At 42.2% G+C, this 72089-nt stretch overlaps 2 protein-coding genes and 2 long non-coding RNA genes across 4 annotated transcripts in view; all 4 read left to right on the forward strand.

Annotated features, from left to right (window-relative positions):
* Nucleotides 1-6044, forward strand: part of LOC143482865 (uncharacterized) — a 16173-nt gene extending 10129 nt beyond the window's left edge. The window contains exons 2-3 of the long non-coding RNA XR_013122310.1: nt 5299-5344; nt 5830-6044. This is a non-coding gene — a long non-coding RNA (uncharacterized LOC143482865). The remainder of the gene's footprint in view (nt 1-5298; nt 5345-5829) is intronic.
* Nucleotides 6045-19153: 13109 nt separating this feature from the next.
* On the forward strand, nt 19154-28511 carry LOC143483341 (polymeric immunoglobulin receptor-like). The gene is made up of 3 exons (XM_076982184.1): nt 19154-19277; nt 19387-19692; nt 27580-28511. Exons 1-3 carry the CDS (start codon nt 19154-19156, stop codon nt 27921-27923), a joined length of 774 nt encoding a protein of 257 aa, XP_076838299.1. The 3' UTR covers nt 27924-28511.
* LOC143483022 (uncharacterized) lies at nt 23695-25002 on the forward strand. Its single transcript, XR_013122362.1, has 3 exons — nt 23695-23744; nt 24035-24125; nt 24763-25002. It is a non-coding gene; the product is annotated as an uncharacterized LOC143483022 (long non-coding RNA).
* Nucleotides 28512-36867: 8356 nt separating the features above from the next.
* LOC143483342 (polymeric immunoglobulin receptor-like) lies at nt 36868-38045 on the forward strand (the record flags this gene model as incomplete). Its single annotated transcript, XM_076982185.1, has 3 exons — nt 36868-37195; nt 37312-37620; nt 37996-38045. Coding segments are annotated over 3 exons (687 nt in total), but the record flags the coding sequence as incomplete, so codon positions are not given.
* Between the last annotated feature and the right edge of the window lie 34044 nt (nt 38046-72089).

A 72089-nucleotide genomic window follows, 5' to 3' on the forward strand; every position in this document is an offset into this window, starting at 1 on the left:
GCACCAAGTACCCGTCAGGGCTCTTTTGTCGTCGCTATGCTCGCACTCCGACAGCCGATGTAGCACGCAGGTTCTACAGAGAGGGAAGGTGAGTTTGCCGTTTACTCTGTAGGGCAGAACAGGCGCCCACAAGCCTCTGGGGGGCAAAACTTTGACTCTGACTATACCGAAATATTGTTCTATCGGTAGGAAGTCCTTGAATACAACCACGGGGTGTCCGAGGGGGTAGGTCTTTGTTTTGTTGACGAATGGGTAGAGAGATGTGAAGTCGTAGTAATCGATCCTCTCCTCGGGTTGAGCCACGTAGTGCAGATTTAACGCGTTGGTCCTCCCCCCAAACAAAGCATCGCGGGGATTTAACCTTTCTGGAAAGTCAAATGATTTCAGAAAACTTTTCACATCCTCATCGGTCTTTTTCATCTCGCTCCACTCGTGTTCCCATATCAAGGTCATTCGCAGATCGTAAGTGTGCTTCAAGTGTTGAATTCTCGTCTTCGTTCTCTCGAGTAGACTCCCATACGTTGTACCTTGGGTCAGAGGGTGATGCTTGTGCGAGGCGAAGCATTTATCACAGCCGTGATAAAAACATCCTAAAAACTCGTACGCTCTCCGCACGCCTTTGTGCTCGCTGTATCCGTCCACGGCGTATTTACCAAATTTCACTTCCCCACCGTTCAGAGCGTGCTGAATGTTTATCTTCCGCTTTTGCGCCACATACTCCAACCATTGGATAGAAGAAGACGAAAAAGATTTCTGTCCCCTGACGTAATGATCCAACGGTGGAATGGCCAACGTGTGTGGAGAAAGAAACTTTGTTCTAAAGATTTTCATGCACACGCTGGCTATGGTGATGCAACTGAAGGGGTCGACTGTTGTGCTTTACAGGATCTCTTCCCTGAATATCAGACAGGCTCGCCTCAAAATCTTTACGTCGTTCTTACAGTACTTGGCCATCTCTTTCTTGAATAGAAAGATTCCTCCTTTGATCTTCTCGTACCATCGGAAGAACTCCTCGCGATCTTTGGGCATCATGCTGTCGGCACCGTAGAATTCGGGAGCGGGGTAAGGCCCTACATAGTCCTGATGTTCCGGGATGTTCCAATAGTGTGGAAAGTATCCTTTAGCGTCTGACTCGAACCCCATAGCTTTAGGCATTGCGGAGAGTTTCATAGGCATGAAGCAGAGGCTGTCGATAAACCTCTGATTAAACTCGGGGTCGGTAAAACACAGAATTTTGCTGCCTTGTGCTACAATGTCAGGAGCTACGCCTTCTTTCACCAGGTAGTTAAGCAGGAGATAGGAATCGTATCCTCTAGCGTTGTGTGCTATGAACATATAGTTGCTGTATGCGGGCTTGCGGAATTTCGCAAAGAATTTTTTGACGCAGTCTTCCCCGGACCACGTCCACGTTTCTCCTTTAAAATCCATGCAACATAAAAAATTTGCTACGTGCACGCCCGTCGCTTGATGACATTCCAGATCGTAGAAGATGAGTTTGTTGCTCTGCTTTTCTTTCTCTAGAGGTTCGATAAAACACTGATGATTAAACAGTTCATCCAACTTTTCCCCGCAGAGACGACAGCTTTGACCGATGCATTTATGAGACTTCTGCCCAGCGAATGATGTTTTAACCATCGTGTTACATTGTGCGCAATAGTACGCTCTTTCGCATAATGTGTACGTAATGTTTTCATTCGTCTTTTTCGACTCCTTGTGTTTGTCATAACAGTACTGAGATCTGCACAGTCTTAGACAGTCCGGGCATTGTAAGAGACTCTTCTGTTTGTGTTTGTGACATTCGGAATCGTTACAGACGCCGCACGCGTATTTACAACTGTGACTCCTGCGGTCATTGTAAGTAGCGTAGCAGTAATTGCAGAAGTAAGCCGCGCCTAGAAGTCCTTTTATGTTTTTTACACCATAGTAATGTTTATCGTGTAAAAATATGAACAAAGTCCGATCATTGGGGATTTCAGAGGTTTGAAAAAATGAATATCCTTTTTTGGAGACGGTACGGTGCAATACTACAATTTTACAGTTGAGATGACTCTCAAATCGATGTACGTCCGCAAACCCGACTTCGTCTTGGGGTCTTAATTCCGCATCTCTCTGTAACTGTTCCGCTATCCTACATATCTCAAAATGACTCCTCCCAGGATTCAACAGCTTAGCGACGCACAGCGCGAAACACAAATTATTACCCTCGTTTAGAAAAACGTATAAATGCTTGAGCTTTTTCCTTACAACTTCGGAATGGAGGAGGCCTGATAATTTTCTCCTGTCCCCACCCCCTCCCCTCGGAGCGTGCACTAATTGAATCACCAAATCAACGGCGTCGCTCATCAACACTTCATGGTTGCTCTGCATAGCTTTCTCGAGAGGTGATAGAAACGAATCTAACGCTACTCCCTCAGAGGTCACTTCAATAGGTTCTGAAATGCTCAGATTAGGTCCGTGAATTTGAAAAATCATGACGTCGTTCGGTTCTACGGCTTCGCGAGCAACGTCTACCATCTCATCTATAATCCCTAAAACGTGGTTGTGAAAATCAGAGAAACTGCTGATGTCCTCTAATGAGGAGAAATTTACTTTCCTTCTAATTTCTGTGTTATTGAACTTTTCCCTCTTTTTAATTCTAATGCTCGGGTCTGTAGCCGCTCCACAGCCTACTTGTTCGGCGTCAATATTGATCATGGGGTGAGAATAATTTGGTCTCTCCTCATCAATTTCAATCGGTACGTTATTTTGATTATCAGAGGTTTGGCTATTTAATTCTCTAAGATATTGCTCTAGTTCTTGGAAACAATCGTATTGTTCTGGTTGTGTAATCTCGGTTCTGGCTTCGGGGCTCTGAGCATTGTAATCAATAGGTATTGCCAATCCTTCATTCAGAGAATTTACGGCTTGTAAAACGTGAGTATTTACTGTAGCATTTAAATCTCTAAGATATTGCTCTAGTTCTTGGAAACAATCGTATTGTTGTTCTGGTTGTGTAATCTCGGTTCTGGCATCGGGGCTCTGAGCATTGTAATCGATAGGTATTGCCAATCCTTCATTCAGAGAATTTACGGCTTGTAAAACGTGAGTATTTACTGTAGCATTTAAATCTCTAAGATATTGCTCTAGTTCTTGGAAACAATCGTATTGTTGTTCTGGTTGTGTAATCTCGGTTCTGGCATCGGGGCTCTGAGCATTGTAATCGATAGGTATTGCCAATCCTTCATTCAGAGAATTTACGGCTTGTAACATGTGAGGGTTCGTCGCGTCTTCAGGCAGGTTGTGATTTATTTCTGTAAGACAATGAATGAAGTCGTGTAAATCATAAATGCTTTATTAGACACGTTGGTTATATATCATGAGTGAACTTGTGTAAATGCTTTATTAGACATGTTGGTTATATATCATGAGTGAACTTGTGTAAATGCTTTATTAGACACGTTGTTATATATCATGTCGTTATGTTTCATGAGTGAACTCGTGTAAATGCTTTATTAGACACGTTGTTATATATCATGTCGTTATGTTTCATGAGTGAACTCGTGTAAATGCTTTATTAGACACATTGGTTCATGAAAGGGGCTCTCTGACGCTAATAACGGCTTCGTTCATAAACAAATTAGCTGAGCTTAACACTGCGTACGCGGCAGAATTCACTTGGCTCTGCGTACCGTGGATACGCGCGACTTTCAGACGTTCAGCGGCTGCAAGAGCGTCTCTTGCCCTTCGAATGAGATCAGCAGTCATGAGGTCCTCCTCCTCCTCCTCCATGACATATCGATTCGGCTCATGTTCCTGAAGATGACCCGCTCCGTCTTCCTGATTTGAAGTTGCGCTGGCTGCTAAAGTACAGATGAGTAAACAATCTTACTATCGAATTGTGAAATCATTTTTTCACATCATCATGTTCGGTAAAACATTCAAAAAACGTACGTGACGGAGGAGGTCCTCTGAGCGGTGAAGCATGTTCCCCACTGTCGAAACGCAAAGAACTCGCTTCAGACAGCGTTTCCCAAGCGTTCGGACCCTGTTCAGTAATTACTGACTGAGTTTCTAACGCTGGAGCGGGCTCCCAGTCGTTCATCGCTTGATTAATGATGTCATCATCTTTGAAAAAATTTAGTCAAATGAGAATAATTTAGTCAAATGAGAATAATAATGATTCAAAATAATAATAATAATAAAATAAAACATACCCGGAGATGCACGAAAAGGATGTACAATCGCTATACGTTCGACGTCCAGATCAGTATATAATGAAATCTCTTGGTATTCAAATTCATCTTCATTATCTAGATATTATGAACAATAGACATATATTAATTCGGTAGGAAATTATCTGAAAAAACATTTCAAAATCTGAAATCTTTTTTTATAAAATCATTACATTAAATGGTCGCTAGATGGCAGTGTAGGATAACTAATGGAAGAATGATAGAAGTTTTCTGTGAAAACCGTTCTCAGAAATCTTTTTATGAAATCAATACATTAAATGTCCGTTAGAAGGCAGTGTAGGATAACTAGCGAAAGTTTTCTGTGAAAACCGAGGTTCATTCAATATGCTCTTTGAACTCTTACAATGCATGGAAGACAGTTTTAAATGTAACGTTCAATCAATATGCAATTTTAACTTATTGTGTTACCTTATTATACATATAATTATACATATTATTGTGTTAACTTATTATAATGTTAACTTATTATACATCATTTGTGAAATATAGTATAAATGTTTAAATGAGTACATTTAAGGTTTAGCTACGTTTTATTACTTTCATAATAATACTATAGTAATTTAATACATTCAAAATAACTCCAAAGTCTTACCTCCTGCTCGAGACGCGTTCATATTAAATGTCGGCTTGCTTGCTTGGACGGGTCCTGGTCACGCGAGTGAAACATCTAACTTCCTACGATGCTAGAAGCACCTTTTTGTACATTTCTTTAACGTGGGGGAGATGTATTTTGATATATTACTCTGTGTGTGTCTGTGTGTGTATGCATGCGTGGAGAGGGGGGGGTCAACTAGAGGTCAAAGTCGTAAATCACTTTTTTTTAAGTTTTGGAATATGCCGTCCTCTACTATCTCTCCTGTGATAACGCAGGTGGAGAAGTGAATGTTCCTTGTGAAACACATGACTGAATCCTGTCTGCTCTCGATATAGGAGACATTTATGTAAAGATTAAGATTACTGAACATCCCTGATAGAAACAGTGCAGAAACAGATGTGGTTCAGCTGTATTTTGAGGACTGGTGGGGTTAAAGCAAAACATAATATTCATATTCCAATGATTCTTTAGGTTGTAACCCAAGAGACACTGGACTGTCTGACAATGATAAACCCACGTGAGTGCAACAAACCCAAATTATTATTATGTGAGAACTTGCTGAAGAGAACAAAGAAGGTTCTCGTGAGGCAAATCATTGTTACTGCAGCTGAATTGTGTGTAATTAATCATTACAGTCATGCTCTAAACTATGAAATTGTAGTGGTTATCTGACTCTTTACAAAACTCTGATTCTTTATTTAAAAACTGTATTAGCTTCATAGCTGTTGAGGGAAAGAAATTGTTAGATATCCAAGTGCTTCATCTGAGTGTATGTTCCAGCCCAATTCCTCTTGGCTTTAAAATGTATAAACATGTCATGTCCAAAAACAGACTTGAACAAAGTTAGATTATCTTTGTAAGATTAACTTTGACAGGGCTGAATTTTTATAATCTGTCATTTTGTTTTTTGAACCAAGATAATGTGCACAGGCAGTGATGTGTTGTGGACGTCTCAACAGTTTGGCCCATTGTGATTCATCGATGGTTTGTTTTATGTTTCAGAGATATTGTGGAGTTCTGCATTTCACACAACTGAACCACCTCTGATGTACGATTCTTGTGGACTAAGATTGGTGAAATTCTTGTGGTGACAAGATTGTGGCTTATACTGTTGGAATCTTAAATCATGATGAAATCTTTTGTACCAAGTGTGCACCAAGAAATGCATATTCAAACACATTCAATTTTGTATTTCTAGTCTAACTGCAGTACCCTGTACATACCTAAACTATATCCCTTCATATTAAGTTGTATATTATTGTTGTATTAAGAAAAGTTCCTGTTTTCACTGTTGTAAACCTGTTCAGTGACTAATTACACGGGACAGACTATGAAAAATTATAAAACTAATAGTGTACATGAGAAAATGGTCTCCCTTCTCTCTTCTGACAGTCTGTTCTTCATGTATTTCAACACTGTCATGTTTTTGTTCTACTTACTATAGTGAATGTGAACTATATGAATACATCTCCACAGTGGCGTGCACAGACATTTTGGGGGGCAAGTGCTCGGGGGGGGAGGGGGGTGAAGGGCACTTTTTAGCGCACGTGGAACACTTCATTATAAAAAAAATTACAAGCACATGTTGAATGAAATTTGACTTTTATTTGTCACATTCTCTAAACGTGAGTTTTCAATGGAAAAAAGTCACGCAGCCAACTGATATAATTCATATCCAATATACAGTCATGTCCTTCAGTTAACTTCTGTTTACCCTCCACTGTCTGCAGGCCTTGTTGCATATATTTTGCAATTAGTAAATCAATTATAGGCCTACAATTAAGACAGTAAAAGACCAAAAAGTACAAGAAGGAGTTATAGGCTACTGAGTGTTGTCATTACATGAATGCAGATGGACATTTTTCACAGGTAATGGGGAACTTCCCGTTTCTTCTTTCACAAACGAATGTGTTAATTTATGTTGCCTAACAAAACCTATACAACAGAAAACTTTCAGCTTAATACATAGATTTGCAAACTCTACCTTAATTATTTGTATGTGGTCATCCTCACGTTATCTATCATTGATTTGGGCTAGAGCGACTAGTTTATCAGGTGACCAGTCGGCTAAAAATGCTTAGTAGTTTGGTGCTGTATGAGACATTTTACTGCACAAGAAAATGATTTCACGTTGGGCCTAGAGGGCAAACGGTATGATTTGACTTGATGTGTATGTGACCTGGCTGGTGGGGCACGGGAGAAGAAGTCTATCTGTGAGCATGTGTGCTGTGCTGAAGACGCTTCCTTCACCTCGCTGAACTGAACTGCTGCTGCAGCGCATCTGGTGTTAAAGGAAGAGAGAGGTCGGGTGTGTGCGAGGTGGTGGCTCATTTCAGGGCATTGTTTTTAATCGCTCAGGTTTTCAAAAGATCATTTCAAACCGACCTCAGTAAAATGATAATAAAAATAAAAAATAAAATAAAAAAACGAAGTTTCAAAAGGGCATTTTCGTTGATAAAGGGCAGAGTTGGTGGTGCTTTAGCTGATGTCTATGTGTGCACGCCCCTGCATCTCCATTATCATCCTTACTGATGTTGTTGTCATTTAGTTGTAATGGAAGTTGAAATTTCAGAGTCAAGAGTGTGTAGACATCTCCCTGTTTCTAGAGGTTCCAGGAGTCTCCAGCATTTTAATAGGGACTCAAGATTAGAGACAGAACTAGAGACAGATTAGAGTTCAACATTCAACTTTTTGAGATTAGATTGACTGAAAGAGAGCATGAGAGAAGATGAGAAAAAGACACACACACACACACAAAGACACATACCTACTGTGGCATCATATGTAATTCCAACATAATAGGTAGTTCATCTGAAGTTCAGCGATAGAGCTGTTTTGATGTTTTAACATGTCTTATTATGTTTGTAATACTCATGTTTTAACATGTTGTTTATCATTATTTGAAATGTTCACACACACTGTTCTGATGTTAGATGTAGAAGTCATGCCTAAGGTTAATGTCTAATAAACACTCAGAACATTGTTTTTGCTGTTTTATGCTTAAAAAGGGATAAAGACTTTAGTTTTCTGTGTTCACTGCATACTGTAATTGTAACAGGGCAGCAGGACTGCCGTAATCTGCTCTGGCCCCATCCCAATGCGGCGCGGTGATGAGCAATACAGCAGGCTCACGTCGCTAAACCGCTGGATGTCCAAGTGGTGCTCCGAAAATCAAGTGGGCTTTATTGATAATTGGAAAGAGTTCGAGGGCAAGCCTGGTCTTTTAGGCAGGGACGGTGTCCACCCCACCCGGGATGGCGCTGCCCTGTTATCTTGCAGCATAGCCCGTAGTCTGTTAGTTAGTGGGCAGTGTAGTACTAGGAGCTGCTGACTAACCAGAGTCGCGACCAGGCCACAGACTAACGGGCTAAACCTGTCTGCGAGCTGCTTAGAGACGTCACCAAGATCCCATAGGATTGAGACTGTGTCTGTGCCCCGGGTTAAATTAAATCATAAGAAAATAGTCCGTCCTAAGTTTTTAACTAATATTCAAACTTCACATCCAATTATTACCTATATGACCGATCTGAAAATTTTATTAATTAATATTCGATCACTCAACTCTAAAGCAGTTTTTATGAATGAACTTATAACTGACCAGAAAATTGATATTCTATGTCTAACTGAAACGTGGATTCAATGTGGTGACTATTTATCTCTAAACGAAGCCACTCCCTGTGGGATATAGTTATATACATAAACCTAGATTGTCAGGCAGAGGAGGAGGAATATGTATAATATATCGTGATTGTTTAGAAATTCATCAGAAATACTTGGATATCTTTAATTCATTTGAGATGCTGTCTATTAATGTAATTAGTCCATCTGAAAATAAAAGTTCATTTTCCCTAAAAATGTATATAGACCACCAGGGCCTTACTCAGATTTCTTAAAAGATTTCACAAATTTTACAGCAAATTTAGCAGTTAGTAGTGACAAAATAATAATGGTAGGAGACTTTAACATACATTTTGATAATGCGGAGGATCCACTGACAAGGGCTTTTACTTCTATATTGAACTCTGTTGGCATTAAACAAAACGTAGTAGGACCTACACACTATCAAAATCATACCCTAGATTTAATCTTAACGTTGGGTATTGACATAGATAATATAAATATACTCCCGCAAACCGTAGCTATCTCTGATCACTATTTAGTCAAATTTGAGATTCATCTTAACATAAATACCCGCCCGTCTCCTCGGCAGTGTATAAAGCGCTCGATAAATTCATTAACAGCAACACAGTTTATTGAAGCCCTCCCTGATTTAACTGCTCTAGCCCACTCGCCATCCTATCATCAGGAGAGTTAGATAGTCTAACCAACTGCATAGAGAATACCTGCAGATCAGCTCTAGACATAGTAGCTCCACTCAAATATAAAAAGACTAGATCTAAAAAACTCGCTCCGTGGTACACTGACCAAACTAGAAACTTAAAACAAATAGCACGTAAATTAGAGCGTAAATGGCAATCTACTAAGTTGGAAGTATTCTACTGTGCCTGGAAGGATAGCATCATTGACTACAAACGGGCACTCGCTAAAGCACGCTCAGCATACCTAGACTCACTAATAGAGAAAAATAAAAACAATCCTAGATTTCTTTTTAATACTATTTCCAAACTTACAAAAAATCAAGCAGGCGCAGAACCTCAGATTCCAGTAAACCTCACTAGTAATGTATTTATAGATTTTTTTGATAATAAAATAGAGAATATTAGACAAAATATAAAACCTTTTATTAGCAATATAACTGGTATGTCATCTGGTTTGGTTGACATCGATTTAAATCGCATACTGGGAGAAAAACTTTTCATCCACTCCCACAATCAGAATTAGAGAAAATAATTTCTTCCTTAAATTGTGCTACCTGCACACTAGACTTGGTTCCATCAAAGTTATTAAAAGAGGTATTACCAGCGGTAACTGAACCTCTTCTAACTATAGTTAACTCATCCATTACAATAGGTCACATGCCCAAATCATGTAAATTAGCAGTTATTAAACCTCTGATTAAGAAACCAAATCTTGATCCTACTGTACTATCTAATTATAGACCCATTTCAAACACATCATTTATATCTAAGATCATAGAAAAAGCTGTTGCCCAGCAATTATGCCTATATCTGCATAGGCATCACATATTTGAAAAGTTCCAATCTGGTTTTAGGCGCCATCACAGTACTGAAACAGCATTAGTTAAAGTAACAAATGACCTCCTCCTTGCTTCAGATCAAGGTTATGTATCGCTGTTAGTGCTTCTTGATCTTAGTGCAGCTTTCGACACAATTGATCATAGGATCTTGCTAGAAAGGTTAGAACGCTGGGTTGGAGTCTCTGGCACAGCCCTTTCTTGGTTTCATTCTTACTTAACAAATCGCTATCAGTTTGTAGAGCTCAATAATATTCCATCCAAACGTACAAAAGTTAAATATGGGGTCCCGCAAGGCTCCATTCTAGGACCACTATTATTTACATTATATATGCTACCACTGGGCACAGTTATAAACAAACATGGTGTCAATTTTCACTGCTATGCAGATGACACTCAACTTTACATATCAGCCAAACCTGATGACAAACTCAGTTTAAGAAAAATTGAGGCCTGTGTAAGAGATATTAAATGCTGGATGTCTCTAAACTTCCTCCAACTTAATGAGGACAAAACAGAAGTTCTCCTTCTGGGCCCTAAGGCCTCAAAACAGAAAATTCCAGATCTAATGCTTAATCTCGCAGGCTACCCCATTACACCTGGCACAGTAGCCAAAAACCTAGGCGTCATACTCGACTCTGACCTATCATTTGATAAATACATAGATAATACTACTAGGATAGCTTTTCTACATCTCCGTAACATTGCTAAATTAAGAAATGCATTATCACAGGATGATGCGGAAAAATTGGTGCACACCTTTGTTAGCTCTAGATTAGACTACTGCAATGCACTACTGTCAGGATGTTCAAATAGGAATCTAAATAAACTTCAAATAGTTCAAAATGCCGCAGCCAGGGTTCTGACCAGAACTAGAAAATTTCAGCATATCAGTCCAGTCCTATCAGCCCTGCATTGGCTCCCAGTTAAATTCCGTATTGACTTTAAAATTATTTTATTAACTTATAAAGCACTGCACGGGCTTGCTCCTGAGTACCTTCAGGAACTTATTTCCTATTACGAACCCCCACGCCCACTAAGATCACAGGGTGCTGGTCTTTTATTAGTTCCAAAAATTAATAAGGTAACAGCAGGGGGAAGAGCCTTTTCTTGTAAGGCCCCCTAGCTTTGGAATAATCTTCCTAAATGCGTCCGGGACTCCGACACAGTCACAATCTTTAAGTCTAGGTTGAAAACCCACTTATTTAGTTTAGCGTTTGATAATTAATATCCCCCCTTAGATAAAAGTACAGATCCAGGGGTTCATAGACGAAGGGTTTTATGGTAGACTGGGGCGCTGGTGCTGTCGTCCTGTCACTGCTCGTGGTCACTCAAGTTTGTTGACAGTGCAGTGGACGGATGCCATTGTCTCAGAATGCCCCCAAGCCTATGTTACCTTCTGGTTCTGCCTTTTTAGCTAGGCTGTAATAATTTAACTAAATGCCGGAGTTGCTGCCACACTCCGGAAATGTTTATAATTTTACCTGTCCTGTATATGTCCTCATACAGAGCTAATTTTCCCTGTTTCATTTCTCCACATGGCTGCCCGCCTGCTTGAGGATTAATGAGATGAGGAGACCAGCGAACCATCCTGAGCCAGCCACCTCCTGCCTAACCGGATGCATACATCATGATGGACATTATTACATATTTTTCCTTTTCTTTCTCTTCTTTCTGTCTAAATTGTTGTTGTTGTCATGGTGACCGGTGTCGGCCAGAGGAGGATGGGTTCCCCCCTGAGTCTTGGTTCCTCTCAAGGTTTCTTCCTCATGCAAAAAAACTAGGGAGTTTTTCCTTGCCACTGTCGCCTTTGGCTTGCTCACTGGGGGCTAGGACTCGGCACTTGTAAAGCTGCTTTGTGACAACAACTGTTGTAAAAAGTGCTATATAAATAAAATTTGATTGATTGATTGATTGACTGTCAGTAGGCCTATAATCAGGGGTGAAGCACCCAGACAGACTAAACCCCTGCTGGACACTGTAGGACACATTTGGTAAAGTCAAGGCCTTAATTGATTATCTATGGCCCCCTGGATAATATTTAATTACTATCAGAACCGACCCGCAGGCCACAGCCGCCCGCTGGTGTTTTGCACGCACAAACACTACATTCCCCAAAATGCAACGGTAGCCCGCAGAGTCACTGCAGCAAGCGGCTTCATTATTCATCAGCAGTCAGAGTAGATATCAACGTTCAGCTATCCCCCTCCTCAAAAATGACTAAACGTAAGGTGGACACTGAGAACAGGGGGTTTCAAGCCAGGTGGGAGGCAGAGTACATGTTCACGGAGGTAAAAGGTAAACCTGCGTGTCTTCTGTGTGGAGAAAGTTTGGCTGTAATGAAGGAATATAATCAAAGAAGGCACTATCAGACGTCTCAGAAACACACAGACAAGACAAGAATATGGACACGAAACAAAGGCTACAGAAGGTGGAAGAATTAAAACGAGGTCTTAAGTCCAGGCAGGCTATGTTCACATATGCCAAATCACAAAGTGAGGCTGCTGTCAAGGCTAGCTTTATTGTGGCTAAAGAGGTTGTAAAATCAGCCCGGCCCTTTACAGAAGGAGATTTTATCAAATTTTATTTATTTATTTGTTTATTTATGCATTTATCTTTATATTAAGAATTGTCGCGTTGAGGACCCCAGCCCCTCCCTTTTGGGCATGTGTTTACGTTGTCTACGACTCCTAGTCTGCGTCTGTGGATTTCCGTGGGTGCGGTTATGTCGTGATCATTCGTCTCACCTGTGGCTCGTCTCGTAATCACGTGGGGTTTATGTGGTTTGTCTACTTAATGTGCGTTCGCGCAGTGTCCTGTGCTCATCGTTGTCTGAGTCATACATGTCTGTGGTTGTTTCACTGTTTAACGTGCGCTATTGCGCTATATGTTGTGTAATAAAAGTAACGTCCGTTCGACACAAAGAGGATTTTCTGACTCGTCCTTCGCCTCGCTCCGGTCATTAAAGAACGACGAGCCGAAAGAGACAAGATGCCAGGCTACACCACCCAGCCGAAGAAGGGCAAACGCCCTAGCAAGCGGCATTACCGTGCGTCTTCCTCCCCCCAGCGCCGCAAAGCCATGATGACGCTGGAGCAGCTGGAGCAGGACCCGGTGTGTGCCTACATGCAGTGCGCGGCTCGGGAGACCACTGTTCCTGAGTTGAAGGAAGAATACCACCAGGGAGTGGTACGGATGTGGCGAGAGCAACACCCCTCTCCTTCCCGCGCCCTCTCCCCTCTGAGGGTGAGCGCCTGCGTGATATGTGCCACCGCATCAACCCCAGAGAGTGAGTTTGGGGAGGAGAACTCGGAGGAAGAGGATTACCTCCCCCTGCCCGTGTGCCCCTCTCCCACCATAGGCTACGGTGGGGAGGAGGAGGATGAAGAGGACTACCCACCATCCATATGTTCCGCGCCCACCGTGGACTACCGTGGGGAGGAGGAGGAGGAAGAGGGGTCCTGCACCGAGGAGGAGGACGGCTCCTACACGGAGGAGGAAGAGGAGAGTCCGCCCCCCTCGGAGCTCTCCAGCGGGACGGTGAAAGGAGGGAGGTATCCAGAGGTGGGCACGTCCTCCGACCGCTCCAGGGGAAGAAGAATGGACTACTCTCGGGGTGGCAGCCCGGCAGAGTCCAAGAAGTGGAGCCTGGGCGGTGAGGAAGAGCGGATGGAGATTGAGGAGGGACTCCCATACGGTCCACCCGATGCGTCCGCCAGCCGTGCTGCACTCGAAGCGTCCGCCAGCCGCGCTGCCCACAGAGGAGGGTTTGCAGCGAAGGCAGGAGGAGGACCACCCACCGCAGCACCAGCAGCTCCCGGTCTCTCTCCCCTGATCGCTCTCCTCCTGGCACGTAGCTTGGTGCCTATGTCGTGTGTGTCTGTTCCTGTGTTAGTATGTATTCCCGTATGTCTGCCTAACCCCCTTTTCCCTTTTATTCCTCTATGTGTAAATGTCCCTGTTTGTGTGTTTGTACAGGTCCCAGTGTGTTTGTCTAATGTGTTTTTCCTGGTCTTCCCAGGGAGGGTGTTTTAGGCGGTTCGTGGCGGACTCTCCGCCGAGGGCGGTCACCTCCCAGACGCAGGACTGAGCGCGTCGGATCCGCCCATCGACGTGGGTTCAGGGCACTCGGTCCTGTTGGCACCCTGGGACGGGTAGTGCCCTTGGTGGGGGAGTCTGTCACGTTGAGGACCCCGGCCCCTCCCTTTTGGGCGTGTGTTTACGTCGTCTACGACTCCTAGTCTGAGTCTGTGGATCTCAGTGGGTGTGGTTATGTCTTGTGATCATCCGTCTCACCTATGGCTCGTCTCGTAATCACGTGGGGTTTAGGTGGTTTGTCTACTTAATGTGCGTTCGCACAGTGTCCTGTGCTCGTCGTTGTCTGAGTCGTACGTGTCTGTGGTTGTTTCACTGTTTAACGTGCGCTATTGCTCTATATGTTGTGTATGTGTACAAGAATCATATTTTGTTTTTTGTTAATTTTTTTGCTGTTTGCTTGTTGAAAATGTTTTCCCTTGAAGTTAGACAGAGCCATAACAAAATATTGCTTTATTCATTTAATGTACAGTGTACCACGCTCGAAGGAGGAGACACGACGAGCGTCGAATGGTGAACATTAAACGTTTATTTCAAACAACAGACGTGAGCTCCGTGCGGAGGATGAGTGAGACACATCTGACACTCACGCAGACACGAAACTTTAGACAAAGACGAGCACAACGAACGCACATTAATTAGGTGATGAACACAGACCCTCGTGATCTCGAGACAAGGCACAGGTGAGACTACGAACACGCTCACGGACAACCCACACCCACGGAAGTATATACATGGACATAACGACACACAGACAATGTAGTGGCACGCCCTCAGGGAATGGTCCGGGGCTGTCACCGTAACATACAGGACATGTGATTTTTCTTTGAAGGAAATTTGTTTTTATCTGTTTGCCCGTTTGAAAAATGTTTTCACTTGAAATTACTGACAGATCCATAAGAAAGTATTGCTTTATTCATTTAAGCATTAAATAATATACACTGTGTTAGGTATTGGTGCAATAGGCTATGTGCAATAATTTCAATATGTTTTAATAAACATTGAACCAGTCCGGCCCTCGGCTTGTAGCAAATTTGGTTTTTTGGCCCTCGGTGTATTTGACTTTGACATCCCTGCTCTAGGAGGATACCCACCCAACCAGATAACCAGATAACCCCCCCACCTCCCACCCCCTTGAACCCGACTAGTGGGATTAAGCAGTGAAGATAATGGATGGTTGGATTTTGTAAGGTCGATGGAATTAGCATCCACGAACATCAATACTGGGGTAAGCACTAGAGTAAAAGAAAGAACACATGCCAAGTCTGAGCTTCAAAAAAAACATTTATTCTGACATTTCATTCCTTTCCTTATTCTTATAACTCAAATACCATGGTCAAAACTATGTTAATCCGTGCTCCTAAGTCATCCTTATTTCCACCCAATCCATCTTCCCAAAAACTACCGATCTAACCTACGTCATACAGATTGGGCAATACTATATCTAACAAATAGGAGTGTGTTATATTTACAAAGTAAATGAATGTTAATCATCAAAATCACACATGTAATTACAAACATATGGCTCTTACAGATCTACTACTTGGATTATTACAAAATTACTGTTCTACGTTATTGTGTGCAACACTTTTCCCAGTAAGAGAAAAATAATGAAGAAAATGAAAAATTATGAAACAAAAATATTGAAAAATTTCAAAACTGCAAATAGAAGGAAAATAATCTGTTACGTTATTTGTGGTCAAAGACGCGCGCTTCACTTTCTTATACAGTTGTGTGTTTACTCTGTCACATCACACGTGGTGATGTTGGACACTGCAGAAGAGGTGTGATAGTGCACATTAAAGAGTCGTCTCCTACATTAGAGGAAGTGAATGACACGGCCAGTACTGAGAGGAGGAGAGAGGAGTAACACACACCTGCTGTGAAAGGCTGATGAGCTGAACCTGTACTGATGACAGAATAAATAGTTTTCTTCAACATCGTGTGATGTGATTGATTGGTTTCTTGTGTATTCTGGGAACTGTGGATGTACTCTGTGTACCCATATTAGACTGACAACCAAGACCACTGTGTCCAGGAAAGACATGTGGTTACATTGGCAATCACACACCACCCAACATAATTCACACACAGTACACAACAGAACTGTTACATGTCTTTCACTGTCCTGTTGGTCTTCCATTTAAAATACTTAATATTTTTCTACTCTTCCTATTTTTAATATGATTATTGTTTCATCTTTGTCACGGTACGGCGGCCCCCTACTGGTCGCCCCCGTCTACAGCAGCAGCTTGTCCTGTGGGTGTGGCGTTGTGTTCGTCCCTCAGGTGGGCGGAGCCCGCGATCCGTCTCACCTGAGGGTCGTTTGTTCGTCTATATATGTCTTGTCTTTGTACCAGTTGACTGCTGGTTATTATATCCTTAATTCGGATCAGTTCACGGGTTTTGGTTTGCGCACTTTACATATTAAACCATCCTATTTCCCTGAGACTTGGCGTGATCGCTTCCATTTATTTTCACTCACCCTACCCGTCACAGAATAACCAGCCACCTTCGGAAGCCGCCAGTCTCCTTTGCTTTCTCCTTCGTTCTTGGTCATGTCTCGTGGTAAGTGTTTGTCTGCGTGGTGTTTTGTGTGAAGAGTTTCGCCGTGCGTTAGTGTTGTGAGTGGCACGGCGAGGACCGGGGCGTCTTCCCCGGGAAACTCTTCATGTTGTGTGAGTGTAAAGTGTGTACGTGTGAACGGGCGTCTGGATCAGTGTGCGTGCTCGTGGTGTTGAATGTTCACTGTTTTGTGTAAAGCGTGGAAGCCGCTCCTCACTGTCGCCTCGCTCCCCGTTGTGTTGTGTTTCATGTGGGGAGTGACTGCGAACATGAGCGGCGCGTCGCTGTTATGTGTTTAAACCGAGCGCGCATGTGTGGGTCTTGTCCGTTCGTCGTCTGTACACCGTTTTTGTCTAGTCTTTGCGCGTGTGTTGTTCTTGCATGCCCGTGATTATGTTGAATGTAATTCCACACATGCTCCTCCCCCTTGAGTGTGTGTTGGGGGTGGACCAGTGATGGTCCCGTGCCACGGGGAGTGGCACGGAGGGCGTCGCTCCTACGGGAGGCCCTGACCAGGAACGTGGGGGGTTCTCCTGAGCAGGTGGAACTCCCCTGCTAAGATGGAGACCCCTCCCCCATTGTAAGGGGGATCAGGGCAGTGCGCGTCTGTGTTTTGTGTTGGTGTGTGTGGGTGTGTGTGCATTTTGTGTTTTATGTGCAGGTGCATCTCCCTGGCGGTGGATCGTGGCAGTCCTGGACCTTGTGGGGGTCTCCAGCTGGCAGGAGCCCCCTTATGTTGTGGGGTGACCGGAGCCCGGTCGGAAAGAGCCCCTCCCCAGAGGGCTGGGGCCCCCGGATGTTTGGGGACGATAGGGCTCTGGTCCGAAGAGCTCCTGCTGAAGATGAAGATCCTCCCTCCTGCTCGGGGTGACCAGGAGGCCCTTGGGGGCTGTTCCCCAGCCCGCGATAAGGGCGCTCTGGGCCTCGGTCTCTGGCGCTCCTGGGTTTGGTGGAGGAGTCCACCTCGTAAAGTCAGGCCCCGGCTGGGGCTGACTCCCCAGGAGGCTGGGGTGGCCCCTAGCAGAAGGCAGGGGCCAGCTCCGGGAGGAGGTAGGTCCAGGAGGTGACTTAGCCACGCCCCAGGGAGGTAACCTGCACACATACACCCCGGACGGACACGGAGCCGTGGCCCGCCGTCCTCGCACCTGTGGGGCTATGCGGCTTAAGGCCGGTTAAGGCGTGAGGGCCCTGTGACCGACCGGGGCGTAGTTTTGTCTTGTTGACGGCCCAGTCGGTCCAGGGTCCCGCCCAGATAGGTGAGCTAACCTGTTTGTGTTTTGTGTTTCAGCTCCGGGACTACAGGGGGTGTGTCCCTTGTCCCTGCCTGCCTGCCCCTTTGTTTTGTGTGCTGCTGCTGTAGGCCGCACAGCCGGTGAAGGGGAGTGCGGCTTGGAGGGGGGATCTGTCACGGTACGGCGGCCCCCTACTGGTCGCCCCCGTCTACAGCAGCAGCTTGTCCTGTGGGTGTGGCGTTGTGTTCGTCCCTCAGGTGGGCGGAGCCCGCGATCCGTCTCACCTGAGGGTCGTTTGTTCGTCTATATATGTCTTGTCTTTGTACCAGTTGACTGCTGGTTATTATATCCTTAATTCGGATCAGTTCACAGGTTTTGGTTTGCGCACTTTACATATTAAACCATCCTATTTCCCTGAGACTTGGCGTGATCGCTTCCATTTATTTTCGCTCACCCTACCCGTCACAATCTTTAACATCTAAAGAACTTTGTAAGCTTGTTTTTACAAAGGTGCTATACATGTGACTTGTTGAGAGAGAGGAAATAATGTGATAAAAAATGTTCTCCTTATTAATAAAACTCAAATTGATCCAGACTTTCATAAATTGCTCTTTTTATTTATTTTTAGTCTTTTATCACTTTGAGTGTCTTCATTAGTGAATAAGCAGAAGAGAGAGATGCAAAAATGTGAGACAAACACACACATGACACAGACCAAGTGTCTCTACCCCGATGCAGGAAGTGTGTTAGTCATTTGTGCCCTGCAGAAACTGTTACATGTGCTGTTACTCTCTCATGGATTCTGTCGTTCTCTTTGTGTTTCTCCTCTGCATCTCAGGTAAGATCAGCGCTGGTTCACTCCTATGAACCACCTGTGTGGTCTTCAGTTTCATGGGTGTAACTGGTCCTTTATTAGCTGACCTATTTCAGAGTGCAGTGTGGCTCCAGACATCTCTGAATTGATCTTCACTTTAACATTGGACATAAATCCTACCTGCTCAGTACTGAGATAAAATATTTTTTTACAGTGATCTTTGTAAAGCTGTGTGTGTGTGTGTGTGTGTGTGTGTGTGTATCTGCAGACTCAGAGAACATGAGGACGCTGAAGCATGTTGCTGTAAAAAGTGGAGATTCTGTCACTATTCCATGTTTTTATGATGAATCCTATAAATCAAACAAGAAATATTGGTGTCATGGATACTATTGGTCCTCTTGCACCATAGTAGCTTATACAAACACACATGGAAGCACATCAGTTATTGATCATCCAACCCACAATATGTTCACTGTGGAACTGAACAGACTGAACACTGATCACTCTGGATGGTACTGGTGTGCTGCTGAAATTGGTGGTAAATATAAACCGGATGATGGGGATTATTTGTATCTGACAGTTAGTGCAGGTAAGAAATCCCTCTGTATAGACTTGCGGACTGTTTGTAAGGCTTCTATCAGATGTTTCTTATGATGGAGGACATGTTTACACTGCTGTATTTATATGTGTTTGTTCAGCTCCTGCGGTGTCTGTGTTGGGGAGCAGAGTGAGTGCAGAGGAGGGGAGCAGCGTCAGTGTCCAGTGTCTCCACAGTGCTGCATATCAGAATAAACTGAAGCAGTGGTGCAAATCTACAGACTGGAGCTGCTACACAGTGGGGAGGACTCACACATCCCAGAATTCAGCAGTGTGGATCAGGGAAGGGATTAGATCCTTCAAGGTGGAGATGAGTGGACTGAAGAAGAGTGATGTTGGCTGGTACTGGTGCTCTGTTGGAGATGTACAGGTTCCTGTTCACCTCACAGTCACTGATGCACTCACAGGTATGTTTACATGTACCTTTGTGTTTTAATGAATTAACTAAATGGTGAAATTAGTAAACATCCTGTGTCTGTGGTAGGGATGCAAATGATTAATCGACTTTCGATTAATTGTCGATTAAGACGTTACTCGATCAAAATTTATTAATCACGATTAATCATTAGAGAGCGCTCCTGTATTAACTTGAACAGAGCGTAAGAACGAGAGGTGAACACGTGTCACGAAAGACCAGAGTGGAAAACAAATGAAGCGGGCGAAAAGACCGGTGTGGGACCATTTTGAAGCGTGTTTGGGAAACGAGGCAGAAACTGCGTAATCCAGAAAATCCCAAGGAGGGAAACTTTATTTTCCACGCAACTCAAACAATAGCACTGTTCTCTTCCCCTACCCTGGCGCGCGCAGGCGCCGCTCTCCCAGTGTCACTTAAAGGGCCAAGTGTCTGTCTGTTAGGGAATTCGCTGCGAGGAGGAGTAGTCGCTACAATTTCAACATTGTTAATTTAGGCAAAGAAGTCAAATGTTCTGTGTGTAATGCGGTATTGAAGTACAACAGTTCCACTAGCTCACTCAATTTGAACACCATGCATGCAGCTGTCCTGCATATCACCAGTGCACCTGGTCAACCTAAAATCACAGCTACACTGGGAAGGCGAGCGTTTTCGAAGCTCGCTACAAAAAAATACGAGTGAGCTAAAAACAAAGCTATCTACTGCTACTACTGTAGCCCTTACAACAGATTGTTGGACGGCTCTAACAACAGAAAGTTACATTACTGTGACGTGCCACTACACTGACGAGAACTGGCAGCTAAAATCTGCAGTGCTGATTACGACGAACATGTCGGATAGACACACCGCTGACAGTTTAACTGACAAGCTCAATGATGTTGTGGAAACTTGGGCACTGTCCGGTCGCGTTACAGCATGTGTTCACTACAAAGCTAGAAACATTGTCCAAACATGGGCTCAATAATATTCTGTTTGGCTCTCTATTTAATTTCTTCTTTTTTTTAAACTTTTTTTTTAATGTCTAATGTTTCAAATTGAACTGAGCCAGTCCTTAATTTATTCCTTTTTTAAAATGAAAGAATGTATTTTGTTATACCATAAAAATTTCCTCATGCATAATTACTTGAGCAATATATAATATAATATTATTATTTTTTGAGCAACCTATTTTTTTACCTATTTTTTTGAGCAACTACACTGCTCAAAAAAATAAAGGGAACACTTAAACAACACAATGTAACTCCAAGTCATCCACACTTGGATTCACTGATTGTGAATCAATTTCAACTGCTCTTGTGCAAATGGAACAGACAACAGGTAGAAATGAGAGATTTTCAACTGATTTCAAAGATTTTTATTAATTGAGATCTAGGATGTGTTATTTTAGTGTTCCCTTAATTTTTTTGAGCAGTATATTTAGCTGATATTTTTAAAATCCCTATTGAAACACTGAAATTCAGGTGAAAAACGCCGCTTATCGATTAATCGAAAGTCGATCGATAAGATCAGTCAACTAACGATTAATGAATTAATCGATAATTTGCATCCCTAGTCTGTGGTGTAATACTAGATTTAGTCCCAGTGTAAAAGAGTAGAAGTGAGTTAGTTTGACTCTTTCATATTTTGTCTCTGTTGTGTCCTGAATGCAACATTCTCAGTATGGAGAACAGAGCTCATCTTACTGAAAAATGTTCTCACTGATACCAGAATGTGTCTGAAAGATTAAGTTGTTCATTCTTTTCTCGTAGTGACAACTGTGACAATGACACCTGACAGTAAGTAAACCAGCACCAGAGAGACCAATACACACACCAGTCCAAGTACCAGAACAGATAGTGTTATGCCCACAGGAACAAGGTGTTTGATGTCATCAACTAAGTTGGTTAGTTTGTATAAATATTACTATACTATCCATATACACTATTACACAGACTTACGTTTTACAAACCACTAAACACAACTGTCTTCACATATTTCATTTGACAAAGCAGCACAAAGCTTCCTCTGCTATCGTCAGTTTGAAGTATACACTTGATTCAGCAGTTGTTCCTAAAACACTGAAAGTTAAAATACCAATTTCTGTAACAAAAGCCTTCACCTGGGGGGATGTGATGGGTTTACATGGGTGATATGATGATATGAGAGATACACTGAGAAGTGGATGTACTGTTTTGGGAATTTATTTAAAATTTTGACAATGCAGTTAATATATTGTGAAATACATGTAAGCACTGTAAGAACCACAAATATAACTGGTCTTTCTAATACTGGCATGTTGCAGTAATTTCTGTTCTCTCTATTACTATTGACATGCAAGCAGCGCTGTATCACAAGTTGTGTTAGAAATCATCAGGTGGTCAAAATTGACCTTCTCTCATTTTTAGATTTTGGACACAGCTCCATCACACTGGACACTTCTGGTAGCCGCATATGTGCTGGTTTTTTAAAATGAGAATTTTGCTATTTTGGGTAATTATAACATTTATTTGTTAATTCTGTTCCACTTTAACGACATCTGTGACTGCAGTTTCCAGCAGTGAGGACAGCATGTAAGTTCATTTATCACTTTCCTATATTGTACTTAAGAAAACAACTGAGGTCCATCACATGGCATCTGTTAATTGTGAATATGGTGCCTGACTCAAGAGTGGAGCTCCTGTGTTATACGTTGCATCTGATGTGTTTATTAAGGTGGTAGTTTATAGTGTCCAAATGTAAATATTTATTTCTTGATCTTTGTATAATATGCTTTTCCTTTCTGTTACTCACTCCATATTTTTAATACTTTTCTGTAAATATGACTTTACATGAATTTCTACAGTCTTAAACAGTATTGTATCAGTGACTATCTTTTGTCAGTTCTGTAAGAGTTTGTTTTAGTTTTCTGGTTAACAACCTCACACTTTCTTGTCTACTATCTGGTTAACACCATAACACCATATTTTTTCTTTCCTTTTTTTAGACAAAATGTCACATTTTCTTCTACAGCTAGACCTCACATGAATACAACTGAAAACAAAGAACAAACCCAGGAAACCAAGTAACTGATGATTCATTGCTGATCACTTCTACAAATCTTTCCAGTGTACATAACATACATTTATTGATTTATTGTCGCCTCTACAGGGAAGAAACCAAGTAAGTGACAATTCATTGCTGATCACTTCTACAGATCTTTCCAGTGTACATAACAACATACATTTATTGATTTATTGTCCTCTCTACAGGGAAGAAAGGATCACAGTCGTTTGGAGTCTGATGGGGGTGGGACTTCTGCTGCTGACCGTTCTGGTTTGTAGCATCTGTACGGCAAAGAGGAAGTGTAGTAAGTGTCCTTGACGTGGATAAGACCTAAAGACATTTGAAGCTATTGCTATTAAAAACACTTTAAAACATCCTGAAAGGCAGCGTTGAATTTAGTTATTGTACTTAAGTACTCTTACCACTTCACTGTAAACACAAACACTGCACTGGTCAGTCATGGGACACATACAGGATGGTTGCGAGAGTTTGCAAGAGTGTTGCTTAAGTGTCAGTGTCTCTACTATAGTAGACTAGACTGTAATTGAAAATGTCCAGCAAAGCAAATGTCCTTTGGTCAAAACTGACCACTAACACCTTCAATGCAAATGATTTGTGTCAAACTAAGCAACAGAGGGGGTGTATTGTCTAGTTTCACTTACAAACACCAACTCCAAAATTGGAGTAAATACTCATCAATAAATGTTTCTAATAAAGTGTCTGGGGAGTGTAGTTTAACTGGCTATTAACTAACTGACATTATCTAACTATCACTTCAATTACATCCAGAAGTACCAAGGTCAGCCGGCTCTGCAGAGACAGACACACACACTGCAGCCTCCACGGTTAGTACTGAACTTCATGTGTGATCCCAGTCATTGTACTGATTAGCTGAAAAACAGGAAGTTCTGAATTCCTTCTTAAAATGCTTTAAATGCTCTCCTGCTCTTTCAGTCTGATGATACGGTGCTGTACAGTTCAATTGGTTTCAAGTCAAAGAAGTCAAAACAAAGGAGCTTGGAGAAGGTCTGATTATTCTGAAACGTAATCATTAACACAAACATATCAATATTGTTGTCATTGTTGTTTTCTCCTTGTTTAGAGGGTCTGATGAGATGCATCATTATTTGTTTGTGTGTGATAGCTAACAGTACAGTATAAACTGGCTTTAGTTATTTGTAAGAATGACGTATAAAGCTTCACTTATAAATCCATATTAAGTATCTTGGAGATGTTGTGGAGCTTTTAATAACCAGCAGTTGTGCTGATGAAGACTTTGGCTGACCTTCATCTTTCACCTCTCCCCGTTCCAACAGCCTCCAGATGCTCATGATGACATCATCTACAGTTCTGTTGCTAACCATTAAAATTTGTGTGTTGGTCCTATCATTGCTCACCAAGCGGACAGTAAGTACTTTCATTTAACAAAATCGTTTGATTTTATCCTTCATCTGAACAACTTCTCCAGTAATTTAAGTTCATTTCCAATTATTACATCATTTTAATTTAAACACTTTTGGGATCTGTAGGGTATCAGATTTGTTGTCAAAATACTAAAACTGCTTTATAAGGAAGATATAGATGTGAATATAAGAGAGCAGGGCAGTTATGGGGTGTAGTTCTTTTACCCCCCTGCTTTCAAAATGTTTAACATGACCTGACGGGGGGCGGGGCCTTAGTGATACTGCACAATGGATTCAGTGACTTCAGTGACTTTAGCTGGCCTGTGAACTTTACTTAGGAGATTGTCATTTGAATCTTTCCAGCAAAGCATTACTGCTGGAAAATAAGCTTAATGATGAATATGACTGACAACCGTGGAATGACATCAACTTACAAAAAATCTCAAGAAGTCCCTCAGGATCTCACACAGTTCCAGGCCTGCAGTAGTAGTTAATGTGTCTAAGTTGACATCTCACTGTCACCTGAACCCCGCCAGGTCTCATACACCAATCACGTCCCCTTCCAACTCCAGCCCACAATCACCAGTTCACTCATTATTATTTACACCCGTGTCTCATTTCAAACTGTTTAAACCCCAAAGGGTCCTGAGTTCAGTGTTTCACATTGATGGTCTGAGACGCCTCCTCACTGATGAGAGTCCAGTGTGTCTCCCCTCTGCTGTAATCACACCTCCTTTACTCTCTTAATTAATTAAACGCTGCATTGTTTTTCTTTCTCTATTCATTTTTGTTGTAATTGAATTAGGAATTACTATTAATTAATGATATAACTTGTTAACATTATTGCTGTGTTTGTTTTAGGTATAAAACATGTTTGTAATTTGTTTGAAGATTTTGTTTTGTCCAAAGCTTTGGTTAATAAAAACGATTATATGTATTAAACTTCTGAATCTTCAGAAACTACTAAAACCTCAGTGCACATTTTCACAGCAGTACATTGTGCACATGGCATTGTGGCACAGAAAACAGCCAGAGAGACATTCAGAAAAATTACAGAACTAAACATAAACCTTCAGTTTAATATCAAATGTGATAAAACAGCCTCAGACAAAAGCAGAAATGAAAGAAGCATAGAAGATATACAGGAGAGGAACAAGAATCCCTTCAACATGAAGCATTGGTTTACTGAGTACTGTAGTTCAGTAAACTGCTAACTAATGCATCATCTGTTTCTCCATCTAAAGCATGGAGCTGTCATGTTTGTGTGGGTTTCAGTAGTTGGAGCAATATTGGTATTTCTGGTTAGCAGTGTAACCTGCACTCCAGGAATTTTGTCAAGGATGTTGTGACAGGGGCATATGCATTACATAATGGAATGTGACATTTCTAAAACATTTTAAGTTTGATGCAACAACAGTGAGTTAAAACGATAGGATGGTGATTTCCATGCAGAGGATGAATGAGAAGTTAATTGCTTTTGTACATTTTCCCAGGTCAACCTAGGGCCAGGTTAGGCAGATCTTTCACAGATCTCATCAAGGGTTGTGCTTTCATATATCTCTGAAGGGCCTTCAGTGCTTGTTCTCTGCAAACCCAGTAGGTATCTGACAGCCTCATAAGTTCCACAGTGTGTCCTCGTGTATTCAGTCACTGCTGCAATCTAACTAAAGCAGCATGACGCTTTGGGGAGACACTGCAAAAGGCATCCAGCTTCTCCACGAAGTTGAAGAAGTTTACATAGAGACAACACTGACCAGAGACAAAATAACAAAAATGGAGTGTGTGATCATGGGGTCGCTGCAATTGCCACAGTTTCTGCCACAGTGTGATCTTGGGACGAATGATTCCATTCGTCTTCGTCGGATGTGAGTGTATGTAATATGTGCTGATGTGCTGATGCTTGTTGCTCGTCTTTGTTGAGTCTATTCATCTGCGTGTTGTGTTTGCTGGAGCTAAACGTGCTATTATCTGTAAATAAAACGACGATATTGGAACTGCTCTCTCGTCTCGGCATCCTGCTTCACTCACACTCGATACAGTTAATGGGCCATGGGCAGTCATGTCCTGGTGGTAGGGAACTGGTCTTGTGACTGGAGGGTCGTGGTTTCGATTCCCAGACCTGAGGCCATGACTGAGGTGCCCTTGAGCAAGGCACCTAACCCCAACTGCTCCCCGGGTGCTGGGCTAGGGCTGCCCACCGCTCTGGGCACATGTGATCCACAGCCCCCTAGTAATCACTAGTGTGTGTGTGTGTGTGTGTGTTCTAACTGCACAGATGGGTAAAAAGCGGAGGACAAATTTCGATTGCGGTGAAAAATCACAATTGACAAAATATGACACATTTACATTTATTTTTTACATTTTACATTTAAACTACTGAGATACATAAACAAGGACAGCTGAAAAGAAATTCATGTCACCAACATTAACCTGAACAAAGCATCAGCAAGAGAAGGATACACAAGGAAATAAATAACAAAACTAGAAACACCTGAAATCAATAAAAGACAGTGAGGAGATAAACCGAGGCATGAAAAAAGGAATGAGGTACTTAGAAAAACAAATAATGACCTGACTGGCAGGTGGAGGCGGGACCAGACATGATAACGAGAGAGCAAAAAATGTGAGAAAAATGATGTGAACAAAAAGCACATGACCAAGTGTCTGACGCAGGAAGTGTGTTTGTCATTTGTGTCCTGCAGCAACTGTTACATGTGCTGTTACTCTCTCATGGATTCTGTCTTTCTCTTTGTGTTTCTCCTCTGCATCTCAGGTAAGATCAGCGCTGGTTCACTCCTATGAACCACCTGTGTGGTCTTCAGGTCCTTTATTAGCTGACCTATTTCAGAGTGCAGTGTGGCTCCAGACAGCTCTGAACTGATCTTCACTTTAACATTGGACATAAATCCTACCTGCTCAGTACTGAGATACAGACAGTGATATTTGTAAAGCTGTGTGTGTGTGTGTGTGTGTGTGTGTGTGTGTGTGTGTGTGTGTGTGTGTGTGTGTGTGTATCTGCAGACTCAGAGTGCATGAGGACGCTGAAACATGTTGCTGTAAAAAGTGGAGATTCTGTCACTATTCCATGTTTTTATGATGAATCCTATAAATCAAACAAGAAATACTGGTGTCATGGATACTATTGGTCCTCTTGCACCTTAGTAGCTTATGCAAACACACATGGAAGCACATCAGTTATTGATCATCCAACCCACAATATGTTCACTGTGGAACTGAACAGACTGAACACCAATCACTCTGGATGGTTCTGGTGTGCTGCTGAAATTGGTGGTAAAAATAATCCGGATGATAAGGATTATTTGTATCTGACAGTTAGTGCAGGTAAGAAATCTCTCTGTATTAGATATTGACTTGCTGACTGTTTGTAAGGCTTCTATCAGATGTTTCTTATGGTGGAGGACATGTTTACACTGCTGTATTTATATGTGTTTGTTCAGCTCCTAGGGTGTCAGTGAACAGGAGCAGAGTGAGTGGAGAGGACGGGAGCAGCGTCAGTGTCCAGTGTCTCCACAGTGCTGCATATTGGAATAAACAGAAGCAGTGGTGTAGATCTACAGACTGGAGCTGCTACACAGTGGGGAGGACTTACACATCCCAGAATTCAGCAGTGTGGATCAGGGATGATGGGAACACATCCTTCACGGTGGAGATGACTGGACTGAAGAAGAGTGATTCTGGCTGGTACTGGTGCTCTGTTGGAGATGTACAGGTTCCTGTTCACCTCACAGTCACAGATTTACTCACAGGTATGTTTGCATGTACTGTTTATGTAATTAATTAAATGGGAAAATGATGTCAGGGAACCTTTACGACATCACAACAGTGCCTAGAGACAAAACAACAACTTTTTATGGAGAACAGACGTAGCAACCAGACCACATCTTACTGAAAAATGTTCTCTATTCTGATTCCAGAATGTGTCTGAAAGATGAAGTTGTTCATTCTTTCCTTATAGTGATAATAGCTGTGAAAATGACACCTGACAATAGAAAATCCAGCATCAGAAATATCAATCCACACACCACTCCAGGTACCAGAACAGATAGTGTTGTGACCATAATCACACAGTGTTTGATATTACTGTGTTGATTTGAGATTTCATGCATCAAGCTGCTTAATCTCTCCTCATACTGACAGAGGCACCCGACAGGGAGAGCCAGCATCAGAGAGACCATTCCTGTACACCACATATGTCAAAGTCAAGGCCCGCGGGCCAGATCCGGCCCGTGAATTGATTATCTATGGCCCCCTGGATGATATTTAATTACTGTTAGAACCGGCCCGCAGGCCACAGCCGCCCGCTGGTGTTTTGCACGCACAAACACTACATTCCCCACAATGCAACGGTAGCCCGCGAAGTCACTGCAGCGCGCACAAGCAGCGAGGGTCAGCGCGGCGAAAATAACGTAATCACAGTGGCTCAGCTAGTGCGCGAGCATCTCGCGCGCTGTCGATTCGCGAGGTCGTGCGTCTCTCGAATTTTGTACTTTGCGCGCCGCGCCTCAGCGCAATGAACAAAGTCATGTTTGCAGGGTTCATACACCTTTATAAGGTGGAATTCAAGCACTTGTACGTCACTTTCAAGGTCCATTTCAATATTTCCCAGCACGTTAAACTTAATTAAGTTAAATATTTATACATATACTCGAAATGATTCTAAATAATTAGCTTTTTATTCACATTATTTAATGGTTGTTTATTTTCAAAACGCCCAATCTTAACGTCTTCACGTTCTCTCATGTTTCGTCCTGGAATTACAAGAGGCTCGTATTTGTTAATGTAATAAAAGAGAACTGTTCAGTCAGATAGCTATTTGTTGTGAAACGAAGTAGTTACAATTTCAAGCATTTTCAAGTACTTTAGCTTAAATTCCAGCACTTTTCAAACCTTTATTACTTTATTCATGTTTGCTTGTTGAAAAATATTTTCACTTGAAATTACTGACAGATCCATAAGAAAATATTGCTTTATTCATTTAAGCATTAAATAATATACACTGTGTTAGGTCTTGGTTCAATAGGCTATGTGCAATCATTTTAATATTGTAGCGTCGCAAGGGTTTGTTATTGTTGTTGTTCTGTGTTGGGTGGGTGTAGTTAAAGAGGCGGAGTATTCACGACTCCCATGATGCTCTGCGAGTCATACGTTCGGGCTCACCGTCTCTGACGAGTCAGTAAGTGTATGTGTGTACTTGGTGCGTCCTCAGTGCAGCTAAAAGAGCAAAAAGACTGCACTGTTGGTTTCTAAATAAACTACATGAAAATGAGCTACCCGCATCCGACCTCCTTCTTGGCTTTGCCACAATATGTTTTAATAAACATTGAACCAGTCCGGCCCTCGGCTTGTAGCAAATTTGTTTTTTTGGCCCTCTGTGTATTTGACTTTGACATCCCTGCTGTACACCAACACATACTGATCTTACAATGGGAACATTCTTACAAACTTCACTTTCTCATGGATACGAAGTTCACCTCTGACCACGACTTTGCAGTATTACAGCAGTATTATGTCTAAATATCTAGTTAGGACAAAACTAGAGTGCTCAATGAACTAAGTTAAAATCACTGTAACTCCGGAATATCATCTGTAGTGTTTTTATGCGTGTGCAAACGAGGGTACTCTGAATTCGGCACAACAGGTTCGTTTAAAAAAATTCTCCGTCGTGCCTGCTGCTTGCATGTGTTAAATGAAAATGAGTACTTTCTTCTTTGATTTACAACTTTGTCCTACCACCTGATTAACTTTCTGTTCCACCCCAGACGGGTGAAGAAACATCTGCAGAAAAGCCACACCTCATTATAAGTCGCATGGTTCAAAGCGTGAGGGAATAAGTAGCCGTTTATAATCTGGAAAATACGGGTAGCAATCGCGGGGGCTCCGCTGTGGCGGGTCGAGGTCGCGTTCCGCTCTTCAGCTCTGTTTGCAGGGTTCATCCACCTTTACAAGGTGGAATTCAAGCACATGTACGACACTTTCAAGGTCCATTTTCAATATTGTCCAGCGCCTTCAGCTTAATTAAGTTAAGCACGTAGTCGTCTGTAACTGCACCAGCCTCAATTTGTCCAATTAGACTGTTTATTTCCTCATTTATTCTGTCGTGAAAAGACATTTCTGCTGCTTTCAAGTCCAACTATGAGTGATTGCTTCTGACTGGAGTCTAAGCCCCGCCCCAAATGCAGGCGAGCGTTCCTATTGGACAGTGATTAGATTTCATACTGGCACGATTACAGCTTCGCAGACACACAGTGGAATACAATGACATTCAGTCGATTGCATTTCAAGGTGGCTTCTGGCACGAATTCAGCGTTTCTTTCTTTAAATACAAATCCACACACACTGGAGCTTTTACTTTTCATTGTGGCATGTTTTCATCACATCAGTGTTTAAATCAATCTCGTGATCATTACATTTAAAGGAGACATTTATGTCAGAAATACCGTACGGTGAAAAGCAATACCTCGGTGCCGTGATTACATTTCGAGCTGTATTATATTCAATTCTGGCACAAATTCAGCATTTTGGTTTTGAATGGTAATTCTTGTGTATTGTTTTTCAATAAGGAGATAAAGTGCATTGAAACGTAATGTAATAGTGCCTTTGCATTTCATTGTGGCACGTATTCTGCATGTTTGTATGGAAAAGCAATGCATTTTGTGGATTGCATTTCCATTTTTGTCTAGTAGCGATTACATTTCGATTTGGCATGGAATCTTTTCCATACACATGTGGGTTTTACTCTAATTTGCTGTTTGTGTTCTGCAGTGACACAGTCAGAGAATCTTATTAACAAGAAAACCAGCATCAGAAAGACGACTCCACAGACCACTCCAAATACAATCAATATTTATTTATCTATAATTTATGTAGCCAGGTAATGTTTTTTTCTGCTATGTTCGATATCTATTACTACAACAACCATGTTAACTATTTCAATGACTTATTTTAAACTCAAATGTCATCACATTTCTAATTTGAGAAGGCAGCACAAAGCTTCCTGTGTCATCGTCAATTTGCTGTTTACATGTAACACTTGATTCTACAGTTGATCCTAAAATACTGAATGTGAAAATACCATTTACAATGAGCACAGTTTGAACACAGGAAAAGGCTACAGGGATGTGATTACAGTGAATCACTGAGTAGAATGAGATTTATTATGGGCAAGTCCAGTATCATAGTCAGATACCAGTATAGAATGGTCCAGGGTCAATTTGCCAACATGTATAACAGGCAGAGACACATTGAACAAAACATATAACAAACAAGCTTACAAAAACACAATCTAAAGATAACAGAAACAAACAATGAACATACCACGAAGGCTGTAAGACTGAGCTATGGACAATGACCAGCAAGGAACAAAGGATATATATTCACAAGACTAACGAGGAACTAGACACAGGTGTAACTAATAACCAGAGGCAGAGGACTAAACCAGGAGGTGTGACAACTGGAATTAAAACACTGAGCACATGGCAAATGAAAACATGATTGACAGGTGAAGGCGGGGCCAGACTGTGTTCCTAAGATCACTTTGCTTATTTCTTTTCTCACTGTGGTGACAACTGTGAATTAAATTCCTGAAAATTGTCAAAACCTACATGAGGGAGACCATTTCACATAAGATTTTCAGCATGCTTTCAGACCAAACAATGCAAAAAAAAGTAGTTGTAGTAGTGTAAAGTAGTTGAATTGGTGCTCCAGAGGTTAAATCTATAAGTTTCCCAATCTTTACAAACATTTCACACATTACCAGGCTTTCTAAAGCTATTAAAACACACCATTCCATTACAGTCTAGCTGCAGTCAGGAATGTCTCCTCATCTCCTACAGAATACACACCTTTATGTTGTTTCTTCTTGTTGTTTTGGTATAATAAAGCTGTGGGTCCTACCTGTGATAACGCAGGTGGAGGAAAAGTGAATGTTCCTTGAGGAACACATGACTGAATCCTGTCTGCTCTCCATATAGGAGACATTTATGTAATGACTGAGATTACTGAACAGCCCTCATAGAAACAGTGTAGGAACAGATATGGTTCTGCTATGTTCTGAGTTCTGAGGGGGTTAAAGCAAAACACAATATTCATATTCCCATGATTCTTTAGGTTGTAACACAAGAGACACTGGACTGTCTGACAATAACAAACCCACGTGAGTGCAACAAACCCAAATTATTTTTATGTGAGAACTTCCTGAAGAGAATGGAGAAGGTTCTCCTGAGGCAAATCTTTGTTACTGCAGGCTGTGCTGAGTAGTGTGTAATTAAACATTACAGTGATGGTGAAAGCTGTCACAATACAGCGGGCCCCCTACTGGTCATCACCCCCATATACAGCGGCAGTTGTCTTGTTGTTGCTTTGTGGTCATCCCTCAGGTGGGCGGGGCCTATGATCCACCTCACCTGACGGTCATTTGTTTGTCTATATATGTCTTGTCTTTGTACCAGTTGACTGCTGGTTATTATATTCTTAATTTGGATTGAGTCACAAGTTTTTGTTATACATTAAACCCTCTTTTTTTCCCTGAGACTTGGCGTGATTGCTTCCTTTTTCATTCGCATCCCTGCCCGTCACAAAAGCTCTGTGATTGTAGTGGTCATCTGACTCTTTACAAAACTCCAATTCTTTATTAAAAACCGTATTAGCTTCATATGTGTTGAAGGAAAGTGGGTGTCAGATATCCAATCATTGGATGTATAAACACATGATGTACAAAAAAGGACTTGAACAAAGTTAATTTAACTTTGACAGGGCTAAAATTTAATAATCTGCCATTTTGTTTTTAGACTGAAGATAAGGTTCACAGGAAGTGATGTGTTGTGACATCTCAGCAGTTCGATCCTTTGTGATTCACTGATTATTTGTTTTATGTTTCAGAGATGTTGTGGAGTTCTGCATTTCACACACAACATAATAGGGAACAGGTGCTAGTATTCTGGTGATTGGGACCGAGGGAGTGGTTTGGTGCTCGGGGGTGTGTGTTGTGAAGCAGTGTGAGCTGAGACACGCGCCCTCTGGTGGCGACCCGGCCTCCCCACTGTGACAGAAACATTATAAAACTAATAGTTTACATGAGATAATGGTCTCACTTCTCTCGTCTGACAATCTGCTCTTCATGTATTTCAACACCGTCATGTTTTTTGTTCTACTCACTATAGTGAATGTGAATGTGTGCTGTATGAATAAATATCCATTATCATCATTACTGATGTTGTTGTCATTTAGTTTTAATGGAAGTTGAAATTCCAGAGTCAAGTTTGCAGACATTCCTCTTTTTCGAGAGGTTCCAGGCAGTGGTGGAGCTAGACTTTTTTTCAAGGGGTGGCCAAAGGGTGACCAAGGCTTTATCAGAGGGGTCCATATACAAATGATGAACGAAAGGAAACATATTTTCTCTTAAAATTACCATTTCCAGTGGGGTGGCACTAGGGGTGGCAAGGACTCTGTTGGGGGTGGCAACTGCCCCCCCTGCCCCCCCTTTGGCTCCGCCACTGGTTCCACGAGTCTCCAGCATTTTAATAGGGACTCAAGATTAGAGACAGAACTAGAGACAAATTAGAGTCCAAGAATCAACTTTTTTGAGATTTGATTGACTGAGGCAGAGCATGAGAGAGGGTGAGATGCGCACACACACACACACACACACACACACCTACTGCAGCATCATATGTAATTCCATCAAACATAATAGACAGTTCATCTTATGTTCATAGATAGAGATGCTCTGATGTCTTAACATGTCTTATGTTTGTATAATTCGTGTCCTGTCCTGATGTTAGATGTAAGAGTCATGCCCAAGGTTAATGCCTAATGAACATTCAGAACATTGCCTTTGGTGTTTTTATGCTTTAAAAATGACAAAGACTAATTTTCTGTGTTCACTGCATACTGTAACTGTACAAGGACAGCAGAACTGTCAGTATAATCAGGGGAGATGCACCCATACAGACTGAACCCCTGCTTGATACTCTAGGAGGATACCCACCCAACCAGATAACCCCCAACCCACCCCCCACCCCCGTGACCCCGACGTGAAGATAATGGATGGATATATCTTGTAAGGTTGATGGAATTAGCATCCGCGAACATCAATACTAAGCACTATAATAATAATATTTTTTCTGTCCTCGGGCTGCGTTACTGGTGCAGAACTAGACAGCTAGCGAACAGTTTAAGAGAAGACAAGTTGGAGTGTATTTTGTCCTTTTATTTTCTTCTTTTACACTTCTTTACTCGCTCACTCGCACTTGCAATTTCACTTTCACTGTAAAACTGTAGATAAGATATGAAATAAACATACGTGAATCATAAAACAAATCCACAACACAATCAAAACGATCTATTTTCTGTCTACACAAAACGAGACCCAGCTTAGCTAGGTAGATCTGACTAGCCAACACTGCGGGTAAGTAAACATTATCTCTCGAGCGAAATAAGTCGAAATAAACAACCAAATATCCATATAATTTTGCTAACTAACATATAAGGATTACTTACAGACAAATAATGTCCAAGGCGCAAGTGTGAAAATACACGGAGGCAGGAGAGCTGAAATCCGTGGCCGTTCAGAATTTACACCAACAGAAAAACTAGTCGGGAATTGCGCAGGACGTAGTTTTCTGCTGAAGGCGCAAAACCGCGTAAAAGTCCACTAGGAGGCGGTATTCACCATACAATTTACATGTACCATACTAAGCTACGGCATGAGATGAGGTCGAAGGCAGAACAATAATAATAAGCACTAGAGCAAAAGAAAGAACACGTGCCAAGATTGAGCTTCAATAAAAAAAAAAATCTATTGAAATTCTGACATTTCATTCCTTTCTTTATTCTTATAACTCAAATAGCATGGTCAAAACTATGTTAATCCATGCTCCTAGGTCATCCTTATTTCCACCCGAATCCATCTTCCCAAAAACTACCAATCTAACCTACGTCATATGGATCGGGCCATACTATGTCTAACAAATAGGAGTGTGTTAAATTTACAAAGTAAATCAATGTTAGTCATCAAAATCACACATGTGTAAATACAAACATATGGCTCTTACAGATCTACTACTTGGTTTATTACAATATTACTGTTCTATGTTATTGTGGATCATTGTTTTAAATTCATTTATTTAGATGTCTACCTTTCTGTGAAGGAGAGCGGAGTGAGAGGTGAGAATGGAGGTAAAGATATTGTTCACAATCTCTACAGGGCAGCACGTCATAATAAAGCATTGTGGAGATCTGGCGCCATCTGGTGGTAGTACACGTAGTATACGTCACACAGGAGTACTAACGCACCTCCTCACAGCTAATGATCACGCTGGTCTGAAGGAACCAGCTTATCGCTCTGTCACTTCTGTGTGCAAAACTTTTCCCAGTAAGAGAAAAATAATGAAGAAAATCAAAAATAATGAAACAAAAATATTAAAAATTTTTCAAAACTGCAAATAGAAGGACAAGAATCTGTGATGTTATTTGTGGTCAAAGACGCGCGCTTCACTTTCTTATGCAGTTGTGCGTTTACTCTGTCACATCACACGTGGTGATGTTGGACATTGCAGAACAGGTGTGATAGTGCACATTAAAGAGTCGTCTCCTACATTAGAGGAAGTGAATAACAGAGAGGAGGAGAGAGGAGTAACACACACCTGCTGTGAAAAGCTGATGAGCTGAACCTGTACTGATGACCAAATAAATAGTTTTATTCAACATTGTGTGATGTGATTGGTTGTTTCCTGTGCATTCTGGTAACTGTGGATGCATTCGGTGGTTCAGAGGACTGTGTGATTGTCTCATTGGACAGCCAGTGTCTTGTCTTTAGGCCACAACGCTTCATTTGCAGCGAGTCTGAAGTAGAGCAGTGTGATGCACTCTGGGAAAACCTCCTCCTGCAGGTTACAGCCTCATTCTGCAATCGTACCCATATTAGACTGACAACCAGCACCACTGTGTCCAGTAAAGACATGTGGTTACACTGGCAATCACACACCACCCAACATAATTCACACACAGTACACAACAGAACTGTTTCATGTCTTTCACAGTCCTGTTGGTCTTCCATTTGTTCTACTCTTCCTGTTCTACTCTTACTATTTTTAATATCATTAGTGTTAATATCATCATCATCATCTAAAGAACTTTGTAAGCTTATTTTTAAAGGTTCTATACATACAACAATTATTGAGAGAGGAAATAATGAGAAAATAATGTTCTCCTTATTAATAAAAACCAAATTGACCCAAACTTTCATAAATTGCTCGTTTTCTTTATTTTTGTCTTTCATCATTTTTAGTGAATTAGTGAAATAGCAGAAGAGATGTAAAAATGTGAGACAAACAAGCACATCACTCAGACCAATTGTCTGATGCAGGAAGTGTGTTTGTCATTTGTGTCCTGCAGCAACTGTTACATGTGCTGTTACTCTCTCATGGATTCTGTCGTTGTCTTTGTATTTCTCCTCTGCATCTCAGGTAAGATCAGCGCTGGTTCACTCCTATGAACCACCTGTGTGGTCTTCAGTTTCATGAGTGTAACTGGTCCTTTATTTAACTGGTACCTATTTCAGAGTGCAGTGTGGCTCCAGAAATCTCTGAACTGATCTTCACTTTAACATTGGACATACATCCTACCTGTTCAGTACTGAGATACAGACAGTGATCTTTGTAAAGCAGTGTGTGTGTGTGTGTGTGTGTGTGTGTGTGTGTGTGTGTGTGTGTGTGTGTGTGTGTCTATCTGCAGACTCAGAGAACATGAGGACGCTGAAGCACATTGCTGTAAAAAGTGGAGATTCTGTCACTATTCCATGTTTTTATGATGAATCCTATAAATCAAACAACAAATACTGGTGTCATGGATACTATTGGTCCTCTTGCACCATAGTAGCTTATGCAAACACACATGGACGCATATCAATTATTGATCATCCAACCCACAATATGTTTACTGTGGAACTGAACAGACTGAACACTGATCACTCTGGATGGTACTGGTGTGCTGCTGAAATTGGTGATAAATATAATCCGGATGATAAGGATTATTTGTATCTGACAGTTAGTGCAGGTAAGAAATCTCTCTGTATTAAATACAGACTTGCAGACTGTTTGTAAGGCTTCTATCAGATGTTTCTTATGGTGGAGGACATGTTTACACTGCTGTATTTATATGTGTTTGTTCAGCTCCTGCGGTGTCTGTGTTGGGGAGCAGAGTGAGTGGAGAGGAGGGGAGCAGCGTCAGTGTCCAGTGTCTCTACAGTGCTGCATATCAGAATAAACAGAAGCAGTGGTGCAGATCTACAGACTGGAGCTGCTACACAGTGGGGAGGACTCACACATCCCAGAATTCAGCAGTACAAATCACTGATGATGGGAAAACAAACTTCACGGTGGTGATGACTGGACTGAAGAAGAGTGATGCTGGCTGGTACTGGTGCTCTGTTGGAGATGTACAGGTTCCTCTTCACCTCAATTTAACTGATGCACTCACAGGTATGTTTACATGTACCTTTGTGTTTTAAATGGTGAAACTATATGTCGGTGCATATTTAAACCACGACAGCACTGACGAGAGACAGAATAACTAATCCTGTGCTTGTGGTGTAATACTAGATTTGGTCCCAGTGTGAAAGAGTAGAAGTGAGTCAGTTTGACTCTTTCATATTTTCATATTTCATATTTTGACAGTGCAGTTACTATATTGTGAAATACATGTAAGCACTGTAAAAACAACAAATATAACTAGTCATTCTAATATTGACAACATTGCAAACAGGTGCATAAGACTACTGACATGTAAGCAGCGTTGTATTACAAGTTTTGTTAGAAATCATCAGGTGATCTAAATTGACCTTCTCTCATTTTTAGATTTTGAACACACCTCCCTCACACTGGACACTTCTGGTAGCAGCAGATGAGCTAAATCATTTAAATGAGAATTTTGCCATTATAAAATACATTTGTTAGTTGTATTAAACAATATCTGTGACTGCAGTTTCTAGCAGTGATCACAGCATGTAAATTTAATCATCACTTTTCTATATTGTACTGAAGAAAACAACATCACATGATTAACCGTGAGCCTGGCTCAAAGTGGAACTGCTATGTTATGTGTTGCATCTGATGCATTTACTAATGTGGTAGTTTATAGTGTCCAAATGCAAACATCCATATCATGTGTAACATTGTAGCTCACCAGAGGTGTGAATTAAACCAGGATCACTATGCTAATTAACCAGAGGTGACACCTGATTAGCCAGAGGTTAACTGGGTGAGACACCTCAGGGGTTAGGTGGGTAGGACCCAATTTCTGAGTTACCTTATAGCTGTGAGCGAGTGAAAGCCATAGGAGGAAGAGAACCCAGGTCACCACGTAGGTAAACCAGAACCTTGACCACAGAACCAAGAAACCAGATGACACAGCTTGAAAACAAAAGGAACAAAAGGGAAAAAGGGGGGGGGGGGGGGGGGGGGGGGCAAAGGATGGCAGGGGAAAAACACAGAAACAGAAACACACTTCCCAACAAAAGTAGTAGCCAAAAAGGGGAACACAAGGAAAGTACACAAACTTGTCTTTTTATTTTCAACAAAATAAAAGATGGAGGAGGTACTACCCGAGAGGAGAGAGAAGCACTCGAGAGGAGAAAAGAAAAGAAACAAAGAGAGCAGGTCCCAAAACCTCTACCAGTAGTTACCAGCTGATCCGTACGCCAGAACACCAACCAACCTTTCATCAATAAGTGTCTTACAGTGAGCTGCTTATAAGGGCCACAGAGCAGGTGTAACTCATCTAGCCTGATTAGCAGTAGTGTTGGAACCCACCATTACATTTTGTTCCTTGTTTAAAATACTTTTCTTTTCCTGTCTGTTACTCACTCCATATTTTTATGCTTTTCTGTAAATATCTGAGAATGAGTTTCTACAACACTACAACACTAGAGTAGTCTAAAACACTGCTGTTTCAGCAAGAATATGTTTTGTCAGTTCCGCAAGAGTTTGTTTTAGATTTCTGGTTAACAATCTCACACTTTCTTGTCTACTATCTGGTTAACACCATAACACCATATTTTATCTGACAGTTTCACATGTTCTTCTACAGCTATAACTCACAGGAATACAACTGAAAACAAAGAACAAACCCAGGAAAACAAGTAAATGATGATTCATTGCTAATCACTTCTACAGATCTTTCCAGTGTCCATAACAACATACATTTATTGATGTGCCAAAACACTTCTATGGACCAGATAAATGTACTGTCCATCACTGGTTACACTCCACAGTGATGTAAAATACAGGATATAAAATCTCTATTTACACTCTTCTGACTCATTTAGTAAGAAATGACTTATACTAACAAATATGTCCCCTCTACAGGGACAAAAAGATCACAGTCATTTGGAGTCTGATGGGGGTGGGACTTCTGCTGCTGACCGTTCTGGTTTCTAGCATTTGTATGTCAATAAGGAAATTTAGTAAGTGTCCCTCACGTGGGTACGACCTTTGAAGCTATTGCTATTAAAACACTTTAAAACATCCTGAAAGGCAGCTTTGATTTTAGTTATTTAGTCATCACTTCACTGTAAACAGCCCTGGTCAGTCATGAGACAGTCACAGGATGGATGTGAGGGTTTTTAAGAGTGTTGCTTGAGTGTCAGTGTAGACTGGACTGTAATTGAAAATGTACAGCAAAGCAAATGTCCTTTGGCCAAAACTGACCACTCACACCTTGAATTCAAATTATTTGAGTTAAACAAAGCAACATAGTACCTGTAGTGTCTAGTATCACTTATCACAATAAATGTTTCTAAAATAGCTGGGGAATGTAGATAACCTAGTTAAGTTAGTTAACTGGCTATTAACTAACTGATATTATCTATCACTTCAATTACATCCAGAAGTACCAAGGTCAGCCGGCTCTGCAGAGACAGACACACACACTGCAGCCTCCACGGTTAGTACTGAACTTCATGTGTGATCCCAGTCATTGTACTGATTAGCTGAAAAACAAGATGTTCTGAATTCCTTCTTAAAATGCTTAAAATTCTCTCCTGCTCTTTCAGTCTGATGATACGGTGCTGTACAGTTCAATTGGTTTCAAGTCAAAGAAGTCAAAACAAAGGAGCTTGGAGAAGGTTTGATTATTCTGAAACAATCATTAACACAAACATATTAATATTATTATTGTTGTTGTTGTTTTCTCCTTGTTTAGAGGGTCTGATGAGATGCATCATTATTTGTTTGTGTGTGATAGCTAACAGTACAGTATAAACTGGCTTTAGTTGTTTGTAAGAATGACGTATATGTCGCACATGCACGCCCACAACCACACAGAGCACACCCTCTCATACCAGGACACTCCTTCCATCCAACCCCCTGAATACTGACACCTGCATCTAATCAGTTCAGGGCTGTGTTTATTCCCACAGGTCGTGCTGTCCAGTGCTGCGCCTTCAGCCTGCACCATCGCCTCTCTGTCTGCTGGACTGTCCGTTTCCATTGGCTTCTCTTTTGCACCTTTTCTGTTTTGTTTGTGTATTTTTTCTGCTTTGTGGCCTGAGTTTTTCTGTTGGTTTCTTATCATGGATAATAAAACCGGTCATTCTCAGCCCCTGCCCCCTACTGCTTCTGTCCCGACGTCACAGTATAAAGCTTCTTCTACTCATCCTTAATCTCTCCCCTGTTTCAGCAGCCTCCAGATGCTCATGATGACATCATCTACACTTCTGTTGCTAACTGTTAAAACTCGTATGTTGGTTCTATCATTGTTTACCAAGCGGACAGTAAGTACTTCATCCTTCATTTGGACAACTTCTCCAGTAATTTAACTTAATTTCCAATTATTACATCATTTTAATTTTAACTCTTTGGGGATCTGTAAGGTATCAGATTTGTTGTCAAAATATTAAAAATGCTTATAAGGCCGTCAGATGTGAATATAAGAGAGCAGGGCAGTTATGAGGTGTAGTTTGTTTTTACCACGCTGCTCTCAAAATGTTTAACACCCATCACATGACCTGATGGGGGCGGGGCCTTATTGATACTGCACAATGACTTCAGTGACTTCAGCTGGCCTGTGAACTTTATTCAGGAGATCCTCATTTGAATTTAAGTTGATTTGAAAATCACCTTAATGATGAATATGAGTGACAACCATGGAATGACATCAACTTACAAAATATCTCCCTCAGGATCTCACACAGTTCCAAGCCTGCAGTAGTAGTCAGTGTGCTTAAGTTGACATCTAACTGTCACCTGAACCCCGCCAGGTCTCACACACCAATCACATCCCCTTCCAACTCCAGCCCACAATCACCAGTTCACTCATTATTATTTGCACCTGTGTCTCATTTCAAACTGTTTAAACTCCACAGGGTCCTGAGTTCAGTGTTTCACATCGATGGTCTGTGACGCCTCCTCACTGATGAGAGTCCTGTGTGTCTCCCCTCTGCTGTAATCACACCTCCTTTATTCTCTTAATTAAACGTGGCATCGTTTGTCTCTCTCCACTTACTCATACTACAGTGGAACATTTAGTCTATGGTAAAACAAGGTTTTCAGAACTTCTTACCTTTTTGTTGTAATTGAATTTAGTTATTACATGTATTAATTGTATAAATTGTTAACATTGTTGATGTGTTTGTTTTAGGTAAAAACATGCTTGTAATTTTTTTAAAGATTTTGTTTTGTCCAAAGCTTTGGTTAATAAAAATGATAGTATGTATTAAACTTCTGAATCTTCAGAAAACTACTAAAACCTTTGTGCACACTTTCTCAGCAGTAGCTGCACATTGCATCGTGAGTGACACAGAAAATAGCCACAGATACATTCAGAAAAATTACAGACGAACTAAACATAAACCTTCAGTATAAATATCAAATGTGATAAAACACCCTCAGACAAAAGCAGAAATGAAACAAGCATACAAGATATAAAGGGGAGGAACATGAATCCCTTCAACATTAAGCATTGGTTTACTAAGTACTGTAGATCAGTAAACTGCTAACTAATGTAAAATATGTGTCTCCATCAAAAGCATGGAGCTGTCATGTTTGTATGGGTTCCAGTGGTTGGAGCCAGGGGCAGACTGGCATACATTACTACTGGGGATTTCCCCGGTGGGCCAGTGGGTTAGTGGGCCGCCGGTGGTTTAACTCAGCCCGTGGAGGAGCCATTGCCGCGCACTGCGGCCCCGGCCCGTAGTCACGCTGCTGTTTAATGGTCCCTATTACCTCCCCCGCTCCAGTCAGACTAACCTGCTCAGCGCGCGGCCGCGGACTGAGCCTGTAAACACATGAACGAGTTGGACTGTTTGTCCCAGAAATTTCGGGCCGGACTACGAAAACAGCAGCTGTGTCAATTATTAATACAAGTAGTCACGAACTGGAAAAGCGTTGTCCATACTAATGCCACATTAATTATATCTCCCTGTTTGTATCCCACAAGTGACAAGTCAAGAGAGAGACGCTAGTTGCACACTGACACTGCTGAGGGTCTAATTCATCATGTGATCCCTCCGTGAAACGGTTTACACTACTGAAACATGAAAAAATAAGTCCACATTGTAAAGATGGAGCAGTCTAAGGGCGTACTCACACTAGGCTCTGTGATCCGGGCCCGGGCACGGTTGCCTGCCGAAGCATGGTTCGTTTGGCTAGTGTGAGCGCTCCAACCGTGCCCGGGCCCGGATCAGTTAACCGTGCTCGGGCCTTGAAGAGGTGGGCCAGGGCACGATTCATGTGGACTCGGGCACGGTTCGCTTCTAGTGTGAGCGCTATCCGTGCCTGGGCCTGCTTGGTGCCTCATCTGATTGGTTCATTTCGCTGGAACTCAAACATGACATCAGTGATGCGACGCTCACGTTAAACAGTCATAGCGGCAAAGCGATTAGCAGACAATCGTGTTAAATTATCGATAAATCTGTGCTTGCACCGTGTTCAGGGTTCATACACTTTTTTGACAACTAATTTCCATGACTTTTCCATGACTTTTCCATGACTTTCAGACAAATTTCAATGACTGTACATTCTCTAAACATATGTGTAGACACAAAAAATAAGAAAAAATCCAGGCTAAAATTCCACAGTATATCATCAATTAATGAAAAGACACATGGTTTAATTGAAAAAATAAACATTTACCGTATTTTCAATATCAATATAAGCCGCATCTAAGTTTTTTTTTATGGAAAATTTTGTAGCTATAAGCCGTATCCGGGCTAAAAGCCGGTGAGTTCCCTTTTACCGACGGGTCTGGTTAACGACGGACGGAGTTACGACCGACTTTTCTTAATTTCGCGCGGTGCGTGGAGGTGCAGTGGCAGCTCTGTGGAGTGTAGTGGAGTGTTGTGTTGTGTAGTGTTGTGTACGATAAGCTGAAGCTGCGCAGCCTCCACCGCAGTCCATCTCGGCAACGCGGTCGCTCTTTCTCACGCTGTACGCACGAGAACATTGTTAGTTTTTTTCTATTCTGTGTTTACGATCAAGGCGTGTCTAAATCTAGATTCGCGCTTAACAACGAAAACTGCTTTGCGTCGGACTTTTCAGTCTCTAACCCCAACGTTAGCCAGTTGGTTAACCACACAGTGCACATTTTGCATGCCCCGTGTCCTTGTCTTTCTCAAGCCATAGCTTGTATTTGTCCAACTGAAGCAGCCATAGTTGAATCGGCATTTACCAGCATTACGCTGATTTACACGTCATCAAAGTACAATCTACAGCTCCGCTTGGAGTCCAACGCTAACGCAGCGAACTAACCTGTGAAGTTACGTTAGTGGTCCGCACAAAGAAAAAACATGGCTATATTATATATGTTTATTTTTTCTTCCGGTTATCGGAACGACATATATTTATTGTGTCAAGCTAATTTCCATGACTTTTCCAAAACATTTGAGTATTTTTTGTTTTTCCAAAACTTATCCAGGCCTGGAAATTGCTATTTTCAAATTCCATAACTTTTCCAGGTTTTTCATGACCGTACGAACCCTGCGTGTTTCTGCACTCCCAAAACGACTCCAAAAATACAATAAAAAGAGAATCGTGAACTCCATAGTGTTGTGCGAGCGCGCTTTTTTTCCAAATAAAGCGGCGTTGTGATGACGTAAGCGTGCTCGGGCCGGGTTGCTGAAGCGAGTGTGAGTGCAGGCCAGAGGGGGAGTGGGGAGGGGGGATAACCGGGCCCCAGCACGGAACCAGCAAACCGTGCCTAGTGTGAGTACGCCCTAAGCCAGGGTCTAAACAAACTACGAAATGTAAAGGTGGCGCTGAAAAGCTGAGAGAGAAAGAGAAAAAAAAGAAAAGCTGCAGAGGTTACTCATATATATAGTGGGCCAGTCTGCCAGGAACTCCCGGGCCACTGTTTCTCCCCAGTCCGCCCCGGTTGGAGCCATATTGTTATTTCTGGTTAGCAGTGTAAACTGCACTCCAGGAATTAAATGTGTAGCAGGCTGGATATTTTCTATGTTTTATTTTCTTATAGCCAGTGATGGCTAAGTTACCTTGAATAAGTAATCCGATTGCTGATTACTGATTACTCATTTTAAAAGTAACTTAGTTACGTTACTGATTAATTGATTTTCAAAGTAACTACGTTAGATTACAAGTTACTTTAGTAGTTACATTCAGCAGCAAAATTAATTTTTCCAATACTCACTTTATTGGAAGTGCATTTTTAACAGTAACAATGTATTGAAGCAGGTTCGGTAACCGAGGCAGAAACTGCTTAATCCAAAAATCCAGAGGAGGGAAACTTTATTGATAACGCAACCCTGGCGCGTGCAGGCGCCCCCCCAGTGTCACCTAATCACTTAAAGGGCAAGACTCGCCGTGAGCAGTAGTAATCGCTACAGTATCTCCTGATATTACATTTGTGTAGCTGCACGGTATTATTTGTACATCTATTTGTAAACGTAATACAAGCGAACTGTTCAGTCAGACAGCTTGTGAAACGAAATACCATTACAATTTCAAGCATTTTAAAGTAGGCGACGTTAGTCAAAATTCCAGCACTTTTCAAACGTGGAACACAAAGCAACATTAAAATTCTTCAGGTAAATGTTCCTTCCCCTGTTTTTGAGGGGTGTTTCTTTATACTACCACACATCGTTACGGGAGGCCACTGCACAAAACAACGTGTAAAACATGCTCGCGCGTAGCATGTGGAGTCGAACGCTATGTTCAGACGCAAAAGTAGAACTGAGCCAAGAAGAAAGCAAAAATATATTTTTTTACTAGGGAAAATAACAATAGTAACGCACAGTTATTTGGATAAGTAACTTTAATCTGATTACTGGACTGGAAATAGTAGCGCGTTATATTACTCGTTACCGAAAAAAGTGGTAAGATTAGAGTAACGCATTACTAAGTAACGTGTTACTGACATCACTGCTTATAGCTCTTTGAAAGACCAGTTTAAAGATGATTTTACTATAGGCTTATGGGGGGGGGCAATTTGCTAAATATAGCGACAAAATCACTAAGTTGCCAATAATGCTGCTGATTTATTGCCATTCACAAAATGATGGTTGGAACACTGGGAATTAATTTTCCCAACGTCACAATAATGGAATATGGCATTTGAAAAACATTTTAAATAAGAAACACACATTTTGTTTAGTTATGTATGTATTTATGACACCACATTTTTATAAAGGTCGAGAGTGTCTGCCTTCTCTGATGCACCTTGAACTCAGCAAACTTCTCTTCACACCTCAGTGCTTGTATTGTGTGACGTGCACCATCAATCAGCTTGTAGACTGTGGAGAGGTCCAGGCTGTGTTCCTGCAGAGAGTTTGATGCAACAAACTCTGGGGTGTTGATTTCCATGCAGAGGATAAATGAGAAGTTTCTCACATTTGTACATTTTTGCGTCCCCTAGGGCCAGGTCAACCTAGGGCCAAGTCAGGCGGATTTCTCACAGATCTCATTAAGGAGCATTATTATAGTTTTCCTATTTATCGGAAGGGCCTTCAGTGACAGTATTTATTTTATAGCTCATAGTCCTGAAAGTGAGTAGGTTTTCTCACAGTCCTTTGAGACCGCCGCAAAGTCGTTTCACAGCTCAGGGAGTTGTCAGAACTATTGCGACCACTCACGGATGGCCCTTCCTGATGTACAATCCCAGAGTCCATGACAAAGTCCGTTGTCTGTTCCCCTTCTGAGACTGTAATGGTTTCAGTTCAGTCTGTGTCCAGTGATGGTGAATTTGAAACAACTCTATCCAATCTCTCTCTCTCTCTGACCTCTGACTGTTCTCATGTCCAGCCAATACCTGATCCACATGTCTTCGCACAATTTTGCCATCACCCAGTCTGATCTTGTACGATACCGGAACAGTTACTTCCACAATGACTCCTGGAATCCATTTAGGACCATGACTGAAATTCCTTGTCATTACCACAACTCTTTCTTTGAATTCCCAACCTTGACATTGCTTGTCATGGCTTTCTTTATGCTTATCCTGCTTACGAACCACTCTCCTCTTTAAGTCTGGATGTACCAGGTCTAGTGTTGACCTTAGTTTTCTCCCTTGTAACATCTCTGCCTGGAACTTCCCTGTTGTAGACTGTGGTGTAATCCTGTAACTGAACAACACACAAGACACTTTTTGTCAGGGCTGGCTCGGCTGCCACTCCCTCTACCACCAGGAGGGGCACCCGAGTCAGTCCCAGACTTGGGGGACGTAATCAGCAATGATCCGTTTCAGCTGTCTTAAGGCTTCTTAAGGAAGCTTTGGGAAACGGATCATTGCTGATTCGTTGTGGTTTCCCTATGCATTCTCAGCCGGTATCCTCATTCTCTGTGGTTACTACTCTCAAGTACAAGGTGTCTCATCACCCATGCGACACAACCTCACGGTAAACTCAAAGTTACAAGCACACTATATATGTTACCGATCCTACAACAAACAGAACATGTATAGACTCGTGTTTCAAAAGTTACAATTCAAGTGCACGTAGCAGCAGACGTAGAGACGACTGTCTCTAATGAGTCCCGCCAAACAATAAAAATAAATAAATAAAATAGTTTGAATCTTGCTCTTTGTATATTTCTTTTACTATACTATACTATATAATATTTGTAGTAATCGAACACTTTCTGTTTCCGTGTAATTAGCTAAGAAATTATATTGAACGATTAGCTTGATGGTAATGTTATATGGGAAAACCCATAGACTTGCTAGCGGAAATTAGCATTATGATGCCGTTGCTAATTTGCTTTCCAAAACATCATCAAGGACACCTTACTTTCTCATGTAGGAGCATCGAAGCACTTGAATCTTGCTCTTTGTACATTTCTTATACTATCTATCTATCTATCTATCTATCTATCTATCTATCTATCTATCTATCTATCTATCTATCTATCTCTGTGTTAGTGTAAGGCAGACCTGGGCAAACAATGGCCCGCGGGCCACATCCGGCCCGTTGTGCGTCCCTGTCCGGCCCGCGAGAGGCCAATCATAAATGAAACAAATATCTATGTCGTGATTTTGAAATCGCTACGTTTGTGTTAATTCCGTGTGGACGTACGTGCGCGTGTGAGAAACAGTAGGGTTAGGTGATCAGCGACAAGATAAGGCTGAATTTATACTTTCGCGAATGAACGTAGCGCGCGAACCTCCGCGACCAGCGGAACATTTACGTGACGAATTTTAAATTGATTTAAAGCCAAGATGGGTAGCCAATCCCAGCAACTCCGGGCGAAGGTAGGGTACACCATGGGCAGGTCGCCAACACACACGCACGCACGCACACACACACACACACCTACGGGCAATTTAGAGTGACCAACCAACCTAACACGCATGTCTTTGGACCGTGGGAGGAAACCGGAGTACCCAGAGAGAATCCACACAGGGAGAACATGCAAACTCCACACAGAGCAGCCCAGCCCGAGAATCGAACCCAGACCGCCTTGCTGTGAGGCGACAGTACAAACCACCACACCACCCAACATAATTCACACACAGTACACAACAGAACTGTTACATGTATTTCACAGTCCTGTTGGTCTTCCATTTGTTCTACTCTTCCTGTTCTATTACTATTTTTATTTTTAAAATTTTCATTAGTGTTTCATCTTCATCATCTAAAGAACTTTGTAAGCTTGGTTTTAAAGGTTCTATACATACAACAATTATTGAGAGAGGGAAATAATGTTCTCCTTATTAATAAAAACCAAACTTTCATAAATTGCTCCTTTTCTTTCTTTTTTGTCTTTCATCGTTATTAGTGAACTAGTGAAAATAGCAGAAGAGATGTAAAAATGTGAGACAAACAAGCACATGACTCAGACCAAGTGTCTGACGCAGGAAGTGTGTTTGTCATTTGTGTCCTGCAGCAACTGTTACATGTGCTGTTACTCTCTCATGGATTCTGTCGTTCTCTTTGTGTTTCTCCTCTGTATCTCAGGTAAGATCAGTGCTGGTTCACTCCTATGAACCACCTGTGTGGTCTTCAGTTTCATGGCTGTTACTGGTCCTTTATTAGCTGACCTATTTCAGAGTGCAGTGTGGCTCCAAACATCTCAGAACTGAACTTCACTTTAACATTGGACATAAATTTACCGGCTCAGTACTGAGATACAGACAGTAACCTTTGTAAAACAGTGTGTGTGTGCGTGTGTGTGTGTGTATCCGCAGACTCAGAGTGCATGAGGACGCTGAAGCAAGGACGTAATTTTGGGGGGGGACGGGGGGGACATGTCCCCCCCACTTTTTCAAAAGCCGGCTTTGGTCCCCCCCAGTTTTTACGGTTAAAACCAAATATTTAAATAGCGACAAATCCATGCCCCCCCCACTTTTGAAATCAAAATTACGTCCATGCGCTGAAGCACGTTGCTGTAAAAAGTGGAGATTCTGTCACTATTCCATGTTTTTATGATGACTCCTATAAGTCAAACAACAAATTCTGGTGTCATGGATACTATTGGTCCTCTTGTACCATAGTATCTTATGCAAACACACATGGAAGCACATCAGTTATTGATCATCCAACCCACAATATGTTCACTGTGGAACTGAACAGACTGAACACTGATCACTCTGGATGGTACTGGTGTGCTGCTGAAATTGGTGATGAATATAAACCATATGATACGGATTATTTGTATCTGACAGTTAGTGCAGGTAAGAAATCTCTGTATTAGATATAGACTTGCTGACTGTTTGTAAGGCTTCTATCAGATGTTTCTTATGGTGGAGGACATGTTTACACTGCTGTATTTATATGTGTTTGTTCAGCTCCTGCGGTGTCTGTGTTGGGGAGCAGAGTGAGTGGAGAGGAGGGGAGCAGCGTCAGTGTCCAGTGTCTCTACAGTGCTGCATATCAGAATAAACAGAAGCAGTGGTGCAGATCTACAGACTGGAGCTGCTACAAAGTGGGGAGGACTCACACATCCCAGAATTCAGCAGTGTGGATCTGGGAAGGGATAAGATCCTTCAAGGTGGAGATGACTGGACTGAAGAAGAGTGATGCTGTAACGAATCAGACTCGTGAGGCATGTTGGGATCCATGTGCAGGTCAAGGGTTTTAATAAGGACAATCCAGAAACGTAGTCGTACAGGCAGGGGTCGAGTAATCTAGATAACAGAGGTGATGTCGAAGGCAAGGCAAAGGCAACGTCGAGAGAACCAGGCAGATAATCATACACAGAGAGACTAACGAGATAAACGCTTGGTATGCAGACTATGGAAGAATGGCAATACTTCGCAACAAGCAAGGGGGCTGGCAGACTTAAATATGCTTCTCAATCAGTTGTAATGACAGACAGCCGGGCCACACTAAAACTCCGGGGAGTCAGACCTCTGGTGGCGAGATCGGGAAGTGCAGGACCTGACAGATGCTGGTTGGTACTGGTGCTCTGTTGGAGATATACAGGTTCCTGTTCACCTCACAGTCACTGATGCACTCACAGGTATGTTTTCATGTACCTTTGTGTTTTAATTAATTAAGTAAATGGTGAAGCTATGTGGCGGTGCATATTTAAACCATGACAGCACTGACTGTCCTGAATGCAATATTATCAGTATGGAAAACAGAGGTAGCAACCAGAGCTCATCTTACTAAAAAATGTTCTCACTGATACCAGAATGTGTCTGAAAGGTTGTTTTTTCTGTCCTCATAGTGACAACAGCTGTGACAAAGACACCCGACATTAAGAAAACCAGCATCAGAGATGTTAATCCACACACCACTCCAGGTACCAGAACCAGCCCCGTCAACAGGGGGGGACAACCGGGTCTGTTGTCCCGGGCCCCAGGGCCAGGGGGGCCCATCAAAGAGCCCAGCAATTTAATTTTTATTTAAAGTCTATAATTTTAAATAATCTTGAAATCTTTCATTAATATAAAATTTTGTACTCAAAATAAGCCCAATGGCTAAAATATATATGTTTTTTATCTGCATATTTTCCATTAAGTGCATACACCCCCTCCTCCCACTGAAAAATGGTTTGATCCAGCACCGACCGTAACTGGCTGGTACCCGCCCAACAGCGGGAAATACAGTGGAGGATAGTTAAAGTAAACAGAAATCTGGAGCGCAGAAAAGAAAGAAAAAACATTTACCTGACGAATTTTAATGTTGCATTGTGTTCCAGGTTTGAAAAGTGCTGGAATTTAGGCTAAAGTACTACTTCGTTTCACAACAAATGTAATTCCAGGACGAAACATGAGAGAACGTGAAGACGTTAAGATTGGGCATTTTGAAAATAAACAACCATTAAATAATGTAAATAAAAAGCGAATTATTTTGAGTATATGTATAAATATTTAACTTAATTAAGTTTAGCGTTCAGGGAAATATTGAAATGGACCTTTAAAGTGACGTACAAGTGCTTGAATTCCACCTTATAAAGGTGTATGAACCAATATAGATCATTGGTATGAACCCTGCAAACGTGACTTTGTTCATTGCGCTGAAGCGCGGCGCGCGCGAAGTTACAAAATTCGAGAGGCGCACGACCTCGTGAATCGAATCGCGAATCGAGACCCTCGCGCACGTTCGGTGCCACTGCGATTACGTCATTTTCGCCGTGCGGACCCTCGCGCCGCGTCAAGTATAAACCAGTCAGCTGTCAGAAACAGCTTTGATGTGTGGCTATATTATATACTATATGACCTAACACAAGGATTGTCTGCTACAGAGAAAATTCAAATGACGTAAGCCGGGGGGGGGGGGGGGGGGGGGGGGCACATGATATTTTCTTGTCCCGGGCCCCAGCAAGACTGTCAACGGGCCTGACCAGAACTAATATTTATCTTTCACTTTATAATGAAGCTTTTCACACCTCATCACATATGGGATTTTCTGTGTTCTGCAGTGACACCATCAGAGAATTGTTACGGGCATCTGCGTTATCATGTCGAAATGCTGGGCATTACAACATTTCGGTCGTTCGCTCCATGTTAAAGAAAGAGATACGTGATTTAGTAGTTACCCACTTAGTCGAAGGAGGGATTCTGAGTACACAGGCTGTGGTAGACACGACGTGCGGGGCACTCCCGTTTCGTGTGGGGGTGGTGAAGCGGAGGACGACCCGTTTGTAACTCAGGACGCGGACATGGAAATAGCTGAGGGTCCGGCAGTGGGCGTGTTGCCCCCGTTTACACCTGGCTCACCGGTGATGAGTGATTCTCTGTGTGGTCAAGAACCACTGGATTTGCGCTTGGCGCGAGTTCAGTTGGAGGCAAAAGAACGCGCTGAGGTGAGGAAGCAGAAATTCGAGTTCGACCTGGCGGTACGTCGGCTGGAACTCGAGCGAGAGGTGCGTTTACGTGAGCTTGAGCTAGATGCCGCTCAACCAGTGTTTCAATCTGCCGCTGTAGCGCTGCCCTCTTCTCCTCCCGCCGTCACCGTTGGTCCAAACACGTCTCCTCTCCGCCTGCCTACACCGACTGTGTCTGCTGTGAATACGTCTCGATTGCCTGCATTTGATGTGAGTAAATGGATATCCCTGGTGCCTCCGTTTAGATAAGCTTAAGTTGACATCTATTTTAGCGTGTTTGAGCGAATTGCGGTACTCTTGGTTGGCCTAGTGAAGTTTGGTCCTTGTTGCAATGTAGACTTGTGGGAAAAGCCCAAGAAGTTTACTCTCTGTCGTTACAAGATAGCCTGCAATATGAGGTGGTTAAAGCGGCTATTTTACGAACATATGAACTAGTCCCTGAGGCTTATCGACAACGTTTTAGACAGTTAAAAAAACAGCCAACGCAAACGTATGTCGAGTTTGGTCGCGATAAGAGCGTACTCTTCGATAAATGGTGTAGTGCAAATAAGGTGGTCGATTTTGAGTCTTTGCGCGAGTTAGTCTTGTTAGAAGAGTTTAAGAATTGCCTCCCTGAACGGGTGGTGGTTTATTTAAATGAGCGCTCCGTGACGACTGTTTCGCAAGCTACTGTGCTCGCTGATGAGTTCGTGCTCACGCACAAACCTGTGTCCAAAGTTGTTGGTGCTTGCCCTAAGGAAGAGAATACGTTGCCTACGTCGGGACATATGCGTCGCTCGCCGGTACGTTCGTCTCCGTCCCGCGAATGTTATTACTGTCACAAAACTGGTCATATCGCTCAAGAGTGTTTAATGTTGAAGCGAAAATTAGAGAGACAAGGGAAACCGCCGGGTGGCGGCTCTACTGGCGTTGCGTTTGTGAACAAGGCTGTCCGTTAAGGACCCAGATAGCAGACGGATGTGGGCCACTCCCGGCTGAGATATGGCACTGGTGGCTCACTGTCGGGACTCGCAAACCGCATGTGAGCCAGAGGTGGCCCACATATTGAAAACACACATCTGGCCCACAAGTTGCAAAACAGATGTGGCCCACTTCTGGCACAGATATGGCAGTGTTACCTACATGTGAGCCAAAAGTGGCCCACATACAAAAAAAATCATAAGGCCCACAAGTTCCAAAACAGATGTGGGCCACTTCTGGCAACAGTGTGGCATGACCGGCTCACTGGTACTGGCAAACTGCATGTGAGCCAAAAGTGGCCCACATGTTACAAACTTTCCACCTTTTATGTCTAAGGGTGGCGTGAGTTTACATAAAGATGAGACAACTACTCCTGTTCGAATTTTAAGGGATACTGGTGCGGCCCAGTCACTGCTTTTAGCTAGCGTTTTACCTTTTTCTGCCCCAGATAGCAAAATTATTCTGGCCCAGATCTGGCCCACATTGCCCATTTTCATCTGGTCCACTTGCCGCACTGATGGAAGGCCCTTGGGCGGACCGCTCCCGGTTGCCATATTTGGGCCACATAAGGGCCAGATTAGGGCCACATGTCAGCCACAAGAGAAGCACGCATTTGGGCCAAATGTGGGCCACAAGCTGACTACAAGGTGTGGGCCATATCTGGAACAGATCTGCACCAGACTCATTTCAGACAATAAAACTATTCTGGAAGCACAAAATGAATGCAAACACTGGAATTAGTGCAAAAGAATTTAATTTATTTAACACTCAAAACAACCTCCTCCTCCTGTCCAGTACAAAAACATTGGATTGATTCACATAACAGTATTTGACAGCATTCAAAACTTCTCTCCTGCTTGTTCTGTTCATTATACGTGTGATTATAACCATTTATGTGTGATTATAACCATTTTAAATAAAATTCTAAGTGTTTTAAAATATTACTGGTGTGATGGCTTAGATAAACGTTTTTATGGCAAAGTTGCATTTTCAAACAAATGCTCACATTAAAAAGCAGAAAGCATACCAATTACTACATTAGATGTGTGTTATGAAGCCCCATCTTTCCGTTTATGCCCCTCCAGTCAGAGTTGATCATTGTACATCTCATGATTCTCCAGACAGTGTCTTTCACATCCAAACCTTCCTGAAGTCCTAATGTAGTGATCTATAAATAAAAACAAGAGTTAGATAAATAATAAGAAGAAAATCAAGCACAAGTAAATAACATGTCAACAACTGCTGGCAAAAATAAAGGAATCATTACACGAGGCTTTTCAACATTTTGGCTTTGTGAAGACATGCCATTAAGCATCAGGATAGAAAACAATAACAAAAACCTTAAAAATTAAACCAAAAATTATGAGAATTACTACATAGAGAATAATTTGTGTTTGCTTACCATGTTATTTCTTAAAACTTCTATCCCTTAGCTCATTCAAGAAACTGCAAAGAGTTGAGGTCCATCAATGGAAATAGTCCCTCATCAAGGATTTGACCAGGGAAAGGAGAACAGGGAACATAATGTTGATGATAGCTCAACACAGATTTGCAGACTAGTATTTTCTCTTAACATTTAAGCAAATGGTCATAAATTGAAAGAAAACTATGGTAACACCTATTTAAAATCAAATATCAAATTAAAAGAGATGACACTGTGTTTGGTAATAGCAGAATAAGCTTGCTGGCATAATAATACAGCTTAGCTAGATCAAGATTTATTATATGAATTAGCTAAATTAGCTAGCTAAACATATACTCCCTTTGTGCGTCCCTTTGTTCTCAGCGCTAGCAGCTCTTCCCTCTTGTAAACAAAACTTGTCCTTAAAGTGGTCACGATAACAGACTCCCTGTCCATAGGACACACTAAGTTATCACTAAACCAGCGATAATGTAACGAGTAGCCCCTCCCTGGGTCTGCCTCTTTTGTTTTTCCTTGGTTTTTCATGCCTTTTCATTTAATTTGGGTTGTTATTACTTTCACCTGTGTTGCATTTAATTCCGTGTCGTTCTTCTATTTAGTTCTCTCGCGTTTCTCCATTGTTGTCTGTTATTCGTCTTGGCCATGTATGTACGTCTGTGTTCACGTAAGAATTACTGATGAAAATCTGCTAAGATTAACCTGATCCTAGTCACGCTCTTGTCTAGTTATATTTGATGGTTTTGTCATTTGGTCTTTTATGTTTTGTCTCCTTGAAGTAATCAGTATTCTTTCATGTCCTCTGTTTGAATTGTTTATGTGTATCGGAGTTGTTTTGAGTTGCGGTGTTTTATGTGATTGAGAAGTCTTCAGTTTACTCTTGTCCTGTTGTTCTTGTTTAAAGAGTGACTGTTTGTAATTGTTGTAAATATAAGTGTTCTGTGTGATCCCTATGTTGCTTAAGTAATCGTGTTGAGTGTTCTTTTGATAGTTGTCTTGCCTGATGCACTTGGTCAGATTGATTCAGTTATGTAGCCATAGTATTCTTTGTGCCTGTGTCTAGTGTATTGTTCAATTGGTATCCGTTCGTATTAGAATTGCTGTGATGTTGTACATGTGTATATTTTGATTGTGAGTTTTGCGTGTGTGTGATTTCTAGGATTGTGTTGTTTGTTGTTGTATATTGGGTTAATCATTAGAGGTGTGCCAAAAAATCGATTCATATATCAAAAATCGATTCTCATTTACTACGATTCAGAATCGATTTTAAATGTCCCAAAATCGATTCTAAGTCGTGGTGAAGTCTCGCGTTACGTAATTACAAAATTTTTACTTTACGCAGACTTTACGCAGCATGTTCTGGGACACACTCATGCGCGGAAAAGGTTCAAAACACATGGAGGAAAGAGATATTCAACCTGTCCGGTCTTCATTTAAGGCAAAAATATGGTTCATTTTGGTTTTTACCGAATGCCGGGGAAGACCGAACTGGACACAATGTAGCTCGTGTGCAAGGCTTGTGTAACGCGGTGAGCACGGGAGCGTTAATATAGAGAAGGGTGAGAAATAATATAGAGAAGGATGGACCCAAGTGCCGGCTCGCAAGATCAAGACGTTTGACACTCGTCACATGTATTAGCGAGAGGGAAACGTGCACAGCGACCCAGAACGAACAAACAAAACAACACGGAAGACTCAACGCGCAAGAGAATAGATAGCAAAACCGTGAGGGCACGGAGTAAATAGAAACAAAAAACCAATGCGGAAAATACAACGCGTGAAAAATAACACTCAACCGTAGTGAGACGGGAGGAAGAAACAAAACAACAACAGTAACAAAAAAACAGCGCGGATAAATGCAACGCAAAAACGAAACCAAGGACACCAGCAGAAGTAACTGGAAAAAAACGCTCCAGCAAAATAAAACCCTTCCCAAAAATAAAGGCAAAACGGATAGGAAGACATACAGGATTGGGAAAACTTGAGATGGGTCAGGAAGCGACGCATGAGATACTCAAATAAGTAAAGAGAAAGCATAACAGAGAGAGGTGGCGAGACACCATTAAACGATAAGCAATCACAGAGAAAGCAGAGACTGGCTGAGAACGTACGGTTACGTCGGTTTAGTCTGGGACTGACTCTGGTGCCCCTAGCGACGGCTGGGGGAACTGCATCCGAGCCAGCCCTGACAGCTCGCAAAATGAACCTCAAGAATTTTGGTAACAACAAAAACCATTTTATTTTACCAAAGCACTTAATTTTTGTTAATTAAATGTGAAAGACACTTAATTTTCTGTATTTGTCGTTCTGTCTTGCAAAGCAGACTGTAGTAGATCATGCAGATTTTATAGACTGAAGCAGACATTTTTATAAATCAAATCGTTTTTTGAATCGAAAATCGTTTTGAATCGAAAATCGATTTTTGAATTGAATTGTGACCCCCAAAATCGGAATCGAATCGAATCGTGAGATAGTAAACGATTCCCACCCCTATTAATCATGCCTCGTCGATCCCGGAAGGGTTCGTCAAGTGTTCGTGTGGGTTATTCGTCTCTCTCCGTTGTTATGGAGAGTTTAACCCCTTGTGTACTGAATAAAAGTAAGCTCTCTTCGCAATTATGTTCGCCCTCCGGTTTTTGCGAGTCTCAGATGTTACAGATAAAAACAAACAAAGAGAGAAAAAGTAAAGGAAAGAGGCTAAAAACAGTAGACAAAGACGGAACTACTGGAGTAGGCTACCGCAGAGAAAGTTAGCTAGCTAGCTAGCCATTAGCAAGCTAGTCTATGCTAGAGAACACAGAAAAATAATGACGCATAGAAAATGCATACAGACAAATTTAGCGAAAGTAGCACTATTTTAAATTACAGTTAACCAATTGTAAAACTTAGCAAGCCTCCTTGTCAATGTTCTTTTGGGCATGGAGAGAAACTTAAGTCTTACCTTGTGCGTGCGCAAAACGTGTGTGTCGCCATTTTCCGTGTGGGCGGAAGTGCAGGTAGAGTGTTGGGTGATTGTCCTCTAGACATTCAGTGCGAACTTCAGCCAATCGACTCTCACCGCAGCATGTGCTGCCTTAATGTTTTGTCACGAGTACAGCAAATAAAACTAAAAGGTAAAGTCTGTGAACAAACTAAATTAAATTTAATTAAGTTGGCTTGACAAAGCATATGTGGTACCTTTAATTACTATAGTCTTTTTATAATGTATTACGGCCCAGATCAGTACTGAGGCATGTGGGCCAAATAACAGTTTGTAACATGTGGGCCACTTTTGGCTCACATGCAGTTTGCCAGTGCCAGCAGTGAGCCGGTCATGCCATACTGTTGCCAGAAGTGGCCCACATCTGTTTTGGAACTTGTGGGCCTTATGATTTTTTTTGTATGTGGGCCACTTATGGCACACATGTAGGTAACACTGCCATATCTGTGCCAGAAGTGGACCACATCTGTTTTGCAACTTGTGGGCCAGATGTGTGTTTTCAATATGTGGGCCACCTCTGGCTCACATGCGGTTTGCGAGTCCCGACAGTGAGCCACCAGTGCCATATCTCAGCCGGGAGTGGCCCACATCCATCTGCTATCTGGGGCGCAGTCTTTTAGTGGTGTACATGTTGTGTGTAGAAGTTTGGGGACACGTTACATTAAAGTGCCCCTCCATACTGTACACTTGAGCTCGGAATTCGTGGTAGGTGTACGCTGGTGATATGTGACACACTGCCTATCGACGGTGTGGACTTGATTTTAGGCAATGACCTTGCAGGAGGTCAGGTGTTTCCCAGCCTCGAAGTCGTAGACGCACCTGTTCCGAGTAGTATTGTAGATCCTGTTGTGTTTCCTGCATGTGCTGTTACTCGCGCTCAGGCACGTAAAAACACAGATATTGATTTGTCAGATACTTTTCTAGCTGATGATCAGGTGGAGACTTGCTTTTCCAACCCTAGTGTCCGTACAAGTCACGACACTAAAGGGCAGGATCTATTGCAGACGATAGAGTGTAGTGCTGGTAGAAAACAACTTGTTAACGAACAACAGTCGGATCCTTCTCTTTCCCAGTGCTTGGATAAAGTAGGAAAAACAGTAGCTGGTGATAGTGGGTGTGGTTCTGTGTCTTATCACCTTGATCGTGGTTTATTATTGCGTTGCTGGATTGACATCAAGAATGCGGGTTTGCGTAGTGTGGATCAGATAGTGCTGCCTGTTTCTTATAGACAACACGTGCTGCGTTTAGCACATGACAGTCCGTGGTCTGGCCATTTAGGTATAACGAAAACATATGACCGCGTTTTGAGGTGTTTCTTTTGGCCTGGTCTCAAAAGAGATGTTGTTGCTTATTGTCGATCCTGCCATGTCTGTCAGTGTACTGGTAAACCAAACCAGGGTGTTGCTCCTGCTCCTCTTTGTCCAGTGCCCATTATGAGTGAGCCGTTCGAACGAGTAGTTATTGATTGTGTCGGTCCTCTGCCTAAAACAAAGGCTGGAAATCAGTATTTGTTAACCATTATGTGTTCGGCTACATGGTTCCCTGAGGCAGTTCCTTTGAGGAAAATTACAGCTCCCGTCATAGTGCGGACCCTAATGAAGTTCTTCTCTCTGTTTGGGTTACCCAAAGAGATACAAAGTGACCAGGGTACAAATTTTACTGCTAAGTTGTTTCAGCAGGTGATGAGTATACTAAATGTGAAGCATGTTGTTTCCTCCCCATATCATCCTGAGTCTCAGGGTGCTCTGGAGAGGTTTCACCAGTCATTGAAAGCTGCACTCAAACGTTTTTGTTTTATGTCACAAAGATTGGGATGAAGGGCTTCCTTTTATAATGTTTGCGTTCCGAGGAGCTGTTCAAGAGTCTCTTGGTTTTAGTCCTGCAGACCTGGTATTCGGTCATTCGTACCATGGTCCTCTTACTTCGTTTCAAGAGTTTTTACTGTCAGAACCCCCTCATGAACAGAGAAGGTCTGTATTGGAATATGTGTCTACTTTCAGAAACCGACTGTATCATGCATGGAAAGTGGCAAGAGAAGCCCTACAGGCCACTCAAACACAGATGAAGTGTGCATTTGACAAGAAAGCGGTTCGCCGTGATTTTAAGCCTGGTGATAAAGTTTTGGTTTTACTGCCTGTGCCTGGTTCTTGCTTTTCAGCAAAGTTTGCTGGACCCTATCAGGTGAAAGAAAAGTTGAGTGACACCAATTATGTGATAAACGTCCCTGAAAGAAGAACTGGCATACAGTTCTGTCATGTTAACATGCTGAAGTCTTATGTTTCTAGGGATCAGTCAGGTGGTGACGTCACCGTTGGAGTACCGGTGTCTTCTGTGGGTCTGGTGGATAATGCTGGTTTTACTGAGGTGGATGCTGCGTCATTGCGTGCTCGTGCTGTAATACCTGCTCAGCTGTCCAATACCCAAGCATTGTCTGCTTTGCCATCAACTCTGGTGTATTTAGAGGAAGAGCAAAGAGACGACATTATGGAATTGGTTCACGACTACTCACATTTGTTTAATGATGTGCCCACACAAACCACCGTAACCACACATCATGTTGAGGTCCTCTGTGACAAACCGGTCAAACAACACCCCTATAGAGCTAATGCAGAAAAGAGAGCTGCCATGCGGACTGAGGTGGAGTATTTGGTGAAGCATGGCCTGGCTAAGCCAAGCATTAGTCCTTGGAGCTCTCCTTGTATCTTAGTCCCTAAACCAGACGGAAGTTTACGTTTGTGTACAGATTACAGGAAGGTTAATGCACTTACTGTTGCTGATTCATATCCACTGCCCAGAGTGGATGATTGTATAGCCCTTCGGTTTTGTTGACCTCACGTTTTTTACTTTAGTGTTCCCGGTCTTCAGAGACCGGTCTGTTTTAACACACAAAAAAAATTTTCACCACCTTGCAAACATAGGCATAACGTGTGTGTGTCTGTAGGTGTGTGTGTAGGTGTGTCTGTGTGTGTGTGTGTCTGTGTGTGTAGGTGTGTGTGTGTGAGTGAGTGTGTGTGTGTGCGTGTCTGTGTGTGTTTAGGTGTGTGTGTGTGTGTTTAGGTGTGTGTTTAGGTGTGTGTGTAGGTGTGTGAGTGAGTGAGTGAGTGAGTGTGTGTGTGTGTGTGTCTGTGTGTGTGTCTGTGTGTCTGTGTGTGTGTGTGTGTGTGTGCACGCGCGCATGTGAATTCATGCACGAGTGGCATGTCACACCCAGATCAGAGTGTGCCTTGCAAACATAGGCATAACATGTGTGTGTGTCTGTGTCTGTAGGTGTGTGTGTAGGTGTGTCTGTGTGTGTAGGTGTGTGTGTGTGTGTGAGTGAGTGAGTGTGTGTGTGTAGGTGTGTGTAGGTGTGTGAGTGAGTGAGTGTGTGTGTGTGTGTGTGTGTGTGCGTGTGTGTGTGTGAATTCATCACACTCAGATCAGAGTGTGCCTTGCAAACATAGGCATAACATGTGTGTGTGTCTGTGTGTGTAGGTGTGTGTGTGTGTGTGTGAATTCATCACACTCAGATCAGAGTGTGCCTTGCAAACATAGGCATAACATGTGTGTGTGTCTGTGTCTGTAGGTGTGTGTGTATGTGTGTCTGTGTGTGTAGGTGTGTGTGTGTGTGTGTGTGTGTGAATTCATGCACATGAGTGGCATGTCACACTCAGATCAGAGGGGCCTTGCAAACATAGGCATAACGTGTGTGTGTGTCTGTGTCTGTGTGTGTAGGTGTGTGTGTATATGTGTGTGTCTGTGTGTGTGTAGGTGTGTGTGTGTGAGCGAGTGAGTGAGTGAGCGAGTGAGTGTCTGTGTGTATAGGTGTGTGTGTCTGTGTGTGTTTAGGTGTGTGTGTGTAGGTGTGTGTGTGTGTGTGTTTAGGTGTCTGTATAGGTGTGCGTGTGTGTGTGTGAGAGAGCGAGTGTGTGTGTGTGTGTGTGTGTGTGTGTGTAGGTGTGTGTCTGTGGGTGTGTGTGTGTGTGTCTGTGTGTGTAGGTGTGTGTGTGTCTGTGTGTAGGTGTGTGTAGGTGTGTGTGTGTGAGTGTGTATGGGGATGTTTTCTGTCTCATAGATGAATATATTCTGAATACCCATTCACTTCCTGTGATGGTCACGCTTGACCGGCAACAACACAGATGTAAAACATTGGTTTAAAACACTCAAAATCCAATGAAAAAGATGATCATCACTTTTATATGTTCCAGTGCATAGTGTGGAGGATGGCATAAGGCCTTGCAGCAATCAGATGTAAAACACAATATTTATGAGTGGTTTAAGTTGTAAATCGGTCAGATTTGACCTGAACACGACAGGAGGGATAGACAAGGTTGGTTCTGCTGCTTACGTAACCAAGTTGGACCTATTAAAAGGCTACTGGCAGGTGCCACTAACGGAGGAAGCGTCCAACATATCTGCCTTTGTTACTCCTGATAACTTTTTGCAGTATACTTGATGCACTTTGGTTTTAAGAACGCACCCGCTATGTTTCAAAGGCTTATTAATTTGGTTTTAGGTGATCTGTCTGACTGTGCGGCTTATTTGGATGATGTGCTTTTGTTTAGTGCCGATTGGAGCATTTATGTTCAGCTTCTACGGGAGGTATTTGAGCGTCTATCGCAGGCGTCTTTAACTCTTAACCTGTCAAAATGTGTGTTTGCACAAGCTACTGTGTCTTATTTGGGTGTGTTGGTTGGCAATGGAAAAGTTTGCCCCTTAACCGCAAAAGTTCAGGCTATCCAGGATTATCCAGTTCCACAATCTCGGCGTAGTCTCCGCCGGTTCTTGGGTATGGCTGGGTATTATAGGCGTTTTTGTAGGAACTTTGCGGATGTTATTTGTCCACTAACTAAGTTGTTAAGCCCTTCCTGTCCATTTGTGTGGACTGCTGCTTGTGATCACGCTTTTAACAGTGTCAAGGTTTTGTTGTCCTCTGCACCTGTTTTGTCTGCCCCTGATTTTACTAGGCCATTCCAGTTAGAGGTTGACGCGAGTGATCTGGGTGCCGGAGCAGTACTACTCCAGACTGACGACACCGGTCTACAACATCCTGTCTGTTTTTATTCCCACAAGTTTGCGGACTATCAACGACGGTATTCCACCATCGAGAAGGAGACTCTGGCGTTGCTTTTAGCCATACAGCACTTTGATGTATATGTGGGATCTACTCCTTCTCCTGTTATCGTCTATACGGACCATAATCCCCTTGTCTTTCTCTCGAGGATGTATAATAAGAAGCAACGTTTGATGCGCTGGGCTCTTCTCATCCAGGATTACAACCTCGTCATTCAGAACAAGAAGGGCATGGACAATGTTGTTGCAGACGCCCTGTCGCGGGCTGTCGGTTGAGTGTCTGTTTTGAATATGTGAACACAATGTATTACTGATGTATTATCTTTTTGGTTGGGGGTGTTACGGGCATCTGCGTTATCATGTCAGACCTGTTAATTCGGATTGCTTACTGCTGCGTCTCGTTTGGCACCGGCCAATGGTTGTGTCTGGGCCCTCTAACGGGGCGTGGTATGGGTCTTAAAATCGGGACAGCGCACACTGGTAAGCGAGACTTGACTTGCAGAAAGACTTGCAGATAGACTAGCAGACCGACTCGCAGACTCGTAGAGCCTTGCAGACAGCTTTTGACCATGTGCGTTATGAGCCGTGAGAACATTTTATTGTATCTCGAGCTAAGAGTGTTTACTTGACAGATTTCCATCCAGCGCGTTATGAGCCGTGAGAACATTTTATTGTATCTCGCGCTAAGAGTGTTTACTTGCCAGGTTTCCACCCTGCGCGTTATGAGTTGTGAGAAATCGTAGCGCGCGTTAAGAGTTTCCTTGATTGATCTTGACTAAGTGCGTTGTGAAATCCTTTTGATTGTAGCACGACGCGTAGTCTATGATCAACTGTCGTTTTATGTACGCGCCAAGAGACGAGATTTTAGTAGCGCGTGACGAGTATAGAGATGGGCATGTTGACGGCAAATAGACTGAGATACTTTATTGTTTGTTTTGGTTGGTGTTTGTATGTGATGTTTATGGTTTGTACTTTCTTATAAGTGGACAGTTTAGTTGGGCCCTTACACTACATTCACGTAGGGGAACCCTTTGTTACAACACTAGGTTAGGGGCACGTGCCGTGTATGTATGTTATTGAGGTTAGGTTTGGTCAGGTAGGTTAGTGGTCTTATTTTTGTTTCTTTCCTTTGGCACGGTCCTCAGTCCACTTATAAGAAGTTTATTTGTTTGTCTGTTGTTCAACGCAAAGTAAACGTGGCAATTGAAACCTTTGTGTCTGTGTCCTAGCTCTCGCAATTCACCTCCACCTCTCCGTGTCTTTCTTTGTTCGTTCACCCCTACCTAGACAGGGGCAGGTCGTAACAGAATATAAAAACCACTACCAACAATGACTGGACAACAGCCAAGTAATGTGTGTGTGTGTGTGTGTGTGTGTGTGTGATCTGTATATGGTGGAAAACATATTCCTCATGCTGATTTCATGACTATAAAACATGTACGTATAACTAATATAACCACACTGGGTTAGTGACTATAAAATACGTATGTATAACTAATATAACCACACTGGGTTAGTGACTATAAAACACATACATATAACTACCATAACCACACTGGGTTAGTGACTATAAAACACATACGTATAACTACCATAACCACACTGGGTTAGTGACTATAAAACACATATGTATAACTAACGTATAACACTGTGTTAGTGACTATTAAACACATACATATAACTACCATAACCACACTGGGTTAGTGACTATAAAACACATACGTATAACTCACATAACCACACTGGGTTAGTGACTATTAAACACATATGTATAACTAACGTATAACACTGTGTTAGTGACTATTAAACACATACATATAATTACCATAACCACACTGGGTTAGTGACTATAAAACACGTACGTATAACTCACAAAACTACACTGGGTTAGTGACTATAAAACACATACGTATAACTAACATAACCACACTGGGTTAGGGACTATAAAACACGTACGTATAACTCACATAACCACACTGGGTTAGTGACTATAAAACATGTACGTATAACTCACAAAATTACACTGGGTTAGTGACTATAAAACACGTACGTATAACTCACATAACCACACTGGGTTAGTGACTATAAAATACATATGTATAACTCACATAACCACACTGGGTCTGCACACTGCAGGTATGGGACCATCATGACTGTTTGGCTCCCAGTGGTGGTGGGACTGGGGCTGCTGGTTATTCTGGTCATTCTAACCTGCACTCTGAAGCACAGACAGACACACAGTAAGTAGGTGGCTCCATCTCCTGTTATACTGGCACTCTTGAAAAGATTAAAGTTAATGCCAGTAACCATATTAGTGTTAATAAAACTGATCAGTTTTAACAAAGGTTTATAGTGCTGTAACTATTGTATGTTTATATTGCTATCCTATGTATTATCACAAATAAACATCTTATGTCATGATGGCAAACGTGTATCTGCTGACGTACAAACTCATAACTCTGACCAGCAGAAGAAAACCAACGTGGGAGCAGCAACACTGCTGACACAGTTAGTATTGTGTTTGATTGGCATTAGTGCTGTATTTGCTGGTTATTAGTGTTTTGTTCAGTTATTATTGTGTTTGATGGATATTAGTGTAGAGTTTGGTGGATATTATAGCGCATTTCCACTAGGGCCTGCTTGGCGCGGTACGGTTCGATATGGGTCGATTCGCAACGGAACGGTACGGTCACGTTGTGTTTCCATTACAATGGTGAACCACCCCAATGTGGGTGGAGTCGCTGTTGGCGCGCAGGTTGTAGTGTCGTGACATCATTTGTATGCGACCACAACACCGGTCGATGCCACACATAGCATTATTGTATCTTATTTATCTTTATCTTCATTATTGTATGTGGTTGCTCTAATTATTGATAATAATTTGGTATTACTCAAACAGGCTGAACACACCCTGCATAAAAACCATCAGTCATACAATCAAATGAAATCAAACTTTATTATGAAATATAGATATTTAAAGTACAACATATGTAAATAATATAGTTATAGTTAAAAAAAAGTGCAAAAAGCAAATATATACGTATAGCTTTATATGAAATAAATATTTATAGTATTACAAGCAACATTTTGTGTGCTTTTACTGGCGTCTGTCTCGCATGGTGTTCACAAGTTCGCCAAGCACCCCGAGGAAAGCCCGGTTGAAGGAAACATTTTCCGCCAACTCCGCTCGCCTCGTCAGTGGAAGGGGAATCTTGAACGTAAAAAATAACAAATATTAAACACAAGCATTCCCGTGAAAGCAACAACAATATAACGTAACTGCACGAAATGTGTAGCACGTCATCGCTGCTCATGCTGTGTTTATGGCTACAGCTAACTAGCAACTAGCAAGGCTAAGAGCTAGCTATTGTACAGTAGTGACTGTGGTGGTAACATTAACTACAAACACAGCTCTAAATTCCTGCGTTTACAATAGATACGTTCATATTACATCTTTTACGAGCCTAGTAGTAAAACTGTGAAATCACAAGACACTCACCATTCTCCGTGGCCTCCAGCACCAACATTGTCCAGCATGTTTTCTCTTCTGTTACTGGCTGGCCGGTGACCGTATATGACATCCATTTGCTGGAACCATTTCCAGTCTTTGCGGTTTGCTCCGCAGCATCCGTTATGGTCCTTCACCGCCCGGTAATCGCTTTTAAGGTTTTTTAGCTTGGACCGACCGGCACTGCTGAATGGACCGCTGGTAGCCATGAGTGGCCTTTAGCGCGGAAACCTCGCTAAAAACCTTTACATTTCTAGTGGCCCCGTCCAGTTCGCCCTGGATTTTTTGATCGCTGATTATTAACAGAAAGGTTTGTACCTCGGCGTTTGACCAGGAAACAGACTTCGCTCCTTGGGTTTTAAAAATGGCTGAGGAGTCCATAGCATAGCGGAGGAGTCGCTCTCCTGACGCAACCTGTGACGACACTCCCTGGCCAATCAGTGTCATGCTGTTCCTCCACGTCACAGAACTGTACCACTTCGGAACGGTTAGAACCTCGAGCGAGTCGGTACGAAAATAGTACCCAAAAGGGCCGGCTCACAGGGAACTGGTACTAATGGAAACACTCACAAACCGTCGCGAATCGAAACGTACCGTGCCAAGTAGGCCCTAGTGGAAATGCGCCATTAGTGTTGAGTTTGGTATTATTACTGTGTTTGGTGGATATTAGTGTTGTGTTTGATATTAGTATGGTGTTTGATGGATATTAGTGTTGTGTTTGATATTAGTATGGTGTTTGATGATTATTAGTGTTGTATTGTTTTTCAAGATAAGCTGCAAGTGATGTAAGTCAGCCATCTTAGCAGTTAGATACATTGTGCCTCAACGAATACAAACAGCACCATACACTCATCCAGGGATCATTACTGAGTAACTTTTTGTTTCCACAGTCTTCACCTGTCCAGCTTCATACAGATGTCATCTACTGCTCTGAAACCAAAGTTCCCAAACGTGAAACTGTAAGTATGCTGCTAAACATACAGTCAGGTCTGTTGTCATGAACACACCCATTAATTCACTGTCCTGAGCCAAAGACAAGGGAGCACTGTCTACTTTACATCAGTGACTGTTTATGAGAGTAGTTCAACCTGTTGTAACTGTAAATGGGTGTCTAGCTTACATTCAGTTTCAGTGTCCTTATCAAGACTTTTGCTGATGATACAGTCTGTAGCCAAAGAGAATCCTGGATGGTAGGAGTTCATGATTCACCATGTGCTAGACCTCTAAAACTGCCCCATTGTTCAGCTTTCTCCCACAACCACAGATGACGGGGTGATCTACAGCTCTGTGCTTTACAAGTAAGACATGGTGGTATCAGAGTGTCAAAAAAAAAAAATGGCCTGGACCACAATGCACTGACATGTGCATGTGGAAAGTTTAACCACTTACACAGAGGTCGGTCCAATGCAAGTGGTTTGTTCATGCAGTCGTCCCCTCGTGGGAAATCTTCAGCTTGAGCAAGTGTGAGTAAGTGAATGAGTCATTTTAACCGTGAAGTTCTTCATGTCAAAACATCACTGTTGCCAACTCCTCAGTAAGGAAAGTAGCTATTGGTTGCCCTAAAAGTCGCTAGAAGTCGCTAAATGACGTCATCTCCTAATTTGCATAATACATGTTTTTTGAAGCTGTAAAGGAATAACGTCGGGAGAGAAACAAATGAGTAAAAGACACCCTAAATATGTTAGAAATGAACAACATCTGTTGCCTTTGAAATAGGCAGTCACTTCTCAAAAGAACTACATGACATTATTGCTTTGTATAAATAATTTTTACATAAATTACATAAATTGTTTTTTGCTGTGTTGTTAAATGTTAGTGTGGCAGAGTGAGATTTTTTGGGGCAATCCCACTAATTTCCTCCCTAATTGTAAATTGCGGTGGAGCCGTGCGAGTCACGGGGCAGGTGTATCCTGGCATTATAAATAGTGGGGGTGTGGTTACTGGGGCAGACTCCCTTCTGTCATCCTGTTTCTCCAGCACCTTTAGTGGTGCCAAGTTATTATTGTTGGGCCTGGCTTCCTTTGGTGGACCAGCTTAATACCGTCAAGGTATGGCGCTTCTTTTGGCGTCTGATTATCGGTGAGTGCTGTGCGCTGAGAACTAACATGCTCTGCTGTTTCGTCGCAGTTCGGTGGGCGCGTCATGAGAATTACTGTGCTGATATCGATCTACCACGGGTGGGCAGTTGCTATTTGCCCTTTGAGAACAACCTGGTTAGGTAAGGTAGGCCTGCTGATCATCGGCACTTTTAATGAAGGGATTTGTTTTTAATTCATTTTCCTTTGTTTAGTCATCACGCTGTTTTGAAGAATTCGCAGTGGCTGTCGGAGCAATGAGCGGATTCCAGTCATAAGGGGGAAAGAAGACAACGGCATCATAGACTTTCGCCCAAAAATAGTTTGCTGCGTGGTTCCAGTAGCCAGTAGTGCTGCTGTTTTTGGTTGGTTTTCCGCTGTTTTGTTTTGTTTGGGGGGCGTTCGTGATTCACGTTGTCAGAGTGATCGTGTGTCCTGTGTTTTCTATTTGTTTTCCTGTTTACGTTTTTAGGCTTGGTATGGTGGCGACCTTTTTCGTAGTTTTACATGTTTGACTTGGTTGAGTGAGTGGGCTTTATTTCTTTATTCAGTTGCAGTGATTTGCGGTGTGATTTCTTTAAATAGTGTTGGTGCCAAACTGTGCTGCAAAGCGTTTGTTTATGTGTTGTGTTCATGAGTAAGTTTTCTTTTGTTTGTTTATTTATTGGTCCTCTCATTGTCTTGGTTTTGTGTAATTATTTGATTGTTTGTGCAGGGCAGGAGCTGCAGGCCGGACAGAGGCAGATGTCCCAGGTGGTGGAAGCTCGTGCACGGGTTTGGTAGTGGAGAGTATTGAGTGTGAAGTGTGGTCATGGTGAGCGTATAGCATAGAGAGGATCCCCTAGCTCCCCTCTTAATTACCAAGGCCGCAGCCCTGTTTCCTTGTTAGGGTTCACACACATAGTGTGGGAACCCTATTGTAATTGCTCAAGTTTTTCTTCTTCTTATTATTATTATTTTTCAGGCTGTAAAATGCATACTGCAGCCTAGACCGTAAGGCCCAGAAACACCAAACTTGGCAGACAGGTGCACCAGAGGTGCAATGAGGGAAACCCAGACAATGACCCACATTGGCCTGATGGTGGCGCTATAGCGCAGCATTTTGCGTTTTGGTCCATATCTCCTACACCGTAGGTCCTAGAAACGAAATTCCACTTCTGATGGATTCCTTGGCTCAAACCAAACAAAAAAGCCTCAAGGACCCTTTAGCTCCGCCCACTTAGATTTCGAGTTAATTTGCATAATGTGCAAAATCACGCACATCTTTGAGCGCAAACTAGTCCCTGGATGTTTTACACACATGCACATATGTGGTATCAAAACGTTCAGAAGAGTCTGAACTTTAAAATCCATCCAGCAGAAATGCTAATTTCATCACTACCTAGTCAGTATAAGCCAATCAAATGAGAGGGTGTAAACTCAATAGTAAATTTTGTGCATATGAAGCTCTAACTGCAGAAAACTTGCATGCAATGAGATGACACTTCACAGACAGCTTCCCTCTGAGGGTCTGGGGCAGCTAGCAGAGGTTGCCATACCTCACCTGCTAGGGGGCGCTATAACATGCAAAGATTTGCCCCATGCACTCAGATTGGCCGATCCACATGAAACTTGGCAGACATCATCTATGGGCCTATGGGAACCAGGTCCTAAAGCAGACACGCCATACTTCCAAAATGGCTGACGTAATCGGCCAATCAGTGATCAGCACAGGTTTGACAGGCTTACCATTGGTTGATCTGCACGAAACCTCTTGGGTGTGGGCAAGTGCGCACCCCCTATGACATACTCCAGCCGGGTGTCGATTGGCCACTGGGGGGCGCTATTGCAAAAAAGCAAGTATATCCCCTACATAATGCCACTTGGGAACATGCAATTGGACTCTTTTGATTCCTTGCACTAGTGCGAACAACTTTCCCATTACATGTCCTATTAAAAAATGCACAGTTCATTTACAGTTAACAATAGTTTGAAATCATCACTTTTCATACTCCTCCTAGGATTTTCATACTATCATGTCAAGCAAAGTCTTATAATACTCTACAGAGTGTGAAATAAAAAAAAAAAAACTATCCAAAGATTTTGGATCTTAGGCCACTTATACTTGCTAAATATTTTTTTTAATGGACAGCAACGATACATATAATATTCATATTCTTGAAGCTCTTTCATATTTTATCCAATTCTGACCAAAATGCACAAGCCCATTCACACTGTCATCCTGAACAAATTTGCCAAGTTTCATCCAAATCGGTTATCGTATGGCTCTACAGTGCAATATTATATACAATGCATAAAAATGCATGTTAAAGTGCTTCTGTCACCTTCTCCCTCTCACATGCACGCAGGCTGAACACACACACTCACCCACATTCCCCCTCCCATCTCTGTGCCCTAAGTAAACATTGCTCTGGCTACCTAGATCTCTCTGTGTCTATTAACCAGGCACACACACATACAGGCGCAAGCAGGCCTTCCTATAGCATTCACAATGACACTTCCCTAGCCATACCCACCCATATCTCAGTGACAAACACATGCTCATACAAACTAATATTTGGCTTATTTTTTGTCTCTCTCACACAAACACACACACACCTTTATACCTACATGTATGTATAGTTTCTATGTATGCTTATGTATGTATATGTATTAGTTCAAGTTACTTTATTAGTACCCGTGGGTAAACTGGTTTCGCAGTTCATGAGAAAGGTATAGATGTCCATACATATAGGCTACAAACACATAACACATATACATAGAGGAAAAAAAAAAAAAGTATTAGTATATGTTGTCATAGTTTGAGTACATACACTACCACACACACATACACACTTCTACCTAAATGTATGTATAGTTTGTATGCATATCTATAGTATATGTATAGTATGTGTCAGTCATGCCAGTAATGTCAGTCGTATTGCCAGTCATGTCTGTCCAGTCATAACAGTCATGTCAGTCCAGTCATGTCAGTTATATCAGTCATGTCAGTCCAGTCATGTCAGACATAAGTCATGTCAGTCATATCAGTCATGTCATTACAGTCATGCCAGTCATGTCACTCATTCCAGTCATGCTAGTTATGTCAGTCATATCAGTCATGTTACTTTTGTTCATCATGCCAGTGATGTCATTCCAGTCATGCCAGTCATATCAGTTATGTCAGTCATGCCAGTCATGTCATGCCAGGCTTTGCAGACTACATTCATACTTTGAATACACGGGCAGTCATGTTAGGCATGCTAGGTGTGCAAGGAGTGAATTAACAAAGCATAGTCTCTGGCTCCCTTAATCTCTCTCTGTCTGTAATATACAGGCCCAATCATGTATAGACACCCTTTTGCCTTTTGCCTATTGAGGCCAAAATGCCTATTCGTGTGTGAACCCGCCAATCGCCGCTTGCGGCTATCAGGCATGAAAATCTGTCACATTTCGGCGAACTTTATTTAATTTAATATAATAAAATAAAATAGACAATTATTACCTAAATATATCTTATTATGTAGCTAGGACAAACCTAGAGTGCTCAGTGAAATAAGTTATAATCACAGTACTCCCCTGTTAATCGGGGTGGGTTCGGGTACTGTGATTATAACTTATTTCACTGAAGATGTGTGTTTATGTTTTCTCATATCAGCAGGGCTCTCAAGTTTTGGATTCATGTCAGAGTGTGAGAGTTGTTGACGGGGGGGGTGGCGAACGTTAATTGTTGAGCGGGGGGCGAACGTAAGTTGTTGAGCGGGGGGGGGGGGGGGGTTATTTGTATATCGCGATCGATCGATCAGAGGTAAATAAACTAGATTTTTTTTTTCTCGCCGTGTGAAATCGGAAGTGTGGCGTGTGAAGACGGTCAAATGCGTGTGTCACACGCTCAATGCGTGAGACTTGAGAGCCCTGCATATCAGCTATTTTTAACGATTATCTATTTTAGTAACCCACAGTAGATAGACTGAAGTAGATTGTGGAGTTACGACTACCCTGTTGTATATTGTAATCGTGTGTGTGTAGAATGGCATGGGTGGATGGGGCTTAACTGAACCTGTACTGTCCCAGTTCTTCCAGTACTGATTGAAACATGCATGCGCTATGCAGTTATAGATAAAAGCAAGTCCGGGTATAACCATGTTGAAAGTGATTTATACAATAAACAACTAATAATGTACCAAATGCTTCAAATATTTTTGATATTTTGCACAGTGCCTGTCTGACAGTTCGATATGCACCCTGACGGTGACTTTT

Source organism: Brachyhypopomus gauderio, chromosome 19 (assembly GCF_052324685.1).
Source record: "Brachyhypopomus gauderio isolate BG-103 chromosome 19, BGAUD_0.2, whole genome shotgun sequence".
Classification (NCBI taxonomy): Eukaryota; Metazoa; Chordata; class Actinopteri; order Gymnotiformes; family Hypopomidae; genus Brachyhypopomus; species Brachyhypopomus gauderio.

Bases quoted from the DNA above. Each gene is read 5' to 3' on its own strand.
- LOC143483341 (XM_076982184.1), top strand. From the start codon at position 19,154: ATGTTCACTGTGGAACTGAACAGACTGAACACTGATCACTCTGGATGG. The intron at 19,278-19,386 runs GTAAGAAATCCC...GTGTTTGTTCAG, and splicing joins GTATCTGACAGTTAGTGCAG to CTCCTGCGGTGTCTGTGTTG. The intron at 19,693-27,579 runs GTATGTTTACAT...GTGTTTGTTCAG, and splicing joins AGTCACTGATGCACTCACAG to CTCCTAGGGTGTCAGTGAAC.